We start from the raw sequence: 71,552 nt of genomic DNA on the forward strand, positions 1-71,552 counted from the left end.
TTAATTATAGAGACTTTACTCTGGACCCTTAACTCCACACCCTTATCCTAAACCCTTAACGCTGGGCATTAACGTTAGACGTTTAACACTAGATCCTTAACCCTTGCCCCCTTACCCTACACCCTTAATCCTTGGCCCTTCACCCTAGACACTTAACCCTAGATCCTTAACCCTCGTCCCTTAACCTTTGCCCCTTAACCCTAGAAGCTTAACCTAAGTTTCTAGACTTGTAACCCTTAAACCTAGATCCTTAACCCTGGCCCTTAACCGTAGACTCTAGACACTAAACCCTAATCTCTAGACGCTTATACATTTCCCCTTAACCATAGACCCTAGTCTGTTAAGCCTAGAGGCTGAACCCTTGCTCCTTAACCCTAGATGCTCAATCCTAGATCCTTAACCCTTGTCCCTTAACCCTTGCCCCTTAAACTGAGACCCTTAACCCTTGGCCCTTAATGTTACACCCTAGACCTTTAAACCTAGATCCTTAACCCTCGACCCTTATGCTTTGCCCCTTAACCCTAGAGCCTAGACCTTTAACCCTTAAACCTCGACCCTTAATCCTTCTCCCTTAACCCTAGAGCCTAGACCCTTCTCTCTTGCCTTCTAACCCTAGACCCTTAACCCTTAAACCTATACCCTTACCCCTAGGCACTTAACCCTAGACCTTTAACAGTAGACCCTTAACACTAGATGCTGAACCCTAGACCCTTACCCTTAGATGCTTAACCACATACCTTGAACCTTTTACCCTTAATCCTTGACACTTAACACGAGAGGCTTTACCCTAAACCCTAAACATCAGATGCTTAACCCTAGACCCTAAAACCTAGACCCTAGACCCTATACCATAGATCCTTAACCTGATACCCTTAAGCCCAGACCCTAGATGCTTAACACTAGACCATTAACCCAAGACCTTTAACCCAAGATGTTTAACCCTAGGCGCTTAACCCTGGACCCTTGACCCTAGATGCTTAACCATAGAACGTTAACCCTAGATCCTTAACACCAGACTCTTAACTCTAGAACCTTAACCCTTTCCATTAACACCAAACCCTAGACCCTTAACCCTAGACATTTAACTGTAGATGCTGAATGCTAGACAACCCTACAACATTCAAGCTTAGACCCTTAGCCCAAGAGCCTTAACAGCAGATGCTTAATCCTCCACAATTAACCCTTGACGCTTAACCCTGGATGCTTATACCTAGACGCTTATCTCTAAAACCTTAACCCATGACGCTTAACCATTGCCACTGAACCCTTGACCCTAGACGCCTAACCCTAGTCCCTACACCTTTAACTCTTAAACCTAGATGCTTAACCCTTGCCCCTTAACCCTATACCCTTGACCCTTAACCCTAGAACCTAGATCCCCAACCCTTGCCCCTTTAGCCTTAACCCTTGGCCCTTCACCCTAGACACTTAACCTTGGATTCTTAACCCTTGCCCCTTAACCCTAGACCCTTAACTCCAGTTCCTACACCGTTAACTCTTAAAACTAGATGGTTAACCATTGCCCCTTTAACCTTAGATCCTTAACCCATTGCCCCTTAACCCGAGACACTTAACCTGAGATCCTTAACCCTTGTGTCCCGAGACACAAAACCCTTAAATCTAGTCCATACACCTTTAAATCTTAGACCTATACTCTTAACCCTGGCCCTTAACCCTAGACCTAACAGTAACTGTAGACTCTAGGATAAAGCGTCCTGGTTTGAGCTAGGATGAAGCTATTTTTCCTTTTACTGATTTTCTTTCAAGCTGAATCTCCCAGCTCTTGATATGAATAGCACTGTTGCAGTAGGGATGATTCTGCTGAATGTTTATAATGTATTGTGGATGTGTAGGGTGAGCTCTTGCTCTGCTCACTGCCAATCCCCCTGTCCTGGTTTGAGCCAGGATGAAACCAATTTTCCTTTTACTGTTGTTTTTTTTTTCCTTCAGTAAACTTTCTTTTAACTAGTAGCAGAGTGTTCCAGCTAGGAATGATAACAAACAGTGGAATGTTTTTCTAACTGCTGGGTCTTCAAGGTCACACCTTTACTCTGCCGGCTCAGACACTACGGGCAGATCTATGACCCCCCCTGTAGGAGGCTGAGTTAGCAAAATTGGCCAGAGATATTCCATTCCATATATCTATGTAAGCTCAGAGGAAGGTCAGAGATCACAGAAGACAACTTTCTTCCTGCTTCTTCTTCCCTTCTCTTCCGTCCATGGCCGGTGTCCAAGGAGGACTCCGTCCATCCAGCACCGTTGACCTCCAGGCTTGAGCTCTCCTGACCCTCATCACTCTCTGCTTTCTCCAGCAGCAGTTTGGAATTTTTTGGGACTGTTCGCAGATAAGGAGAGTGCTGTGGGAGTTGCTGGGGGTGGGGAGAGGTGAGAGGCTTTTGCACATACCTGAACATATTTGTATATCATTGTATATATTTTTTCTTATATCGTTAGTGTTTAATGAAAGCTGTGTAGTTTAGTTTTCATTCCAGCCAAGTCTCTCTCTTTTTCTCTCTCCCCTTCCCTACCTGGGTGGGAGGGGGAGGGGATCGAGAGCATTGTAGTCGGACCTGAGTCAAACTGTGACAATTTATTGGCGCCCAACGTGGGGCCCGATTTTAAGCCCAGATTACACATTTTCATTAATTGGGAGTGTTCAAAATTCCATCTCTGATGGGAGGAATCTCTCAGATAGCAATGGGCAACAGCTCTGCTGAATTTCCTGACGGACTGAAAACTGAACAGACACTTTCTGCAATGAATCTACTGGATCTTATTCCAAACTTGCAACTGTACTTCTGGTATGCAGCCAAGAGCATTCTGCTCTGTGTAGCTGCTCTTGTGATTGTTTTATGGTTTATTGACAGAACTGTAGCCATAATCAACTGTATAATTACCAGCCTAGTGATCCTAGGGATTATGATACTGTTCTTTTTGGGGGCACTGTATGTGTACAGTTACAGTACAAGTCCTAGTGGTACAACTCCTAAAGTGAATGGAACGGTCCATGCTGGTAACAGCAGTAGCTGGTTCAATTTTACCTCTCCATTTTCTTTCGAGCTGAATCTCCCAGCTCTTCATATGAACAGCATTGTTGCAGTAGGGATGCTTCTGCTGAATGTTTATAATGTATTGTGGATGCGTAGGGCGAGGTGTTGCTCCACTCACTGCCAATCCCCCACAGGCAATGCTGCTGCCACTGCTGCTGCCAACTCCACTGCTGCTGATACCACCACTCATACTGATACAAAAACAACTGCTTCTACAAGTGCTGCTACAAAAACAACTGCTTCTACAAAGATAAAGTCCACTCCCTTTCGAATCAGGCTATTTCATCCTGTGACCAGGAGCAAGGCAAAGGCAAAACGTTCCTCCCTGAGACATCCAGAGCTTCTTAAAGCAACAGAGGCTGAGACTGTGGAGGCAGAGGAATCTAAATCAGTTGATGGAGCAGGTACCTCTCAAACAGATAACAAATCAGACCACTCTCAAGCAGATAGAACAGAAGGCCCTCCTCAATCAGATGACAACGATGACCTTGTCCAGCCTTTCTCTATGAAAGAACTGTGTGTCATGAGAAAGGACTTCTTCTTCACTGATGGTTAGGGAATCCTTCCTTGGTTGCTCCGATGCTGAAACCTACAATGTGGATGAGAGAGAAGCCAAGCAGTTCGGATCCCTGGCCAGAGATGCTGGTATTGACAGAGCACTTAGTAGTAAGATAGGAACTACCACCCTGTGGGACCGACTTCTTTCAGCTGTGAGAGAGAGATACCTCCACAAGGGTGACATCGAATGGTACCAAAGCAGAACACCCACTCTTGAGAAAGCCATCACATACTTGAGAGAGATAGCTGTGCGAGAAGTTATCTATGATAAAGATGGACTTACAAATCCTGATGATGTTGAGTGTGACACACAAATGTTCCGGAGGTTTGCACAGGCTGTACCAGCAGCACATGCCCATATATTCTCCTTCATGGGATGCTTTGAAGATTACACAAGACCAACTGTGCGTGAGATGGCTTTCAAAGCACGACAGTATGGAGACATAATCACTGATTCCCATCAGTTCCACACCTCAGTCACTGAAAAAATTACTGACAGAAAGAATAAGATGCCAAACAGATGGGGAGGTAAACTCCAGATTCTCCCTAGAGACAACTGGTCATGTGTTGCAGCCATTAAGAAGAGACGTCCTGCTATGAGCCAGCAGCGAGAGAAACAGGACCCACTGCTATGCCACCTGTGGTCTCTCTTGCAAAATTATTTTAAAGAGGACATGAGCATCTGGGACAAGAAACCCACTGATATTCTCCAGTTACGCGTGCAGGAGCTACTAAACAGAACAAAGGCAGGAGATGGTTCTTCCAAGAAGAAGGCTGCACCAGTGATTACCCAGGATGGTGCATCAAACTCTAATGCTCAAAATTAGAGGTCCCCTGCCTCCAGCCAGGGGGGAGGAGAGGGACAACCAAGTTTACTGAACTGTAGAGTAACCTTTCTCCTATCCATTATGCCACCGATGTGACTTGGAGTAAATGGACTGCTTTAATCACCCAGCGAGCTCAAATAGGAAGACCTAATCGTCCAGGTATTGTGAAAGCAATTACAAATTGGCCAGAAGGCACACACTTTGGAATGCCACCACAAGAAGTGGTGAGATGGGCTCAAGAAGCTCCACCATATGATCACCTACCAGAGACTGAGAAACAATTTGCTCTTTTCACCTATGGCTACTGTCATCTTGTAGGGAACCGCTGGAAGTGGAAAGCTGCTGTGTGGAGTCACACAGAATCACACAGAATCCTGGAAGGGACCTCGAAAGATCATCTAGTCCAACCCCCCTGCCAGAGCAGGGTCACCTAGTGTACATCACACAGGAATGCATCCAGGTGGGTTTTGAATGTCTCCAGCAAAGGAGACCCCACAACCTCTCTGGGCAGCCTGTCCCAGGGCTCTGTCACTCTCACAGTAAAAAAGTTCTTCCTGATATTCACATGTAACCTCCTGTGCTCCAATTTGCATCCATTGCCCCTTGTCCTATCACTGGATGTCACTGAAAAAAGCTTGGCTCCATCGTCCTGACACTCACCCTTTACATATTTGTAAACATTGATGAGGTCACCCCTCAGTCTCCTTTTCTCCAAGCTAAAGAGACCCAGCTCCCTCAGCTGTTCCTCATCAGGGACATGTTCCACTCCATCATCTTTGTGGCTCTGCACTGGACTCTTTCAAGCAGTTCCCTGTCCTTCTTGAACTGAGGGGCCCAGAACTGGACACAATACTCCAGATGCAGCCTCACCAAGGCAGAATAGAGGGGGAGGAGAACCTCTCTTGACCTACTAACCACACCCTTTCTAATGCACCCCAGGATGCCATTGGCTTTCTCAGCCACAAGGGCACATTGCTGGCTCATGGTCATCCTCCTGTCTACCAGGATTCCCAGGTCCCTTTCTCCTACACTGCTCTCCAGCAGGTCAGCCCCCAACCTGTACTGGTACATGGGCTTGTTCTTCCCCAGATGCAAGACTCTACACTTGCCCTTGCTGAATTTCATCAAGTTTCTCCCCGCCCAACTCTCCAGCCTGTCTAGGTCTCTCTGAATGGCAGCACAGCCTTCTGGTGTGTCAGCCACTCCTCCCAGTTTAGTGTCATCAGCAAACTTGCTGAGGGCACACTCTGTTCCCTCATCCAGGTCATTGATGAAGATATTGAACAACACCGGTCCCAGTGCCGACCCCTGAGGGACTCCACTAGTCACAGACCTCCAACTAGATTCTGTCCCATTGACTACAACTCTCTGACTTCTTCCTTTCAACCAGTTCTTGATCCACCTCACTACCTGATCATCAAGCCCATACTTCCTCAGTTTATCTACAAGGATGCTGTGGGAGACAGTGTCAAAAGCTTTACTGAAATCGAGATAAACCACATCTACCACTCTACCATCATCTGTCCACCTAGTAATTTCCTCATAGAAGGCTATAAGGTTAGTCAAACATGACTTCCCCTTGGTAAAACCATGTTGACTGCTCTTAATGACCCCCTCATCCTTGATATGCCTAGAGATAGTGCCAAGGACAAGTTGTTCCATCACCTTTCCAGGGATGGAGGTAAGGCTGACCGGTCTATAGTTACCCGGGTCCTCCTTCTTGCCCTTCTTGTAGACTGGAGTGACATTTGCTTTCCTCCAGTCCTCAGGCACCTCTTCTGCTGCCCACGACTTACCGAAGATGATGGAGAGTGGCCTAGCAATGACCTCCGCCAGCTCCCTCAGCACCCATGGGTGCATTCCATCTGGACCCATCGATTTATGGATGTCCAGATTGCTCAACTGATCCCTAACCCAATCCTCATCTACCAAAGCAAACTCCTCCTTTATCCTGACTTCTTCTGGGGCTATAGGGATCTGGGGCCCCTGGGGAGAGTCTACAGGAGTAAAGACAGAGGCAAAGAAGGCATTCAGCACCTCTGCCTTCTTTATATCCTCTGTCTCCAGGGCACCCACCTCATTCAGCAGTGGGTCTATATTGCCTCTAGTGTTACTTCTATCTGCAATGTATTTGAAGAAGCCCTTTCTGTTGTCCTTGGCCTCACTTGCAAGGTTAAGTTCCAAGGAGGCCTTAGCTTTCCTAATTGCCTCCCTACATCCTCTGACATCTGTCCTATATTCCTCGCAAGTGGCCAGCCCCTCCTTCCATGATCCATAGGTTCTCTTTTTCCACTTGAGTTTGCCCAGCAGTTCCTTGTTTAACCATGCGGGTCTCCTGGCTCCCTTACTTGATTTCCTACCCATTGGGACGCTCTGATCCTGAGCTTGGGAGAAGTGGTCCTTGAACGCCTACCAACTATCTTGAGCCCCTTTACCATCTAGTACCCTGTCCCATGAGACTTCCCTTAACAATTGATTGAGGAGGCCAAAGTTGGCCCTGCGGAAGTCCAGGGTTGTGGTCTTGCTAGGTATTCTATTCCTCCCACACAGGATCCTGCACTCCACCATTTCGTGATCACTGCAGCCAAGGCTGCTTCGACAGACCCTCCTTGTTGGTGAGTACGAGATCCAGCAGCACGCCTCTCCTAGTCCGTTTGTCCACCATTTGCATTAAGAAGTTATCATCAATGCACTGGAGGAACCTCCTAGACTGTGAAAGGCTGGCTGTGTAGGCCTTCCAGCAGATATCGGGGTAGTTAAAATCCCCCATGAGGACCAAGGCCTGTAGTTGCGAGGCTGCTTTCAGCTGCCTGTAGAAAGCCTCATCAACTCCTTTGTCCTGATCAGGAGGTCTGTAATAGACCCCCACAACTGTATCACCCATGCCAGCCTGCCCCTTAATTCATACCCACAGACTTTCAACTTGCTCCTCATCTGCCCCTGGACAGAACTCAGTACATTCTAGTTGCTTTTTCACATAAAGAGTCCTACACAAGTAGTTGCACAAGTAGCTGAAGGAGAAGGTAAATCAAGTCAGTTTGCAGAGGTCAAAGCCATCTAGCTGGCTTTGGACATGGCTAAACGAGAGGGGTGGCCAAGACTCTATCTCTACACTGACTCGTGGATGGCAGCAAATGCCTTGTGGGGTTGGCTAAAGCAGGGGCAGCAGAACAACTGGCAGTGAAAGGGTAAACCTATTTGGGTTGCTGACCTGTGGAAAGACATTGCAGCTCGAATAGAGAAATTGGTGGTAAAAGTACGTCATGTAGATGCACACGTGCCTCTGAGTCGAGCCACTGAGGAACATCGACACAACCAACGAGCAGATGAGGCTGCTCAAGTGTTCCAAGTAGACTTAGACTGGGAACACAAGGGTGAGCTTTTTCTGGCTCGGTGGGCCCATGATGCTTCAGGTCATCAGGGCAGAGATGCAACATACAAATGGGCTCGTGACCGAGAGGTGGATTTAACCATGAACACTATTGTGCAGGTGATCCACGACTGTGAGACATGTGCTGCAATTAAGCAGGCGAAACGGTTGAAACCTTTGTGGTATGAGGGGAGGTGGTCAAAGTACAGGTATGGGGAGGCCTGGCAAATTGACTACATCACACTGCCTCAGACCCGCGAGAGCAAGCGCTATGTGCTTACAATGGTGGAAACAAGTACAGGATGGTTGGAGGCATCTCCTGTGCCTCATGCCACAGCCAGGAATACTATCCTGGGCCTTGAGAAGCAAATCTTGTGGAGACATGGTACTCCAGAGAGAATTGAGTCAGACAATGGGACCCATTTCAGAAACAGTCTTGTCACTGACTGGGCTAAAGAGCATGGTATTGAATGGATCTACCATATCCCGTACTATGCACAAACTTCAGGGAAAGTTGAAAGGTACAGTGGTTTGTTGAAAGCTACCCTAAAGGCAATGGGTGGTGGATCTTTCAAGAACTGGGACAAAAATGTCTGAGGTGTGGAACTGATGGGAATCAGAGATTATGTCTCCATACTGTCATGCTTTGAAAGTCACTTCACACCTGCACAAGCCTCCGGAACATTTGTGTGTTGCACAGACCATCATCAGGATTTGTAAGTCCATCGTTGTCATAGATTACCTCTCACACAGCTATTTCTCTCAAATATGTGCTGGCTTTCTCAAGAGTGGGTGTTCTGCTCTGATGCCATTCGATGTCACCCTTGTGGGAGTATCTCTCACAGCTTGAGAAAGGCCTGATTTTTTATCTGTTTGAGAGGTACCTGCTCCATCAACTGATTTAGAATCGTGTGCTTCCTCAATTTCAGTCTCTGTTGTTACCTGAAGGAACTCTGGATGTCTCAGACAGGAGTGGGTAAAAAGGGAGGACCATTTTGCCTTTGCTTTGCTCCTGGTCACAGGATGAAATAGCCTGATTTGAAAGGGAGTGGACTTTATCTTTGTAGAAGCAGTTGTTTTTGTAGCAGCACTTGTAGAGGCAGGTGTTTTTGTAGCAGTACGAGTGGTGGTATCAGCAGCTGTGGTGGTGCCAGCATCACGGGTGGCAGCAGCAGTGGCAGCAGCATTGCCTGTGGGGGATTGGCAGTGAGCGGAGCAACACCTCACCCTACGCATCCACAATACATTATAAACATTCAGCAGAAGCATCCCTACTGCAACAGTGCTATTCACATCAAGAGCTGGGAGATTCAGCTTGAAAGGAAATCAGTAAAAGGAAAAGGGTAAAAGGTTCAAGGTATATGTTTAAGAATCTAATGGTCAGGGTCTAGGGTTAAGCATCTAGTGTAAAGGGTCTACTGTTAAAGGTCTAGGGTTAAGTGCCTAGGGGTAAGGGTATAGGTTTAAGGGTTAAGGGTCTAGGGTTAGAAGGCAAGAGAGAAGGGTCTAGGCTCTAGGGTTAAGGGGCAAGGGTTAAGGTTCTAGGGTTAAGGATCTAGGGTTAAAAGTCTAGGGTGTAACATTAAGGGCCAAGGGTTAAGGGTCTCAGTTTAAGGGGCAAGGGTTAAGGGACAAGGGTTAAGGATCTAGGATTGAGCATCTAGGGTTAAGGAGCAAGGGTTCAGCCTCTAGGCTTAACAGACTAGGGTCTATGGTTAAGGGGAAATGTATAAGCGTCTAGAGATTAGGGTTTAGTGTCTAGAGTCTACGGTTAAGGGCCAGGGTTAAGGATCTAGGTTTAAGGGTTACAAGTCTAGAAACTTAGGTTAAGCTTCTAGGGTTAAGGGGCAAAGGTTAAGGGACGAGGGTTAAGGATCTAGGGTTAAGTGTCTAGGGTGAAGGGCCAAGGATTAAGGGTGTAGGGTAAGGGGGCAAGGGTTAAGGATCTAGTGTTAAACGTCTAACGTTAATGCCCAGCGTTAAGGGTTTAGGATAAGGGTGTGGAGTTAAGGGTCCAGAGTAAAGTCTCTATAATTAAGGGTCCAGGGTTAGAGCGTTTAGGGTCTGTGGTTAAGGACCAAGGGTTTAGAGTTTGGATTTAAGCATCTAGGATTAAGAGTCGAGTGCCTGGAGTTTAGGGTCAATGGTTAAGGGTCTAGACTTCAGCATCTAGGGTTAAGCATCTAGGGTTAAAAATCTAGAGTTAAATGGAAAAGGTTCAGGGTCTCGTTTTAAGGGTTACGGGTCTGGGGTTAATGATCTAGGGTTAATGATCTAGGGTTAAGGGGTAAGGGTTTAGGATCTAGGGTTAAGGGGCAAGGGTTAAGGGTCTTTAGTTAAAGATCTAGGGTTTAGGCTTAAGGGTCATGTGTTAAAGGTCTGGAGTTAAGGGTTTAGAAATAAGCGTCTAGGTATAAGCATCCATTGTTAAGCATCTGTGGTTAAGCGTCAAGGGTTAATTGTGGAGGATTAAGCATCTGCTGTTAAGGGTCTTGGGCTATGGATCTAGGCTTGAGTGTTGTAGGGTTAATGGTCTAGCATTCAGCATCCACGGTTAAATGTCTAGGGTCTAGGGTTAAGGATTTATGATCTGGCGTTAATGGCAAGGGTTAAAGTTCTAGGGTTAAGCGTCTGGTGTTAAGGATCTAGGGTTAAGGGTCCATGGTTAAGCATCTAGGGTCAAGGGTCCAGGGTTAAACATCTTGGGTTAAGGGTCTATGGTCTAGGCTAAAGGGTATCGGGTTAAGGATCTAGGGTTAAGGTTGTAGGGTTAAGCGTCTGGTGTTAAGGGTCTATGATTAATCATCTAGGGTTAAGGGTCTAAGGTCTAGCGTTAAGCAACTGGGGTTAAACCTCTTGGGTTAAGGATCTAGGGTTAAGCGTCTAGGGTTAATGGGCAAGGGTTAAGGGGCAAGGGTTAAGGGTCTAGGATCTATGGTTAAGGGCAATGTATAAGGGTCTAGGGATTAGGGTTTATTGTCTAGGGTTAAGGACCAGGGTTAAAGGTCTAGGTTTAGGAGTAGAAAGATATAGAAACTAGAGTTAAGTGTCTAGTGTCTAAGGTAAAGGGGTAAGGGTCTAGGTTTTAGATTTTAAGGTGTAGGGACTAGGGGTAAGGGTCTAGTGTTAAGGGTCTAGGGTAGAGGGTTAAAACTCTATGGTTAAGCCTCTAGGGTTAAGAGTGTATGATTGAGGGCCTAGTGTAAAGTCTCTACAGTTAAGGGTCCAGGGTTATAGTCTCTGTGGTCAAGGGTCTAGGGTTAAGCATCCATGGTTAAGCGTTTAGGGTCAATGGTCACAGGTTAAGGATCTATGATTAAGCATCTAGGGTTAAGCGTCAAAGGTTAAGCCTTATGGGTACAGGGTTAAGGGTCATGGGTCTAGAGACTAGTGTTTAGGGTCTAAGGTATAGGGTTACGGGACAATGGTTAAGGGACTAGGGTAAAGTGTCTAGGGTTTAGTGTCAAGGCTTATGGGTCTAGGATTATGAGTCTAGTGTTAAGGGTCCAGAGTTAAGGCTCTAGGCTTAAACCACTAGTATTAAAGGTCTAGGGTTAAATGTCTAGCGTGTAGTGTAAGGGGTGAATGGTTTAGGTTTAAGCATATAGCGTTAATAGTCTAGACCATAGGCCTTTAACCCTAGATGTTTTAGTCCAGACTCTTAAACCTACAGCATTAACCCTTGATGCTTAATCATAGACGCCAGACAATGTACCATAGACACTTAACCTTAGATGCTTAACACTAAAACGTAGACCCTTAACTCCAGACCCTAGACACTTGACCCTAAATGCTTAACCCTAGACCCTCAACGATACACCCGAAATCCTAGCGCCTAGATCCTAGACCCTCAACCCTATATGCATAACTCTAGACCCTGAACACTATACCCTAAACCCTAGACCTTTAACCGTATACCGTGTACCGTAGTCTCTTTACTTTGCTCCTTATCCATACGGTTGGAAAAAACTATAAATCACAGAGAGATGGACAGAGGAGACTGCAACCTATGCGCATGAGAAGATGCAATTTTGTCAGCCACATGGTCTAAAGCTTGTTTTGCCTCAGCTGTGAGGCGCCGAGATGACATTAAGTCAGCCTCACCTTTTAAGAGTGAAAAAAAGTGGAGATAATTCCTCTCTAGTGATTCCCAATAACGGCCTAATCCGATTGAATTTTTGTTTGGAAGCTCCGAATTTTTGTTTCAGTTGGCGACCCAGATGGGACCCTTTTCTCTGCTCGGCTGTGGGAACCTCTGAATCGGCGACCCCCTAGGCTGGCCCCAGAGAGTTCTCTGGAGGGACTCACCGATTCGGCGGATCCACGCGGGAGCAGACAAGGACCTCTGGTAAGAATAAGGCATTCTTTTGTTTGTTTGTTTGATTTTGGGACCCGTCAGTTTGAAGGCTGCCTCGTAAGTCACAGTTCGTAAGAACCCCACAGGGTGGCGAAAAGCACAGTAGAGTGTGCTTTTGGTTCAGTACACGTAAGTGTGCTTTTGGTACAAGCTCAGTAGAGTGAGCTTTGGTACAAGCATTGATTTCCTGGTAATCAGACTTGGCAAATGTTATTTTACGTTGTGAACTTGGAAAATGTTATCTGGATATTGAGTTATTATTGGAAATATTGATTTTTGGTTTGGGAATTGCATTGTATTATCTTATGAGATTGGTTGCAATATTTGTGAATTGGGTGTGTGTGTGACTGAGACGTGCAGTTAAGCACGAAGTGAGTGTGGAGTTCTGATCCGCGGTTCCATAGCTCCGTGAGGGGCGTGGCAGGAGACGAACAAAGTGAAAGTTTTGTCATTTGTAACTATGTTTAGAGAGATCTTTAAAATTGAAACAATAGCAAAAGTTTGGCTAATAGTAACTTGGAGTGTCTTAGCAGCTGCCGAAGGGATGATAACTGGATTGATAATTGTTTAATGTGTGTTTTGTAAGTGTCCCAGTACCCTATGTCTTATGTGACTAACGTATGTATTTTAGAGACAGTGGTATTATTGGCATTATTAATTGTGGGGAGGATGTGGGAAGAATTTATAGCCTAACTAAAGTATATTGTGTTGGGTTAAAAACACAGGACAGTGGAATTCTTAAGAAATGTCCCCTGGGCTGTATACAGGCCTACTGGAAGAATATTGAAGGGGGACTGGGAGAGTCACTTGGTAAAAAGACTCTCATCAAATATTGTAACCAATGAATGGGACCCCAAATTATAATACCCTCCTTCAACTTATTTCTCAGGAGAGAGGAAAATGGGTTGAAGTATCATACGCAGATATGTTCTTTTCCCTGCGAAATCATCCAGAGTAGCAAAGGGACTGTGGGATGGTCCCACCCTCTGACCCACTCTAAAGGTGGTATTCTGAAAAATTTAGTTGTCTTACTTGTCTATTAACTGTTAAAAAGTGTTGTTTAGCTTATGTCTGGTATTGCCCTTTTGTTTCACTTGTGTCTTGTAACACGATAATGTATCCTCAGCAGGATGTGACATTAGTAAATGCTCACCATTAGGATGTATTCTGGAGATTGGAATAAGTTTGGGGGTAAGCCTTTGATAATTTGTAGATTGCAATCAATGTGGTTTTGCAAACATGAAGGAGGATGAGATGTGCCATGTGTGGATGGTTTTATGATAATGAAATGTAAGTTTAGTAAGGAAAGTTGTTGTAAGTCGATGAAAGGGGATGAGAATATAGAGGATCAGTTAATAGAACCCTCAGCTCTCCCTCTCCACCCTGGTAATATGAGGGGGAGTGAAATGGGGGCGAGTGGACGTTTGGAGGATACAGATTCCAGTCAGGTGGCTGGGAGAGGGGGGCAGTGTCCTGCTGTTCATGCCCCTTTAAGATAAGCATTCGAGGTGGAGGGACGGCTTGTTGATGTGCATGTCCCTTTTAAAGCATTGGACCTGTTAAATTTGAAACAGTTTGTGGGGCCAATGCGAAGAAAAGTGTTGGAGCTACTCAAAGCAATAATGATAATTTTAAAAAAACAATATTAAAAATAAATAATAATCATCTTCAGTAATTAGAACAGTGAAGAGTTAAAAAAGCTAAAGAAATGGAATATAAATATCCACAAGATTATATTAACCATCTTATGCCCAGGGAGAACCCAGACTGGAATCCTAACCCCAGGAGGGACCTGGACAGACTAAAGGAATGTCAACAATTAATTTTATATGGGGTCCAGGATGGGACCCACAAACCAAACCGAACAAACTTGTGCATGAGGTTAAACAGGGGTCTGACAAAGCATTTTCAATCTCTTTTGAGAGGCTATGTGAGCCTGCTAGAAAAATTGATATATCGAGACCCGGAAGCTAACTGTTAATGTTTTACATATTGTTTACATGTCGGTCTGCCCTGGATAACAGAAAGCAAAAAAAGCAGAGACCAGGCCAGAGTGAGATCATTGTCTGTGAGTTACTGCTGAAATCGAGCCTGGTTGGGTTATATCAGTGTGTATATTGTAAGCAAGTAGAGCATTGGAAAATTAATTGTCCCCGATCCTGGCAGAAGCCTCTAGGTCTAAATTAGATCCTATCTGGACAATAGATCAAGATAAGGGCTCAGACTGGCTGGAGGTTGAATTAAATTCCCTAGCAGAATCATGAAGCTGGGAAGGACAGGGTTAATTTTCGGTGAATACAGGAGCTAGTTATGCTGTTCTAAATTCTTGCAAGGGACCCTTCAGTAAGTTTTCTATACCAGCTGTTGGTGCAACAGGGAAAAAGATGTTATGCCCTTTTTCCAGCTCCTCAGGAGAGAGCTGGGAAAATGGACCTTGCTATACATACCTGAATGCCCGGTGCCGCTTTTGGGAGTGAGAGCAGGAGGCTAAAATGATGGGCTCGGGGAGCCTCACTGACACCAACCCCCACCCCATTGCTGGCTGGCCCAACGCTGGATCTGCAGTGTGTTTGAGCCACGGGGTGGTGTGAGGAACCAGCCCTCAGGCAGGAATATATGTCAAAGCTCTATTGTAACCCCTCTCGTTTGCATCCCAAAAGGCCTTCCTGAGAGAACTGAGACACCGATAAGCACCTGAGGAGTGGAGGGGGAGAAGGCCCACTTCAGCTGCTCGGCCTTCCCACGGCAAAATGGATACAGGTTTTTTTTTTTGCATTAGTAGATACCTTCTCAGGTTGGCCTGAGGCTTTTCCACGTCACACCAATCAAGCAAAGGAAGTAAGTAAAATTGTATTAAAAAAAATAAAAATAATTCCTAGGTTTGGAGTGCCAGAAGTGATCTTGTGAGAAACGTCTGTCGTGCCAATGAACAGGCCCACACAGATCCTTCAGCGAAGCACAGTTTATTTACATTCTTGCAAGAATGGGTGACCTAAGCAAGTAGGCACACCCATAGTAAGGTGAATAATGGTTTATATTCCCCACGCAAAGTTCCCTCCCCTGTTTCCCCACTGGCTGGGTACTCCAGGGTTTACAGCCTATCCGACGCTTCAAATTATCCTATAAGTTTCCCACCCCTGTTTACACATTCCATTCTAGCAGTTTACTTTTTACCTTTTAAGGTAAAATTTTGACCTTTCTTGCCCCCTTGGCTGTGTTCCTAATTAACAAAATGATCTATACCTACTGGTGCCATCCTGCTCCTAGGAGCAAGATAGAAGTGGCTTTGTTCGGTCTTATCTTGGGCCATAAATCCTTCTCCATGTTCAGATCCCCCAGATGGAGCCCAATTAAGTCCCTCAGTTTCTTGGGCCATAAACCACTCTTGGTGTAATTGGAATGTGCAAATATCTCACTTATCTCAAGCAAACTATATATTCCTAACACTAGAGTATATATATATATATGAACCAAACCCGACACTATGTTTCTAACACTAGAATGCAAAATCAACACTACATTTCATTTCTAACAATTCCCCCTTCTTTTATTTACCCTACTGTTGATTTTGCATTATCTCAGGTTGTTTTGTAAGATGCACATCTCTCTTCAGGGGAGAGACAGTCTGGATTTTGCTCATCTAATAATAGCATTGTGTCAGCGTTATTATAATTAAGGATGTTAAAATGGAAATTATTGTCTCCTTCCATTTCCCAAACCAGGACTCTAACCATCCAGTGGGTGAGCTATCCCCGAATTTTCTGCTAATTCATCTGCTAGAGTAGTGAGTCCTTGCAGTGCCTTAGTTATTGTACCATCAGGGGCAGTATTATTTGGGATAAAAGTACAGCACTTATTCCCTAGCATTACACATACACCCCCCTTTTCAGCCAGTATCATGTCTAATGCTATTCTATTTTCCCATGCCATCCTGCTGGTGGCATCCAGTTGTTCTGCAATTCCCTTGACTGCATCCCTCGTATAATTGATGAACCTTTGTTGATTATAATAAATATAATTTATCCAATCCACATTTTTGTTGACTGTTACCCACCAGAACAGGAAGGATTCAAATCCTGTAGCTATCTGATTTCTAGCTTTGTGCTCATCAGAAACTCCCCTGGGAACCCCAATAGCATCAATGTAAATCCTATCATCAAATGATATCCCTAGACCTCTTTTTGTTCTCTCTCTCTCAACATGAGGCTCTTTTACATATGCCAGGGTGAATGGAATGGCCAATTGAATAAGAGCACACGTACCTTTCCAATTGTAAGGGAGCACAGACCTTAGAATTTTTCCTCCACAATACCACCACAGATCTGTCCTGGGGACACTCATAGCTGAGTAGTTTCCTGCTTTGTCACCAGTCACACTCAGTGACTCAATACACATCTCCAAATCTCCGAGATACCTGGCAGCATTCACATCCTGTGTGACAGACAAGCTGTATGGTTACCCGGTGTCGAGAGCCGGTACTGGGGAGCTACTGGCTGTCAGGATGCTTTTGCGACTCCCCCTCCTGATGTGGAGGGGTTTTTTAATAGACCGAGGGTCACACGTGGCTCTCGCCTCTCACGGAGGAATGGCCACCTCGGGACCGTATTTCATGGTGGTAGTTAGAAAGCACCCCTGTGGGGAACGGTCCATCTTCTCTCCCCCCACAAAAGACTAAACAAAATGCCTTTCAAGCCAGCAAAGCAAGAGCGGCGCCTTTTTACTGATTTAGCCAAGGACAGACTGGAACAGGCCCCTTGCTCTACCAGATAACTCCACAGCAAGAAAAACAGCATAAGGGTTATGATAACTGGCAGAAAAATGGACAACAGGTTAAAGATGCCTCTAACAGAGCACGTACCTGGCCAGTGCTAATTGGCTAATTTGAACAGTGATACTTTCTCGAACAGTGATTTCTGATCTATAAAAGAGGGCAAGATCCGCAGGCCGGGGCTCTCTGCCTGACCGGAACGAGACCCTGCTGCAGTACCTGGACCTGCCTGGAACGCCAGCCCCGCTGTCCGGAGGAGCCGAGAGGGAAGGGGGGGCTGCCCCGCAACCGCTGCCCGGAGAAGCGGAAAGGGGGGCATCTGTGCCCGCTCCCCGGGGGACCCTGCCTGCCCAGCCTAAACCAAACCGGACCAAAGTAGGAGCTTGCCCAGCCTGCGCTCGCCACCTGCCTCAGGACTAAAGCCGTGCTTGCCGCAGCTGCTGCTGCTGGGAGGGGTCGCCCCGGTTACCGGGAAGCCGGCCCCCCCACGGATCTCCTGCCGAGCCTGCCAGCCGCATCCCGGGAACCACGCGCTACGGAAGGAGGGTAAATACACACACACACACACACACTCTAACTTTCCTGCCAGGCTCAACTCCTGCCCTTTCACTCCATTGATTTTACACTCCTCCTCGGAGTGTGCATTTGATAAGACCATAGTACCTTTGAATCCCTTTTCCAATATACACCTAGACAACCTCTCCTGAACCTTGTCCCCTTAATTAGTGTTGACCCTTAATAAACCGATTAATTCTTAAACTAAACATTGGTTTCAGTAGCAATTTGTGAGCGTGGTGGGAGGGTGTTCCAATCTCCCCTCTAGGATACGGTCCCGCAGTGGCCGTTCCTCTGTGAGAGGTGAACGCCACGTGTGACCCTCGGGCTTATTCACAAACCTCTCCACACTGGGGGGGGAAGTCGCGGAAACATCCTGACAGCTGGTAGCCCCCCAATACCGGCCCGCGACAACCCCCACCCCACCACGCTCAGAAATTGCCTCTAAAGCCAAGGTTTACTCCACAAACTAATCGGTTTATTAAGAGTTAACACAAACCGAGGGATGATGTTTAGGGACAATGTAAATGGCTACCAGGGATATAAATATGTATATAGTGAGAAAGTGTCCTTTAGGGAGGCAATGCAAAAGGTCCGGTGCTTTTGAGGGAGAGGGTTAAGGACCAAAGGGAGGAGGGGAGGAGGGAAGGAAACCCGACGTCAGTCCTCTTTAAGAGGTCGCGCTGTGTGTACGAGTATGAGGAAAGGAATGTGTGTGTGTGTGTGTATGACGGCAGGTCCATGGTATCGGAGGGGCAGCCTCTCGCGGCTCGGCAGCGGGTGCAGCGCCCGTTGGTTTCCCCTCAACCGGCAGCAACACGGGGAGGGGGCTCCGGCCCCGACCCCAGGGCTCGGGACCCTGGCACGCTCGGCGCTGAGGCTCAGGCTGGACCCGGGGCAGGCAGGCAGGCAGGGTCCCAGCACCAGTGTCCGCAGCAGGGGGGTGTCCCAGGCAGAAAGCGTCCGAACGGGCCTCAGGGAGGAGGGAAGGGTCCACCTGCTGCACTCACTGCCTTTGATTCCCCCGTGACCCACCGGTCCAGTCAGTGTCACTGTCCAGAGCCAATGAGCGTCCATGAGCCCCAAGCTAGGGTTGTGACCAGCAGGGGCACAGGATGGCTTGTAGCTCATCCTTTCTGTCCCGGACCACATCTGTTGTTTTGGGTTCAGTTGTCCTTGAGAAGCAAGTCTGTTTTAGTCCCTTAGCTGGGGATAATCAGGAGAGATCTTTGCTGGCTTAAAAGGCATTTTGTTTAGACTTATGTGGGGAAGAAAAGAACAGTTTCCCACACCCAGCACTACAGAGAAAGCAGGAGGCACTCTGAGGTCCTTGATCTGTACAGCAGGAAAAAGCAGCGATAGAGACTTGCAAGCCTGATCACCCCATGCAGTTGTGTCTTGATATAAAGCAATCATGCATTTAATTCCCTGTGGGTCTTTGCTCCACCCCAATGGAAAAGGAACTATCCGTGCCGTAGGCCTCCCTGAGGCACAAGCATAACAATTGCTTTGATTTAAACTTTGCACTGTATATTTGACCCATTCAACCCACACATTTGTCTCTCCATATCCAATTTCAATTTCAAAGGTTTGCTTTATATCCTTGACCTCTGTCAAGGTTACTACTTTTGGATCATTTGGTGGATTCCAGGTTTTTATTTTAGGAAAAACAGTAGGACGTGCCTTTTCCGATTCAAGCTTTGATTCCCACACCACTATTCTAAACCTTCCCACTGGATCAGTACCAGTTATCTCAGCTCCAAGCCCATACGTGCAATTAACTTCTTTGTCAACTTTTGTAAGACTGATGATTACAGGATTACACTGTAGATGCTGACAGCTGGGATCAGATGTTCCCTTAAACATTCTGAGTTGTTTTTTTAGAGGGTTTCCCTGACTATGAGGAGCTGTCCATCCCTGAGCAGCCATAAACCATAAACTAGACCACTGTCCACATGGCTTGCCTACTGCTACACCACTTTCAGGACATAAATATTTATCCACATGTCTCCACTGCCTCTGGGATTCTAAGGGTCCACAATTCAATATCTGGCATGCATCAAACACTGTGGTTTGGGGAGTGCTCTTCTCAGTTACATTTATCCACAATTTAACTGGATAGCTCTGATGTACTGTAACAGTCATGTATTGAAACCCCTGGATGTTCCACAGACAACAACTCACTATTATGATGATCCCCCTCATTTTCACTAAAAGGTTCTCTTCTCCTTTTATGCCCACAGAACCTGTTTTTCCACACAACAGATAAGCATTAACCCAATAACTGCAATAACTAGAATTACTACAAACACTACTTCATCCGTTAGCATTGATCAATACTCATTGCTTCTTCAGTTTAAGGCACAAGGGGTTTTCAGTTCGGTAGGCCTGCCACTGTTCTTTCTCAGGTGGAGCCTCTACTGGTCCTTTGAGTCGGGTATAATGAATCCACCCTTTCTCAGCTGTCCGGACGGCAGTCTCCGTAGTCAACAGAACTTGAAATGGTCCTTCCCGGGTGGGTTGGAGTTTGGCTTCTTTCCAGGATTTAACCAGGACCCAGTCTCCAGGCTGAAATCGATGCACTGCAAATTCCAAGGGTGGAGTCTGTGCCAGGAGCCCTTGGTGCCTAAGGGAGGACAAAGAAGACGACAACCCGAGTATATAGTTCTTCAGAAAAACATCTTTAGTTTTGAACTGTGGAAGTCCATCACTTTTGCCTAAATATGGCAGTCCAAACAGCATTTCATAAGGTGACATCCCTATGTCTTTGCGAGGAGCATTCCTGATTCTTAGCAGAGCAATAGGTAGACACTTAGTCCAAGGCAATTTAGTTTCCAGCATTAACTTTGACAACTGCTTTTTTAAGGTCTGATTCATTCTTTCCACCTTTCCAGAAGAGGGAGGGTGCCAAGGGGTATGGAAATTCCAAGAAATACCCAGGCTGTTCATTAAGTCCTGCAGCACTTTGGAGGTAAAGTGGCTTCCCTGATCTGAATCAATGTTTTCCACCATCCCATATCTGGGAATTATCTGTTCCAGGATTACCCTTGCCACTGTTGCTGCAGTAGCCATCTTGAGAGGAAATGCTTCTACCCACCCTGTTAGATGATCTGCTAGAACCAGTAAATATTTAGCTCAGCCTATCTTTGGTAATTCAGTAAAATCAACTTGAATACTCTGAAAAGGTCTTAAACCTGGAACTAACACTAGGGTATTGTCCTGGTTTGAACCAGGATGAAGCCAGTTTTTCTTTTGCTGATTCCTTTTTTCATTTCAGTGAGCTTTCTTCAACTAGCAACTGCGTGTTCTGCTAGGTTGATAAGACACTGGAATGTTTTTGTAATTGCTGGGCCCTCAAGGTCGTGCCTTTGCTCTGCCGGCTCAGACACTGCGGGGGGATCTGTGGCCCCCCTGTGGGAGGCTGGGTTAGATGAACAGCAAAACTGGCCAGAGATATTCCATTCCATATATCTACGTAGGCTCAGGGGAAGGTCGGAGATGACAGAAGAAAACTTCCTTCCTTCCTTCCTGCTTCGCTCTCTCGCCGCTTCGCTTCGCCTCTCTGTCTGCCTTCCTTCTTTCTCTCTCTTTCTTCCGTTCGTGGCTGGCGTCTGGGAAAACACCATCTGCCCATCATCATTGACCTGTCGACCTCAAGCCCTCCTGACCCTCGTAACTCTCTGCCTTTCTCCAGGAGCAGCTTCGGGATTCCTCGGAATTGTCTCGTCTGAGGGGAGTGCTGTGGGAGTTGCTGGGGGTGGGGGGAGGCGAGAGGCTTCTACCACACCTTTGTATAATCACATATATATATACATTTATACTCTCATATCACATATTAGTATTCTAAATAAATCTGCACGGTTCAGTTTTCAATCTAGCCAAGTCTCTCTCTTTTTTTTCTCTCTCTCCTTCCCTACCTGGGTGGGAGGGGGAGGGGATCGAGAGCATTGTTGTCAAACTGAGTTAAACGTTGACAGGTATATATAAAAAAACCAAACAACACTATGCTTCTAACACTAGGATGCGAAAACAACACTACATTTCATTTCTAACACCAAAGAACCACCTTTCTTCAGTAATATAACAAAAGTACAAAAAGGCACAAGACTTAAATAGATTATTTAAATCAATGTGAGGTTTTTTTCAGGCAGTTTTAAATAATTTAAACTGATTACTGAAATAATTAGCATGAGAAATGTTGTTTGAAACAACACATGTGAAAATGGTGCAGGATTTTTCACCTAACCTTTTAAATTCCCAGAAAGGTCTGTTGGGATCTGTGCTTTACTAACCCCTCTGGATTACTATGGGGACACAGTCACACTGTACCTGCCTGAGTTTTGGCACTTTCTCCCTGGCAGACTAAATTCTATATCTCACATATGGGATTTGTTGCCAAGTGCACTGTGTGCACAGGGTTAGGCCTTTGGTTGACAGATAATGACAAAGGAGAGACCCCTGTGTACCATAAGCATGACCATCTCTTGCAGTGAGGTTCTCCTCAGCTTGTGATGCTGCTATCCTGTTGTGGGAAAATTGACCAGAGTTGTCCCAAATTGGTGTGCTTATCTTGTATCAGCTTTGGGATAGGAAAGCAGACTTAGTGTGCTTATCTCTTCCTGGTAATGAGCAGGGGTGAAGGACAAACCACTCACTTATCTAAGCCAAGACCCAGTCCAGATGTTTGAAGTTTCTTACAACCTGGCAGTTTGGAAGTTTTTACAACCCTGGTAATTCATGTGACTGCTGGGGATAGGGCGAAGGTCCTCTAGCCAGATGGTTGTGCCAACAATAGCTGGAGGCAAAGATTGACAGCCAGAGTTGTGCCAATGTGACTGAGAAGAAGTCCACATCTGCAGCAAATGTTGGTTCTACTGTCTTCCCCTCTCAATTAATAGCACCATTAGCCTGCCAGGAGCCAATCAGTACACAAGATATGACCCAGTCCCACGTCATCAAGAAGTATAAAATAGCCTTTAGAATCCTCTATTTTCGAGAAAGAGAATCTCAACTATTTCTGGATGGGTTGATGGGCCTGGACCTCTCTACTCCCCAGGCAGGGACACCTCCTTGGTAAGAAGTTGCACCTCTGCTACTTTGTGGATGATACCCAGGTGAATTGTTAGCTTAACTAATTATTTTGCTAGATTTGAGACATTTAGCTCTAACACAGTCAGTGCATTTCTCAATGGGAATTCTGAACTTGTTGTATCTGTTGCCTTAAAATTTATATTTTCAACTTTGTGAAACTGTCTCAGTGCAAGTCCTTGGCAGAGCTCTGAAACAGGCAAATGTTGACTCTTAATAGGTAGCTACACACATAATCCTTTAGACATAAATCACTGACAAAATCCAGGACTAGGATTGGATCCAGCCACACCCAGACTCCTCTCTGAGAAGGAATTTAGAAAGCAAGGGGGTCCAGTCTGAACCTCATGACTCAATGGGAGAGCCTTCCCCAGCCACCTTGCAGACTCATACCCTTTTATGCAACACCTGTCATCATCACCTCTTATGGAACCTGTAGTATCAGCTTTTAGGTTTTATGTATTTTCAGCAGACTGGCTAAAACATTTAAGCTCCTTTGTAGTATTGGTAAGTAAACCAACAGAGCACTACACATCACATTCCTTTTACCCCTGTTTTCAGAGTGCAGGCAAGACTGCAGGTCAGCACTCCTGCACTCCTCTGCCACCACTTTGCTTCTGCCACCAGCAGCTGCAATGAAACAGAGCAGACAGGAGCACGAGCACCTGCAGCACCCAGAAAAGTCGAGGGACACCCTCCAACTACCACCCTCTACCTCGCAGCACCCCAGTCTCCTGTGACTCATACTAGCCCCTACCCACTTCATGCCTCCAACCGCGCCTCTTCCGTCCGCTGAAGGCCATTTCAAGGGCACCTGCCGCAACTAGGTATTTTTCTAAAAGCTCCGTTTCGTGTTTTTTGGGTTGTTGGGGTTTTTTTATTATTATTATTATTATTATTATTATTATTATTATTATTATTATTATTATTATTATTATTATTATTATTATTATTATTATTATATTCCCTCATTGCTCAGAGGCGCGGGGAGAGGGAGGGCGGTGCGACATCTGAGGGGGATGGTAGAGGCGAGAGAAGCACTTCCAGGACGCGCCCCGCCCCGCGGGCGTGGCCTTGACGCTAAAGAGGGCGGAGCGTGCCGCTGCCATTTTGTAGAGTCAGTGTGGGGCTTTTAAGTTGCCTTCTTTTTTCCTTCAGTCTTGTTTAGAGGAGCTGCCGCTATGCTCTCCGCCCGAGCGGCTGCCGTCCTTGTCCGCTCCCTGTCGTGGCAGGCAGGCCTGGTGAGGGCGCGCTTTTCTCCCTGGGGGGGGGGGGGGTGGGGGGGGGGTGGGGGGGGGGGGTGCGTGCCGCCGCCATTTTGGGACGTGCGGTCACATTGAGGGGCCACGGCCTCCTACTCTCGGGAGGCTGGGGTGAGGTGTATGTAGGGGGCTCACTTCTGTGCTGGGTGGCAGCGAGGTTTGACTTTCTGCTGAGGAGCGGAGGTCTTCTCACCTGGGGGGGGAGGTGTCTAGGGTTCGGCGCATCTTTTCCCGAGGACGCGGATTGGCGCTATTGGGGTTCAGGTTAATGTCTGAAAGCTGCTAGATCCCGGTCAAGGTTAGGGATTTGAGCTGCGAGGCTTGCCAGGTGGTATTTTTTTCCCCGTGTTTTTGGGGAGAGTGAGGGTGTGAAGGTCTGTCAGGCCCCATTCCTGGCCCGTGTCCCTTGTGAAGGTGAACCGTTAAAAAGGCCTGCCCAGGCTTTCAGAGAAATTGCACTAATGCTGCATGGGACTACATCAGGAATTCTGCTTGGAATGTAGGATTATAATATTTTAATGCATTAATTGTCACAAGTTGTTTTTTTTTATATTTTTGCTATTGTATGTTCTAGGCATGTTTCAGAAATTATGCAGTTAGATTTTTCTTAGGCTAGCTCTGAGAAGATACAGTCTTATTTCTCCCTTGTGCAAAACCATAAGGGGTGCCCTGTTTTCTTTATGCCCTAAGCTTTTGATGTTCAGCTCAAAGGTGGCAAACGAGGTGGTTTTGCTTTGGGAACTGCTGCAGTGCTGTAATGGTGACATTAGTGCAATGCAGAAAATTGCAGCGAGTAATTTAGAGCAATCTCTGTTACCATTTTTCCTTGCTTAGTAATACTGGACTTGGTTCCATAATTACAACTTCTGAGCGGAGCACTGTGAAACTCAACTCAAAACTGAGACACATTAAATAAATAAGATCATGATCAGAAATTTCAGTGTGTTACCTCTTAACGTTTTTTGAATTATTTAGGAAATATCAATTTTATTGAAACAGTTACTTATTTTAGATTTCCAGAAACACCCTGGGTACAGAATTTGTTGCTACAAGAAACATCTATGCCTCCAAGACATGCTTTCAGAAAACTGGTGAGTCTGAGAAAGGTCCTAATGTAAGAGTGTGGTTTAAGAACTTGCTCTGTCAAACAAAAAGGAATTTTAATATGAAGTGTAACGGATGTGTGTGTCAGTTGACAAGATATTTGAGGATATTTATGTACTTGACAGTAATTAATAGTTAACCATCTGTTATACAGTCACATCCAGTAGATTTCACTTTCAGAACAATTCAAATTATGCCCAAGCCAAAGGAGTGGTCACGTATCAGTTTGCTTATACAGCTTACCCGATTCTCAAGGATTCGATTCAGTCTTCAGCTCCCACAGAATTGTTTGAAAAAATGCTTCAAATTCCAGTTTCATGTCTTGCTTGTAACAGTATGGACAGATGACTTTCCCAGGCCTGCTTGGATTTGACCTTGTGTCCTTGACTATAATATTTTTGCTGCCAGCATCTTGGTGTTTAGAGAAGGCAGTGGTGCTGGATAGCTGTAGTTTTGGTAGTGGTTTAGGATGATTAAAGGTGTGATTAGGAAATACATGTTACTTACTGTTTCCTAGCTGAGGAAATAAATTTGTTAGAGATACACTGCCAAACAAATTTGAGGAAGATGGAGAATACGTTTTTATAGCTTATCTAACATCTTGCTCCTTGAATGTATTTGGATCTTTGATTACAAATCAGTTGATAGGGTGTTTTGAAGCCTTCAGTCTAAGTAAACGCTCTGCAAGTGGAGTTAGCATGTCTGTTCTTTCTGAGCTAAGGCTAATTATTTAATCTAATTGCTTTCTAGGGGGAGAGATTGCTGGTAGTGTAGGACATAATGAAGGAAATTGATATCTAAACAGCCATCAATATTTTGATTGAAACAGGCTCATAATGATGAGTTGAAGTTGTTTTTATTGGCTCTGAATACAGAAGCTGTCATTTATCTTATGCATCCTATATAAGGAAGAGTGTTGCTTGTTAGACTTTGTGGCATACCTGAGAGAGTACCTTGGCTTGTGGATTCAGGACAAGCTTACTGAATTCATACTGTGCCTTAATGTGCTAAATCTGATTTGAAGCATCTCTTTCCAGGGACTGCTGAGATATCCTCTATTCTTGAGGAACGTATTTTGGGAGCTGATACCTCTACTGAACTTGAGGAGACTGGTCGTGTGCTCTCAATTGGTGATGGTATTGCCCGTGTGTATGGCCTAAGAAATGTCCAAGCAGAAGAAATGGTTGAATTCTCTTCTGGACTTAAGGTAAGCTTTCACTAAAGCAGTTTGTGTAGTCTTTTTCTAAGGAGAATGTGAGACTACGCTTGGAGGAACCCATATGGACCTTTTACAGACTTCATTGCAACTTTATTATGTACTAACTAGTTGAAATAATACTACAAAACACAAATATTATTTGAATTTTTAACACTTTGCTTTCAGTATCTGTGTCTGGCTCTTGGTCAACATTTGAGCTTTATTTGTCTTCATCTAGGAAATATAAGAACTAATCTGACATTAGATTTTGTTTTCTTTGGTTTCAGGCTGGCTTTTCTGTTTACTGTTGAATAGTAGCCTCTCTGATCCAATACAGTGTGCAGTTTGCCAATTTCTTATAGTCTGAAGAGTAGACTAGAGTTAAAAAGTTGTCTTACTGTTCTGAGAGTACTGAAACAGCTCTTCTAGTATTTTTAACTTGCCTTAGGTAGAGAAAAGGATGGTGCTTTTCCCTTGTCCAATTTCTAGGCAATAAAGAAATATCATATTTGAACCCTGCTTATTCTTTTCTTTTTAGAGAGATAAATGACTGAATGTTAGACTGCCACAAATATAATTATATAGTAATCTGAAGGCTTAGGCAAATTCTCTAACCAGTGTGGAAGAACATATGTGCGTTGTACATAAAAGCAGAATGTTGACTATTGTTACAAATAAATTTGAGGTAGGTTATGTTGGATATTCTACACTGTAGAATAATCACATAGGTATTAAACTGTCAACATTTTCATAAATGTTGGTATGGGTTTTCTCAGGATAATGTGATCTTTGTCCTAGGGTATGTCTTTGAATTTGGAGCCCGACAATGTTGGTGTTGTCGTGTTTGGTAATGACAGACTGATCAAGGAAGGGGATGTTGTGAAGAGGACTGGTGCCATTGTGGATGTTCCAGTTGGGGAAGAGCTGCTGGGTCGTGTTGTAGATGCCTTGGGTAATCCAATTGATGGGAAGGTAAGTGTAATGGATGTTTACTACCCCTGCTTGTATTTGTGATACAGACTGCAACAGGTTGTTGCCTCTCTTCTAAGGGTCCTATTACATCCAAGATGCGTAGAAGAGTTGGCTTAAAGGCCCCTGGAATAATTCCCAGAATCTCTGTGCGTGAACCTATGCAGACTGGTATTAAGGCTGTGGACAGCTTGGTGCCAATTGGTCGTGGCCAGCGTGAGCTGATCATTGGTGATAGGCAGACTGGGTAAGTTAAATGCCTAAGCTAAAAATATTTTGTTAAACAGAGACATGAGTACAGTGTGCTCTGCTGTAACAAAGCTGAACACAGAACTGCGTAGAGGTTGGGAGAACTGTGAGCAGCTTAACTTGCCAACCTCTGTTACACAGGAAAACTTCAATTGCAATTGACACAATAATCAACCAGAAACGGTTTAATGATGGAACAGATGAGAAAAAGAAGCTGTACTGCATCTATGTTGCAATTGGCCAGAAGAGATCTACTGTAGCTCAGCTGGTGAAGAGGCTCACTGATGCAGGTACAGGTTTTTGAAGATTGCTGAGCCTGGCAACTAGTGACATTCTGTTCTCATTATAAGGCTGAACACTACTATTGACCTCTCCTAGCTGCAGGTATAGACAGAATTATTTTCTTATTAAATGAATGAACTACTTTTCTTTGTGGACAAGAAATCTTTCTAGGTATCTGGGGAAAAAACCTCCTTTTTGCTACATCACACTAGAAGATTAGTATGAGGCACCAAAACTGCTGAATTGCTTCTGGAAAAAGTCAGCCTATGGTTTGCGATTTCTTGGTTTTGTTTTGTTTTTCCAGTAGAGTTGAGAGCTTCCTCTTGGCAGTCAGGCAGGTCTGATGACAAACTATGGCTTACAAGTATTTATGGACTTGGCATTTGTTTTGTATGTATGCAAGTCAGCATGTATGGCAGTTGCAAATTTAGTGGAGAGACTACTGCTCAAAAGTAAGGGATTAAATAATAGCATCTTTTCAGAAACAATGATCTTGTTGACCAAGGCTGCATATGTAACAGCCAGCAAGATATTGGGCACCTTACCTTGTCTGCTGGTCAAGTAGTGTCATAGAATCATAGAATTTCTAGGTTGGAAGGGACCTCAAGGTTCATCTGGTCCAACCTTTTTAGGTACTACTGTAGTTTATATGAGATGGCTCAGTACCCTGTCAAGCTGAGACTTAAAGCTGTCCAATATGGGGGAAATCTACCACTTCCCCTGGGAGACTATTCCAATGTTTGATTGTCCTCCATGGTGAAAAATTTACCTAGGTGTCATACCTAGCAGGAAAAACAAAGAAACAAAACACATTTTAAGGACAAGAACTTGTTTGGGGCTATGAAACAAAAGGTAGTATTGCTTCGCAACAGCCAGGAAACCATGGACTTTCAGGCTGAGTTACTTCTAGAACCAAAGTGTGTCTTAGTGAAAGTTTAAACTTCATTTTAAGTAGAAAAAAGTCTGCGAGTGTTAGACATGAGCTGCCATGAACTTGCTCTTGAAACTTCTTGAATTAGTTGAGCAACAAATGTGTTAATGTAGTATGGTCGTCTTTCCTGTAACAGTGTAGTGATGCTGCCTGGACTTGCTTCAGCAACTACTACTTCATGTGCATATTGTATTTGCTGATTATGGGCATGAAGAGGTAATATAGTGGTGTGTATCTCTTAATTCTTTCCAGATGCCATGAAGTACACTATTGTGGTGTCTGCCACAGCATCTGATGCAGCACCCCTTCAGTATCTGGCTCCCTATTCAGGCTGCTCCATGGGGGAATACTTTAGAGACAATGGAAAACATGCATTAATCATCTATGATGACTTATCCAAACAGGTCAGGAAACATTGTTTATAGGCCTCATAGTCAAGCATTGGTGTTTGTAGCTGTAAGGTCAGCTAAGGTTTAGAAATTGAAAATTTTAACTGAGCTACTGAAGTCTGAAAGCTTTCTTTATACCACACAGGCTGTTGCCTATCGTCAAATGTCTCTGCTGCTGCGTCGTCCACCTGGTCGTGAAGCCTACCCAGGTGATGTGTTCTACCTGCACTCTCGCCTGCTGGAGAGAGCAGCCAAAATGAATGATTCCTTTGGAGGTGGCTCTCTGACTGCCTTGCCTGTCATTGAAACTCAGGCTGGTGATGTGTCTGCTTACATTCCAACCAATGTCATTTCCATCACGGATGGACAGGTAGGATGACTTTTTAACATGCCAGTACTTCTGTGTAGCTTACTGCCAGGTCTCTGAAGAGGCTTCCAGGCTTTTAACCAAGATAAAACAATTTTCTTCTACAGATTTTCTTGGAAACTGAGTTGTTCTACAAAGGTATCCGTCCAGCTATCAATGTTGGTCTGTCTGTGTCCCGTGTAGGTTCTGCTGCTCAGACCAGGGCTATGAAACAGGTAAACATGAAACTGATGCTCTTCCTCTTATTAGAGATTAATAATGTGTAGGCTTTCTAACCCATTTCACTCTGAGAGGGAATGAAGTTTTGGATTCCGTAGTGATATGAAATTATAAAATAACAAACTTTGAGGATTTCTTTGATTATTTCCATTCTCTGCTGAGAGGCAGGGGAAGAAAGGAAAATAGTATCTGCATAAAGATGTAGAACTGTTAAGTTTCAGTATGCTGAACTAGAAATAGAGAATGCTCTCAACCCCATGCTTTTAGTCCAGATATGGAATTGGAGAGGTTTAATATCAGTTGTCACCATTTTAGGGAGGAATAGCATGCTTACATTAAAAAGCCAAGCAGACAGTGGGATTTCTAGAAATGCATATAATTGTCAGAATCTTGATCCACTTGACTGGTATGCAAAGGAAAGCTGAATCGTGATAACTGTCAGCTGAAGATAACCTACAAACTACTAGACACATTTAAAAGGTGGTCAAACTCAGTCTGACCTGTTTTGTGTTATAGGTGGCAGGTACTATGAAGCTGGAATTGGCTCAGTATCGTGAAGTAGCTGCCTTTGCTCAGTTTGGGTCTGATCTGGATGCTGCCACACAACAGCTGCTGAACCGTGGTGTACGTCTGACAGAGCTTCTCAAACAAGGACAGTATGGTGAGTGTCTTGGACATAACAAGTCTGTGTTTTCCATTGGTCTCTTGTATTAACAAGGTTGGTCTTTGTGGCAGTATTTACTATGTCTGTTTTTTGGACATGGTAAATTCAGACTTGAACCATGTTGTATATGTGCAGTTGATTTTCAAAGAAGGACTCTGCAATACTGATGTCTCCTGATGAAAGAGTTACCAATGGCATGAACACTTTATTTTCTGCAGTGCCCATGGCTATTGAGGAACAGGTTGCAGTCATCTATGCTGGTGTAAGAGGTCACTTGGACAAGCTGGAGCCCAGCAAAATCACTAAATTTGAGAGTGCTTTCCTAGCTCATGTACTGAGCCAGCACCAGGCCCTACTCTCCACAATCAGGTATGATTTATCTTCATCTCAAGGGTACCGACTTGATGGCTGGAGTGCAGATAAGTGACTGAACTGTTAATTTAGTGTATCCTAGAACATCATGCCTTAAGTTGCCTGTACCAGAACTGGAGGTTAAATCGGCCTTCCTGCTGTCCTTGCACTGCTGTCCAGAGCTCAGCTTCATGTCTCCAGTTTTTACTTAAAAAATCCAGCTGATGCTTAAAACAAACCTACTTGCAAACCTATTCTCTAATACTGAAATTACTTAATCTAGTCCTCATATTTTTGACAGCTTTAGGCTGTTACATTACTGTGGATTAAGTGCTGCTCACTGCCTTCCCTGATGCTGAGTAGACTGTTGGGGATTGAGTATTTTCCATAGTCCTGTCCTGTAAACCGCTCCTAGCTTCTTGTGTCACGAGTCAAATCATGTGCTTTCCCTCTCTGAGGCATAGCAATATAGAAGATGGAGCCTTGTAGAACTACATATGGCTATTTTTAAAGTATTTGTTGAAAAACCTTAGTTCTTAAACAGGACTAACTTTTGGAGGAGAAGGGATGTTATGTTGGTTTCAGTGGTATAGCTTCATGCATCAAACAAATGTGTGTTAATTAATCTGATAATTTTGTTAGAAATTGGAAAGTTCCATTGTGGGAGTTTTTCTCTGCCTTAGTCAGGGATTGACCATATGTCTATTCCTGTGTCAAAAGTTTAACTAAACTCTTTCAACAGGACAGAAGGGAAGATCTCTGACCAAACAGAAGCTAAGTTGAAGGAAATAGTCACAAGTTTCCTGGCTACTTTTGAGGCATAAACTCTTAAAACTGTTCAAATAAACCAGGCTGTTGTGATCCTTGTGCTCCAGCTCCATCAAAGACTTAAAAGTATGTGTGACTTGAATGTACAGATCTCAATGCAAATAAAAGTTTCCATGTAATAAGGCTTGTATATTCTGTTACAAATTGTTGCCTTTCTGGATGGCTACTTGTGTAATATGCCTTTAAAACCAGAGTTAAACTCTCCTGGACACAGAGCTAAAGCAACTTTGAAAAATCAGGGGCCATCTTAACTGTTGGGTGGATCTCACTCCCCTTACAAGAATGAGTAGGGGTAGCAGTCGGATTCTGTGGCTAAGACTGCAGTTCCCAGTGTGACAGAGGTGAGGGTTGCTTGTGCAGTTTTTATCCTTTTTACAAGGCAACTGATTTCTTGGAGAAAGGCATACCACTGGGGAAGCAGTTTATGCTGTCTTGTCATTGCTGGGGTAACTAGTTGGACCTCATAGTATTCTGTAACAGTCCAGTACTGTGACAGAGTATTTCTTAGAATTGCTGTCTAACCCCTCCTGATGCCTGGCTTTCTTAAATGACTGTCCTTGTGTTTCAGGATAGCTGCACATTTAGTACTGTAATAGCTAACTGCTAGAGACTTAAACTCTAGTTCTGTCAAACTGTCTGTGATTATTCATGGTATGGAGGGATATTACATACCACAGCATCTATTTAATTTCCTTTTTCTGATTTTTTTTTTCTACATGTTATGTGAGGTACAAAATCCCAGTGTTATAACTTCTATATGGGATGTGAGTGTTATGGTTTAATTCAGGATTGGCAACTAAACCAGCAACACATAATGCTTTTGGTCCCTTCCCCCTCCCACCCACCTAGGGAAGGAGAGAGACTTTCTGGATTGAAAACTAAACTAGACAACTTTAAACACTAATGAAAAAAGAAAATATGTACAATTATATACAAGTATGTTCAGGAATGTGCAAAACCCTAATCCCTCCACCCCCAGCAACTCCCACAGCCCTCTCCTGAGCTGTGAGCAGTCCTGAAATGTCCTGGACTGCTGCCAGAGAGAGCAGCAGAGCAGACAGGAGCTGAGGGTAGTTATGAGGGTCAGGAACGCATGGGCTGTAGAGGGCTTTTTAGCAAGCAATGGACATATGAGCAATCCAGCCTTTACTGAAAGCACCTGGGCCCCCCTGACCAAGGACTTTCCCATGGGACCCAGCTGATAAAGTGAGCAGCGAAGTAAACAACCGGATGTGCCAAAGAAGGAAGTGGGGCGGAGAGTCCTGACTGCGCATGTGCTTGCTTAAGGCTAGGAACCAATCACTGTTTAGATCGTGGCAAGCTTTGGGACAATTGACCAATGACAAGTGTAGTTCTGGACACGTAGACACAGGAAGAGACTATATAAGGTTGATGGCGCGTAAAATAAATCGGCATTCACCTAATCATATTGATTCCTGTGTGTCTGTCCGTGATTCCCTCCCGCAACTGGCGCCCGAACAGGGACCCTCAGATTCCCCGTTACAGCTGCCGGACAGCGCGAAGACGGCAGGACGGAGAGGGTGGAGAAGCCGACCGAAATTGATTGCTGCCCCGGCAATCGCGTTCCGCAGTGCCCAGCGGAGCGGCCCGCAACCGGCGGGATAGAGGTGCACCTCGGACTCATTACTCTTCTCACTAAAAGGCAAGTGAGCGGTCGGGGAGGAGATGTGGTCTACGCTTACCAGGGAAGAGGAAGCAGTAGTGCCTGTGGGATAGCATCAGCAGTAGAGGGAAAGATGGAAAAGAGGCTAGTAAATATTCTACATTATGGAAAACGATCAGAGAGGCTCTGCGCGCTACGAAAGAGGAGAGGGCTGCTTTCGCTTCTGCTTTCGCTGCCTTAAATTCTAACGAAGGGGAGGAAAAGAGCGGTGCTGCCGCAGCCTCTTCTTCCCCTATAAATCCTTTTGCCCAAAACTTAGCGATACCGGGTCCGCGGGTTCCTGCTGTGCTCCGCTCGCTGCCGTCAGGGCGCCTCACGGGGCTGGTCAGTGCCCTGACGACCGGAAGTGCACAGCGGGACGGAACAAAGCCGGCTGAGGCGGAAGTGAAGCCGCACAAAACCCAGGAGGAGGGCGGTCCCACCTGCAAACCAAAGGCGGAACTGCACCCACCCCTACCCGCGTCTACGTCATCTACGACAGCAGCAGCGACACCCGGAAACCAGGAGACGCCGCAAGCACCGATGGAAGAACTACTGAAAGAAGTTTTAGATAAGCTTAACGACTTCAGCCTACAAAACCAGGGCTCGACAGCGAAGCCTTTCACTGACCAAGCACACAACGTGTTCGCCCACCCTCCCGCCCCTGCTGCCCCTGCTGCCCCTGCTGCTGCTGCCCCTGCTGCTGCTGCCCCTGCTGCCGCCGCCCCTGCTGCCGCCGCCTCCCCCGCCCCCCCCCCCCCCCACTGCCGCCTGACAATCTTTTTACCTCGGCGCCCCGAGAATCTAATGCCTCATCTCAGCGGTGGAAGGGAATTATTAGAGATGCCATCATAGAAGGGTCCTTTGTACCTTAGGCTTTTCCTGTTACTATTAATCCAGGGGGGCAAGGGTATACATGGGAGGCTTTTGATTGGAAGCTTTTGCAACGGGCACGATCTGCCATTGCACAATATGGGTTACATTCACAGCTTACACAGCAGATCATTCGTTTTATATTTACTACTGATTTGTTAATACCAGCTGATAGCCTACAGGTAGCAAATGTGTTACTTACTCCATCACAACAGCTCATGTTTCAAAGGGCTTGGCAAAGGTTATGTGATGCAGAACAAGCTAAGCCACGTCAGCAAAATGATCCAATCAAAATGTTCAATCACACATGTTATTGGGAGTGTGTCAGTTTTCTAACCCTCAAACACAATCACATTTTACAGTGGAGGTCTTACGGCTGTCTCAGCAGTTAGCATTGCAAGCCATACTCTCTGTACACAAGTCAGGAAAGCCTTATGGATTTACCCACGTTAAGCAAGGACCAAATGACAGTTATGCACAGTTTGTAGACAAATTATACTCGGCAATTGATAGCCACCCTGATCTTGATGTCACCATGAAGCAACAATTGTTAAAAATGTTAGCTTTTGATAATGCCAATGAAAAAACCTAGCAGGCACTAGGTACATTGCCAAAGGGTGCAGAAGTTGCAGACGTGATTGATCTAGCAGACAGGACCACACAGTTAAATAAAGCAGCATACGTGGCTGCCGCTGTGAAAGGAGCCATTGCCCCTTTATTAAATTGCATGGATGGGGGTAAGGACAAAAAATGTTTTAACTGTGGGAAACTAGGACATCTCAAAGTTCAGTGCAAAGCTGCAAAACAGTCAAAATGCTGTGTTCGTTGTCAAAAGAGTAGCCATAGCACAATAGATCGCAAGAACCAGGGAAACAGGAGAATGAGTGCGAAGCCTCCTCACGCGAGGAAACAAGTTCAGGGGGCCTGGCTGGTGTCCCAGCAAGGGGATGCCTCGACACCATTCCCTCCACCACCGCTGGAAGTGCTGGAGTGGACCTGGAAACAGCATTAGATACTACCTTACAAGGTACAGTGGTGCATTTAGTAGATAGTAATGCTCAGGGACCATTAGGTCATAATCTCAGTGCCTTATTATTGGGAAGATCTTCAACCTCTAGACTGGGTATTTTTGTCTTGCCTGGAGTAATTGATGCTGACTATGAAGGAACAATCAAAATAATGGTGTACACACTAACACCACCTGTTTTTATTCCAAAAGGTAGTTGCATAGCTCAATTGGTACCATTCAAGCCTTGTGTCTCACAACCGGGTATTGCAGAATGGGGAAATGGGGGATTTGGTTCGACAGGATCTCTGCAAGTATACCTGTCTATGGAAATAGCAAAGGCAAAACCTGAATGTGACATAATCATGATAGCTAAGAATGGCCAGAGAACACAAACAAAGATGTTAATTGATACAGGAGCTGATGTAACAATCATTTCTGAATCACAATGGCCAACAGCATGGCCCACGGTTTTGGCTCCATCTGGAATATTTGGTATTGGGGGAACACAATCAACACGAGTTAGTCAGGATGTCATTGCATTTCAGTTTTCCAATGGTGCAGTGGTTTCTACAAGACCTTATGCATGTGCCTATCACCCTGATTGGTAGAGACTTGTTGAGTCAAATGAAGACTCAAATTGTGACTCAGCCTTTTTAGTTGCGGCCGCTGCAGAGCAGCCGATCCTAAAATTAAAATGGAAAACAGAAGAACCGATATGGATAGATCAGTGGCCGTTTAAGCAAGAAAGGCTGCTAACAATCAAGGAATTAGTGGATGAACAATTGAAAGCAGGACATAATGTCTGCTCTAATAGTCCTTGGAACACCCCAATTCTTACGATCCCTAAGAAAAATGACAAATGGAGGTTGTTGCAGGACTTAAGAGCGGTCAATGCAGTTATGGAAAATATGGGATCCTTACAGCCTGGTTTGCCGTCTCATGTTACCCGAGGATTGGGACTTATTAGTCATTGATCTAAAGGACTATTTCTTTACAATTCCACTGTGTCAGGATGACGCAGAAAAGTTTGCCTTTTCAGTTCCTTCAGTCAATAAAGCCGAACCAGCACAAAGATATCATTGGGTTGTATTGTCACAAGGTATGAAAAATTCTCCTACCATGTGCCAGGTGTTTGTCGCCTGGGCCTTGGAGCCAGTGCGCAAAAGATACCAGCAATTAATAATTTATCATTATATACAGGAGACAAATTGCAGAAGGAAACCATCTCATGAATTTTAACAACTGAATTGAAGCAAAGAGGGTTACAGATAGCCCTAGAAAAAATCCAGCAGCAATCACCGTGGAAGTATTTGGGTTGGATTATAACAGGTAGCAGCATCAAACCACGGAAAGTTGACATTAAATCAGATGTTAAGACACTCAATGATGTCCAGAAACTGGTCGGCGACATTCAGTGGGTCAGGAAAATATGTGGAATCACAAATGATGACTTAAAACCTCTAATTCAGTTACTAGGTACTTCCAATACAGGCCAATGACAAACGGAGCCTGGGACCTGAGCAACAGCGTGCCTTAAGTCAAATCAGTAGGAAAATAACTCACTGTCACGCATCTCGAGTCAATCTGCAACATCCTATTAATTTAATGGTGATTAATTTAGGAGGAAACAGAGAATGGCCACTTGCTCTGATAATGCAATGGATCGCAAAGGATTGCAATCCATTGCCTATCTTAGAGTGGGTATTTACACCAATGACACAGAAAAAGACTGTTGTGACTCGGATTGAAATAATTGCTTGATTGATTATGAAGGGTTGCACTAGAATTCAAGAAATAGCAGGGAGAGATCCGCAGTTCATTATTGTGCCCTTGATACAGGAATATTTAGAGTGGCTCATTAGACACTCTTTACCATTACAAGTGGCTTGTGAAGGCTTTATGGGCCAGCTTACTAGTGTCTATCCTGCCCATAGACTGATACCAATGTTACAAAATCAGAAATTTGAAGAACGTCCCTATCATTCTGAGACGCCGGTAAACGGTCTTACAGTCTTTACAGATGCAGGTAAAAAGTCTCAAAAAGCGGTAATTACCTGGGAGAATTCACAGGAAAAGTGGAATCATTACATCATAGATGGGAAAATAACAGATTCCCTACAAACTTTGGAACTCCGAGCTGTAATATGGGCGTTACAACGCTGGGGCGCCCAGCCTATAAACATAGTTTCTGACTCTCTTTATGTTGTAGGCGTTGTATCACGAATTGAAAGAGCCATGCTTCATGAAGTGTCTAATAAGCAGCTCGCATCCTTATTGCAGAGGTTGTTGTTAACCCTCAACAACAGACAACAGACATACTTTATCACGCATATTCGTAGCCATTTAATGGAGAAAGGGCTGGCTATTGGGAATAATAAGGCTGAGCAATTAGTAGCCCCCGCATGGACTGGACCTTCTGTAAATATCTTTGAACAGGCAAAAAATTCTCATGCATTTTTTCATCAGTCAGCAAAAATGCTGGCACGACAGTTTCCCTTGTCCTTAACGGATGCTCAAGGGATAGTAAAATCCTGTCCAGCTTGTCAAAAAATAGGGTTTGGCATTGGAATTGGGGTCAATCCAAAAGGATTACGACCTTTACAGCTATGGCAAATGGATGTGACATATATCTCAGAATTCGGTCGACAATACGTGCATGTTGTTATCGATACATTTTCTGTGGTAGTAGGGGCAACAGCCCAAACTAGGGAGACTGCAAAGCACGTTGAAAAACATCTATACGCCAGCTTTGCTGCATTGGGAGTTCCAATAACGATCAAAACAGATAACGGATCTGCTTATGTTTCTCGCAGGTTTCAACAGTTTTGTCTTACTTGGGGTATCCGGCATGTTACGGGCATCCCACATTCACCGACAGGTCAAGCAATGGTTGAGCGGGCTCACCAAACACTGAAGAATTTGCTTATAAAACAAAAAGGGGGAGAGCCTAGTACCCCGGCTGAAAGGTTAGCTAAGGCAGTGTATGTGTTAAACTACCTACGTCTTACGGGAGAGAGGCGAGATCCGCCTATGGTAGTTCATAGTGCTGTCTTAAAAACTGAAATATCTGAGCAACAAAAGGTTTTGGTACAGTATAAGAATTTGAATACAGGGCTTTGGGATGGTCCAGCCGAGGTTAAACTAACTGGTAGAGGATATATGTGCTTACTTACAGGAGAAGGCCTCCGGTGGGTTCCCGCAAGATGGGTAAAACTGTGGAAGGGGCCACGTCCCAAAGACTCATCTGTAGAGGGCCCTGCATCAGAATAACATTGCAGGGAGCCTTTTATGCTTTTCACACCATTAAGCCCTAGCACAAATGATATTAAATCATATCCACTATCACAGGTAAAACAGGGGTTACAACACATAACATCGAATTGTGTTGATACAGTAAATTTGAGGAATGTTAAGGAGTGCTTTGCTGTTAGTTTGTTTTTGCTTCAGCTTGCAACCGCAAAAGCTTTGATAGAATTGCGTAAATTAACATGCTTTGTAGCAAAGGGCCAATGAGATTTTTGAAATATCGAGTGCCTTAGTAACTAATATGTATAGTTTTAGCCATGCTGTTTTGCAGAATCATGCCGCTATTGATTTTATTGCTAGCACAGAACCTTAGTTGTGAAGATTCTAACAGAATGTGTTGTGTGAGCTTATCTAATCCATTTTTTGTTCATAAGTAGTTGCAGGCTTTGCAAGGGAACATGAAGAAGATTGCCGTCATGGATTCTCCGCTATCTCCAACCTTGGACTGGCTGTGGTCACTGGGGATAACTGAGTGGTCGTTGGAATTAGTATAAGAGGGAATGGTAATACTGATTGTTATTGTTGTAGTATTGATAATTGTATCATGTATTCTCTGTGATCAACAAGGCCTTGAATTGGGCCTGGATTGCTCAAAAGGAAAAGGGGGATTTGTAGAGGGCTTTTTAGCAAGCAATGGGCATATGAGCAATCCAGCCTTTACTGAAAACACCTGGGCCCCCCTGACCAAGGACTTTCCCATGGGACCCAGCTGATAAAGTGAGCAGCGAAGTAAACAACCGGATGTGCCAAAGAAGGAAGTGGGGCGGAGAGTCCTGACTGCGCATGTGCTTGCTTAAGGCTAGGAACCAATCACTGTTTAGATCGTGGCAAGCTTTGGGACAATTGACCAATGACAAGTGTAGTTCTGGACACGTAGACACAGGAAGAGACTATATAAGGTTGATGGCGCGTAAAATAAATCGGCATTCACCTAATCATATTGATTCCTGTGTGTCTGTCCGTGATTCCCTCCCGCAATGGGCCTAGGGATCAAAGGAGAGGGATAGACAGAGAAAAGAGGGCTTGACTTCTGTCATCCCTGAATTTATACCAAGAGCTATGTAAATATATGAATGGAATACTTTGGTTGGTTTTGCTGTCTGTCTAGTCCTCTCCTCCCTACGGGAGGTGTTGCAAACCGATGATGTCACTAATAGCGGATTGCTGGAAGTCAGGATACTTATGCAACTTGGAGGGGTTTTTAAATCGAGACTGAGCTGTGCACAGTGTTCACCTTGCACAGAGGAAGGGCCACTTCGGGACCATATCTTAGAGTGGAAACTAAAATACCATCCCCACCATGCTCACAAATTGTCACTGGCACTAATATTTAATTTACAAATTAACTGGTTTGTTAAGGAACTGCTGCACTAAGGGACAAGGTTCAGGAGAGGTAGGCTAAGGCATAGGTTGGGGAAATAATTCAAAAGTACTATGCCCTTATTAGGTGTACACTCTGAGGGAGGGGGTGCAAGGATCAAAAGAGTAAAAGGGAGGAAGTCGAGCCCGGCGAAAATTCCTCTTTAAGATGTCGCGGTATTTATTACCCTTCTGTGAGGTCTCGGCGTGCAGCTTCCCATGTAGCAGCTTCTCTTCTGGCGAGCAGGCTCGTGAGGGACTTCTTTCCTGAGGCGGCAGCGGTGCAGCGCCCAGCTTCTCTGGCCGCGGTTTCTCTGGAGAGTTGGCTCATGGGAGCAGCCCCCCTGGCGGCTTCTTCTCCGGTGGCAGCAGTGGGTGCCCCCCCCCCCTCGGCAGTTGGCAGGTGGTTTCCCTGGCAATGGGCAGCTCCGGTGGCAGGGGGGCTCCGGAGACAGTGGTTTCCCCGACGACGGACAGTTCCGGCGGCAGGGGAGGCGGTCCGGCCCTGGCGGCAGTGGGTGGCCTCCCTCGGCAGGCAGTTAGAAGGGTCCGTGGCGCTCTTACCGTTGCGGTCTGGGTTCGATTCACCGGTCTAGCAGGCAGGCAAGGTCCCGGCATCCGGCTCTACAGCAGGCGAGGTCTCGGCGTCTGGGCAGGTCTCTGGCCAGTAGCAGGGAGGTCCCCGTAGGGAGCGTCCGAGTAGGCTGCTCACTGACCTGCAAATGCCGTTGCCTTTTATACTCCAGGGACCCCCTGTCCAGTCAGGGTTACTGCTGCGATGCGTGCTACTGCCTTCTTATGAACATATTAATAGGGCTCAGAGCCAATTAGCATTCATGGGTCCAAAGCCAGGGTGGTAGCTATTAGGGGCAGTCTGTAACTTGTCCATTTTTCCTGGATTGTATCACAACTTTTGTTTTGCTTTCTTGTCCTTGAACAGGCAGGCTTGTTTTTGTCCATTTGCTGGGTATAATCAGCAAAAGGCCTCTGCTGGCTTAAAAGGTATTTTTATTTAGTCTTATGTCAGGGGAGAAGACAGGCCGTTCTCCACAGGAGGGTTGTAGATATGACTCTTCTGCTCCTTTAGTGTCTGAAGCAGCAAATCTTACAAGTGGAGCAAAGTGGCCTCAGTCTTTTGGCAGTATCTATAAACCCTGAGTGTTATCAGTCTGCTAGCTGGAAAACTTGCTCTTTCAGCAAGTGTGCTACTTAAAAGAGAGTTCACTGAAGGAAAAAAAAGCAAACAGTAAAAAGAAAACTTGCTTAATCCTGGCTCAAACCAGGACAATGAGAAAGTTTATTTTAAAATTTTTCCACTTTGTGTGGTGTCAACTTTTCTGGTACACTGGAACTAGATGTTCGGATGAGGTTGCTGTTTCTGGAGCATAAGATGTTTTCCAGAACCGAGCAGTGGCCTTGGTTGTGCATACTAAAGCAGACACTGGCTGAGAAACATGCTGTTAATTCCAGGAAGTGAAGCTACTTAGAAGGGACTTCACTGAAAAGTAAAATAACTAGAAAGAAAATTGTTTCCATGCTGGCTCAAACCAGGACACTCTTCCTCTTTACAACTTCCTTTCAGGGGGGTTGTAGAGAGTGAGGTCTCCCCTCAGTCTTCTCTTCTCCAGACTAAACAACCCCAGTTCCCTCAGCTGCTCCTTATAAGACTTGTGTTCTAGACCCTTCACCAGCTCTGTTGCTCTTCTCTGGACATGCTCCAGCCCCTCAATGTCTTTCTTGTAGTGGGGGGCCCAAAACTGAACACAGGATTTGAGGTGCAGGCTGAGTACAGGAAACAATCACTTCCCTAGTCCTGCTGGTCACACTATTGCTCACACAAACTAGGATGCTGTTGGCCTTGGCCACCTGGACACATGCTGGCTCATGTTTAGCTGGCTGTTAATCAACACTCCCAGGTTCTTTTCCTCTGGGCAGATTTCCAGACATTCTTCATGAAGCCTGGAGTGTTGCATGGGGTTGTTGTAACCCAAGTGCAGAACTTGACACTCATTCTTGTTGAACCTCTTACAATTGACCTTGGCCCATCAAACCAGCCTGTCCAGGTCCCTCAATAGAGCCTTCCTACCCTCAGGCAGATCAATGCTCCCTCCCAATGTAGCGTAATCTGCAAACTGACTTAGGATGCACTTGATCCCCTGTCCTGGTTTGAGCCAGGATTAAGCCAGTTTTTCTTTTGCTGATTCCTTTTTTCATTTCAGTGAGCTTTCTTCAACTAGCAACTGCGTGTTCTGCTAGGTTGATAAGACACTGGAATGTTTTTGTAATTGCTGGGCCCTCAAGGTCGTGCCTTTGCTCTGCCGGCTCAGACACTGCGGGGGGATTTGTGGCCCCCCGTGGGAGGCTGGGTTAGACGAACAGCAAAACTGTATATATATATATATACTCTCATATCACATATTAGTATTCTAATTAAATTAGTAAATTAGTATTCTAATTAAAGCTGCACTGTTCAGTCTTCAGTCTAGCCAAGTCTCTCTCTCTTTTTTTTTCTCTCTCTCCTTCCCTACCTGGGTGGGAGGGGGAGGGGATCGAGAGCATTGTTGTCAAACGGTGACACTCATGCAGTAGTCCTTGGGCCAGTCCAGGCAGGGCAAGATGTTAAAAATGTGCTCTACAGTGCAGCTGGGAAGAAGGGCTCTACCTGAAGGGGAGACTTGAGGTCAACCCTTAGGGTTTTGGAGTCGGTGGTACAGAGGATCTGAAGCCCACTATACTCCAACTGAAGAAGAGATATTTGCAGTATATGAGGGAGTTCAACTACCTCAGAAGTGGTTGGTACTGAAGCACAGGTCCTCCTGGTGACCTGGCTGCTGGTGCTGGGCTGAATGTTTGAAGGGAGGGTTCCCTCTACACACCCTGCAATGGATACCATGTGGAGTGAGTGGGTCACATTGATCACACAAGCTTGAATCAGAAACCCCAGTAGTCCAGGAATCTTTATGGACTGGGCAGAAGACAAAGATTTTGAAATATCACCAGAGGAGGAGGTGATGTGCTGAAGAGGCCCCACTGTATAACAGACTGCCAGAAAGTGAGAAGCAATATTGCCCTGGTTTGAGCCAGGACTAAGCCAAATTTCTTTTTACTGATTTTTTTTTTTTTCCAATGAACTCTCTTTTAAGCAGCACACTTACTGAAATTAACATCAAGTTTTCCAGCTAATGGACTGATAACACTCGAATATTTATAGATACTGCCAAGAGACCAAGGCCACTTTGCTCCGCTTGTCGGATCTGCTGCTTTGGACACTAAAGGAGCAGAAGAGTCGTATCTGCAACCCTCCTGTAGGGAGGAATGGACTAGACAAATGTCAAAGTTTGCAAACCAAATTATTCCATCCCATATATATGCGTCACTCTTGGTATAAATTCAGGAATCATGGCAGTCAAGCCCTCTTCCTTCTTCCATCCATGGCTGGCATCCAGGGAGGACTCTGTTTATCCATCTCCTTTGATCCCTAGGCCTGTGTGTTCCTGGCCATTGTATCTCTACCCTCAGTTCCTGTCTGCTCTGCCGCTATCTCCAGCAGCGGCCCGGGACCTTCTCAGGACTGTCTGCATCTCAAGGGTGTACACTGGGACTTGCTGGGGGTGGGGGAGGTGATAGAGGTTTTGTACATTCCTGCATGTATTTGTATATATTTTCTTTTATCATTAGTATTTAATTCAAGCGGTCTAGTTTAGTTTTAATTCAGAAGCCTCTCTCCTTATTCTCTCTCTCCTTTCCCTACCTGGGTGGGAGGCGGAGGGGATCGAAAGCATAATTGTAATTTGTTTAATTGCTGATTCTGTGTTAAACTGTGACACATATAAAATAATTAGGAATGTGAGGATGTCTTAGCATCTCAAATTCTGAGTTAACCTCATTCTGAACTGATAAAGTCCCCAGAGCTTCTGCCAGATGCTAGAATACAAGGCATAATTCTTCCCCATCTTAATACTACCAAAATGCTGAAAAATCCTGCATATTGCAGTCTTATTTAAACCATTAAGTAATTAAAGCTACTGAAATTCCCAAAATATCTAACCCCCCCAAGATTAAGCCAGTATCAACCACACTGGACAGTCTGCCTTTTTGCCTTCATAACATGTAGAACAAGTCTAAAAAAAAGCTCATCAAATTCCATTTGCAATTTTTCTACAGAGTAGGGATGCGCAACTGATCCATATTGTTTATTGCCACTAACATACTGCACCCAGGCTAACCAGTGAGGTCCCAGTTGACTGGAGCCTTACCAACATGACCCACATCTACAAGGACCAGAAGGAGGATCCAGGGAACTACAGGCCTGTCAGCCTGACCTCAGTGCCAAGGAAGGTTATGGAGCAGATTATCCTGAGTGCCATTACGCAGCATGTGCAGGACAACCAGGAGATTGGGCCCAGCCAGCATGGGTTCATGAAAGGCAGGTCCTGCTTGACAAACCTGATCTATGTCAAGGTGACCCACATAGTGGATGAGGGAAAGGCTGTGGATGTCATTTACCTAGACCTTAGTAAAACCTTTAACACTATCCCCCACAGCATTCTCCTGGAAACACTGGCTACATAGGGCTTAGGCCCATGTATGCTTCACTGGGTAAAAACTGGCTTGACAGCCAGGCCCAAAGAGTTGTGGTGAAGAGTTAAATCCAGCTGGCAGCTGGTCACTAGTGGTGTTCCCCAGGATTCAGTGTTGGGGCCAGTTCTCTTTAATATCTTTATCAATTATCTGGATGAGGGGATGTCAACGTTTGACTCAGTTTGACAACAATGCTCTCGATCCCCTCCCCCTCCCACCCAGGTAGGGAAGGAGAGAGAGAAAAAAAAGAGAGAGACTTGGCTAGATTGAAAACTGAACCGTGCAACTTTATTTAGAATACTAATATGTGATATAAGAGTGTATATATATATATATATATGTGATTATACAAAGGTGTGGTAGAAGCCTCTCGCCTCCCCCCACCCCCAGCAACTCCCACAGCACTTCCCTCAGACGAGACAATTCCGAGGAATCCCGAAGCTGCTCCTGGAGAAAGGCAGAGAGTTACGAGGGTCAGGAGGACTTGAGGTCGATGGGTCGACGATGATGGGCAGATGGTGTTTTCCCAGAGACCGGCCACGAACAAAAGAAAGAGAAAGAGAGAGAAGAAGGAAGGCAGACAGAGAGGCGAAGCGAAGCGGCGAGAGAGCGAAGCAGGAAGGAAGTTTTCTTCTGTCATCTCCAACCTTCCCCTGAGCCTACGTAGATATATGGGATGGAATATCTCTGGCCAGTTTTGCTGTTCGTCTAACCCAGCCTCCCACGGGGGGGCCACAAATCCCCCTGCAGTGTCTGAGCCGGCAGAGCAAAGGCACGACCTTGAGGGCCCAGCAATTACAAAAACATTCCAGTGTCTTATCAACCTAGCAGAACACGCAGTTGCTAGTTGAAGAAAGCTCACTGAAAAGAAAAAAAGGAATCAGCAAAAGAAAAACTGGCTTTATCCTGGCTCAAACCAGGACACTGAGCTATTTACTTTTTATTTTTTTCAAAGGCTTGTCATTGCTCAGTCCACAAAAGCTTCAGAGCAGCTGCACCAGTCCTACTCAGGGAGGCAGGGGAAGATGTTTATTGATGAACAATGTTCTTCTCCAGCAAGAAAACAGAATGCAGGAGCACAGGGAGAGATGACAAACAAGCAAACCCCAGTCCAGCCAGCACACCAGTCACAGAAGCCAGGAAAGGACTCTCTTAGGAGCCATTTTATACTGAGCACCATGGGAAGGAATACTGTGATTGGTCCATCCTCTCTTCCCCATAGGCACAGATGCTCCCCTCCCCATTGTAACTGCCACATCAACAGGCTGGCAGCAGCTGAGGGGAGGGAGGGGTGTCCCGAGCAGTCTCAGGTCAGTAAGGCCATAGGCAATTTTTAGCACGCTCCTCTCAAACCAGAACATATTCCTAAAAATTGAATCTCCTTTGCAGGTCCCTTGACCTTACTTTGTTTAATGGCAAAACCTGAGTCCCTGACTATTCTCCCCAATACCCTGAAGTCATTCTTGATTCCCCTTGGACTTCTTGTAACAATTTCCTCACTACCCACCTGAAAGATCAGTAGTGGGTAGTAGTCAGAGGGGCATACCAGGTTAGAGACCTTTTTTGTAAAATCTCTTACCTGGGCCCCAGGGAAGCAGCATACCTCCCTATGTGTTTGGTCCGGTTGACAAATGGGGCCCTCCATTCCTCTGAGGAGGGAATCACCAATGACAACAACTCTTCACTTTTTCTTAACAGAAGATGTTGTTATACGAGTAGGCCGACTCACGTTGGGCCTCTTCTCTGTCCCAGATGGTCTATCATCTGTGACGTCATTAGTCTGCCCCTCAACTTCCACAGCCTCATACATGTTGTGCAGACTTATCTGAGGGGAGGATGTATGAAGGGAAGGGGGACACCTACAGCCTTGAGCAGGAACCTGCTTCCACCTTGTCGCGAGCCGGTACTGGGGGGCTACCAGCTGTCAGGATGCTTTTGCGACTCCCCCTCCCGATGTGGAGGGGTTTTTGAATAAGACCAAGGGTCACACGTGGCACTTGCCTCTCACGGAGGAACAGCCACCTCGCGACCATATTTCAGGGTGGTAGTTAGAATGCACCCCCACCCCACCATGCTCAGAAATTGTCTCTATTACCAAGGTTTACTCCACAAACTAATCGGTTTATTAAGGGTTAACACAAACCGAGGGATGATGTTTAGGGACAATGCAAATGTAAATGGCTACCAGGGATATAAATATGTATATAGTGAGAAAGTGTCCTTTAGGGAGGCAATGCAAAAGGTCCGGTGCTTTTGAGGGAGAGGATTAAGGATCAAAGGGAGGAGGGAGGAGGGAAGGAAACCCGACGCCAGTCCTTCTTAAGAGGTCGCGCTGTGTGTGCAAGTATGAGGAAAGGAATATGTGTGTGTGTGTGTGTGTGAGGTGATGTTACCCTCCGGCGGCTTGTCCAGCGTCGGTCGGTGGCCGGAAGGCAGGACGGCAGGTCCGTGGTATCGGAGGGGCAGCCTCTCGGCAGCGGGTGCAGCACCCGTTGGTTTCCTCTCCAGCGGCAGCAACACGGGGAGGGGGCTCCGGCCCCGACCCCAGGGCTCGGGACCCCGGCACGCTCGGCGCTGAGGCTCAGGCTGGACCTGGGGCAGGCAGACAGGCAGGGTCCCAGCACCAGTGTCCGCAGCAGGGGGGTGTCCCACACAGAAAGCGTCCGAACGGGCCTCAGGGAGGAGGGAAGGGCCCACCTGCTGCCCTCGCCACCTTTTATACCCCCTGACCCACCGGTCCAGTCAGTGTCACTGTCCAGAGCCAATGAGCGTCCATGAGCCCCACTTTAAGGCGGTGACTGCCAGGGGCACAGGATGGCTTGTCGTCCATCCTTTCTGTCCCGGGCCACAGCTGTTGTTTTGGGTTCAGTTGTCCTTGAGAAGCGAATCTGTTTTAGTTCGTTAGCTGGGAATAATCAGGAGAGATCTTCGCTGGCTTAAAAGACATTTTGTTTAGACTTATGTGGGGAAGAAAAGGACAGTTTCCCACATCTCACCCCGTGGCTTTTAAGGCAGCAAGGTGTAGAGTTAAGTTTTATGTGCATAAATGTATATTATATCTGGATTCCTGCCCAAATCCTTCTCCTCCACATTTGATCCTCACCCTCCGTAGGTGTTGGCTGGGATACACATATGTATGGACAAGGGAACAATTCCCATATAGTATAGGTATATACAATCACATGTCTAACAATCTAACATATCTTCAAAAGCTCTATGATCACTAATTATTACTAGTTTTAACAAATAAGTTATACACACATTGAAAACACTTAGATTTACCAATCATCTAGTCTAAACCACATTCTTATCAACATGTCAAACTCTTGTTATTTTTGGCAGTCATCAGATTGTTCAATGGTTATTATTGAACCAGAAGAGAGCATTTATATTATCATTCACCCTTGGATCCCAGCTGCAGTATCAGACTCGATCACTGGGAATCTTGAGTGAAGTCGTCTTGCTCGAGCACAGTTCATTCAGGAAGGACATAATGCTGGCTACACATGGGTACAAGACTAGGAATAGAATAATTGCAGTTATTATAACACAAACTCAATTTTCAATTCTATTGGGAAAAAAAAGGAAAGAAAAGAGAAATAGATTATTTAGGGAATTCCCAAACTTAAATCAAGTTCTTGTCACTTCAGTGAGTTTTGTAATAATGTTCTGATTTCCATCCAAGATAACATATTGCAAACAGCAACTCAAAGGCAAGTACAGAAGGAGACAATATTACAGAGCACCTTGTTTAGGCCATGGGGTGATCAGTCCCACAGCGGTCACAAAGTAGCTCCTCTGGAGTCCAGTAACAGGTTGATCAGGCCTGGTACTGTCACCAGGATGTCTCTGGCTCTTGAAGCTGTCATGCTTTGCAATATATTGATTAACATCATTAGACATAAATACACAGAGATACAAACACACATACAAAACTGAAACACCGATTTACTCAACATGAATTATCCACCTTGTACTGATTTTGTGTTGCTTGTCATTTAAATCAGATGCAACCCATGTATTTGAATTCACCTGGTGTTTGTAAGGTGAGCTTGACCTTACCAATGTGTGGCAAATTTGCCAGGACAATTTGTCCAGGATGGAGAGGAGTTTTAGATTGCTTAAAAGACCTTTTATTTTTTCTGTGATCTTGAGTGGGTAACTCAGGGAAAAAGGCATTCAGGCGGGGGCACCCATTCACCCCCCACCTATTGTTTATAGTAGTGACTGCATACCTTAACCTTTCATCCCATTTCGAGTCCTGTGGGCGAATAAGGCTTTTAATTAACCCATTAGTGCGTTCCACTATTCCATTGGCTTGTGGGTAGTATGGGACATGAAATGTCCATTGAATACCTTCCCTCTTAGCCCACTGTTGTACAAGGTGTGAGGTGAAGTGAGTTCCATTGTCAGATTGGATATTTGTGGGTTTAGGTAGAATTCCAAAGACCTTTTCTAAGAAGCAAACCGTGTTTTCACCATTTGCCTTAGAAACAGCTTCGGCACAGGTCAATCCTGACACCACCTCCACAATCACAATGACATATTGTTTGTTTCCTGATCTTCGGAAGGGACCGATGTAGTCCACCTGCCATGTGGACCACAAGGGTTTTCCTTCCCTGATATGCAGAGTGTCAGTTGTTAGGGGATGTTCCCCAAGTTTAATTTTGCAAAGATCACATGAGGAAATGACTGTTTTGCACTGCTCACGGGTAACAGGCCATCCCCGGGCTTGTGCCTCTTTGTATAGATCAAGGATTCCTGAATGGCCCCTCTTACAGTGAAGCCATTCGAGCAATCTTTCCCATTCCTGATTTTCTCCTTCTGTGATAGCTGATCGGATTTCCTTCACATCAATCCTAGCTAGCTCATCAACATAGTTATTCCACTTACTGGCTTCGTCTTTTAGAGCAGCTTGGTGTGAAGGTACCCATCCTACATGAAAATTAGGATTCTTTTTGGCAATTTTCAGAATTTGTTGCCACTTCTCTTTATGCCAGACAGGCACTCCGTTAATTTCCCAATTGTTACTTTCCCAGAAAGTAATCCATTCCACACAGCCTTTAAAAACCGCAAAGGAGTCTGTGTAAATGTACACAGCGTCCTTGGAGGCTTTTTCTTTTAGGAAAACATTAAGAACAGCGTCCAATTCTCCCACTTGGGCACTGCCTTTATCTTGGTTTATGATTTGTTCGCCTGTGGCAGGTTTAACTGCAGCAGATTTGAACAACCAAGTTTTCCCTTCTCTTCGGGATGAAGCATCTGTGAACCAAGCATTAACCAGTTCACTTCTATATTCTGGGGCTTCTTTGATAGGACTGGGAACTTTCATTATCAGATCCTTTTCATTTGTAGATTCAATTTGTTCCTGGATTTTCAATTGTTTATCTGGGCCTTCTTCAAGTTGGAACAGTCCAGAATAGTACTCAATTTGACTATACCATTTTCTGATTGTACCCTTTTGGGATATTCCTTCTGGAGGGGCCTTTCCAGACAGTACTTGGTTAACTACCTTGAAGGGGCCTCGAAGAATTACTTTTTGTTTTTTAATGATCTTGCTGATTTCTTTTAGTGCTGTACACACTGTTAGCAATCCCTTTTCCAGAACAGAATATCGTTTTTCTGAATCTTTCAATGACTGAGAGTAAAAGCCAATTGGTCGAGTACTCCCAGTAGGTCCCTGTTGCCAAAAATGATATGATAGGGCACTGGTTGAAAACCCCCACTCTATTATTATTGGATCCTCCGGGTGAAGGGGCCCCAGAGTTTGGTATGTCTGCGCCTCCAATAACAACAGTTCAAGGGCCTCATCATGAGATTGATCCCATTCCCAGTGACGATTTTTCTTTAATAGATCAAAAAGAGGACGTGCTATGATGGATAGGTCTGGGATATGCTTTCTCCAATACTGGAAGGTTCCTAGTATCCCTTGTAGTTCTTTCTTATTGGTGGGTGCCTTTATCTCTCCTAAGTAAGATAAAGTATCGGAAGGAATATTCCAGGTCCCCCCTTTCCATCTTATTCCCAGAAATTTTGCCTCTTGGGATGGAGGTTGCTTTTTCTCTTCAGGGATTTCTATTTGCATATCGGTGAGATGCTTGATGATAGCATCATAAACTGCTTTTACCTCCCCCTCACTCTGGCCCCCTACCAGCACATCATCTATGTATTGATAGATTTTTACCTTGGAATTATTTCTGATTTCTGGAATGTTTTCCAGTTCACACGCAAGTGCGTGATGAGCTAGTGTGGGTGAGTGTTTATATCCCTGGGGCAACCTTGTGAAAGTGTACTGCACCCCATCCCAAGTGAAGGCAAAATACTTCTGGTCCTCAGGATCAATAGGGATTTGGAAGAACATATCCTTTATGTCCAGGGAGGCCAGCACTGGGTGTGCTGCTTCCTGGATCTCTAACACCAGATCAGCAATGTTAGGTACAGCAGCTGTGAGTGCATCTGTATTGGCATTCAATTTCCTGTAGTCGACTGTCATTCTCCATTTACCATTGGGTTTTCTTACAGGCCAAATTGGGGAGTTAAATGGTGAATGACAGGGCACAATAATGCCCTTTTGTTTTAGATCAGAAATGACTTCTTTGATGCCTTCCTTAGCAGCAACAGGAATGGAATACTGCTTAATATTTGTGATCCTGCTTTGTGGCAGACGGGGAGCACGTTGTAGCAACCTCAGCTTTAGTGTGGGTGTGCCAAAATTCCAGTAGCGACCGTTCTCATCTCTCCACGCTCGGCCCAAGAGAACATCCATTCCTAACAAATTGTAAGGAATGTCACCCACAATCATTTCAGTCCGAATCGGTTCTTCCTCTCCTGGTAGATTTAAAGTGACTTTAGCTGTTTTTTGTAAAGCAGAGTTACCAAATGCTCCACTTACATATATTGGCTTTTTAGCTGGTTTAATACCACATTGTTCAGCTACATCAGCTTTTAGCGTGGAAATCTGTGCTCCTGTGTCCACCACAAATGTTACAGGATAGCGTCTTGGCCCAACAGCACAAGTAAGCTCCAAGTCCCCATTTTTGTTTTGAACTAATCGTAGTACATTCTGCCAATCTCTTGGAGGGTTGGGAGCTTTAGGGCCTGATTGTTTGTCATTTTCCTGTTGATCATTTTCATTTCCTATGTCAAAATTTTGGTTTTCCTCTCCCCCCCCCCGTCTCTTTTTCTTTCTTTTTGATTTCTTTTTCTTGGCAGAAGGAGGGCTATTTAGTTTCCCGACTTGTTGGGTTTTTCCCTGGATCTGTCTCTTGAATTAGACCTTGAGCTGGGCCGTGTAGGCCAACTTTCTACCAGGTCTTTCAGAAGCTGATAAGAATAATCCTGAGACAAAAGCTTCGATGGGATACCTTTACGCCTGGCTTCCTCCTTAAGCTTAGCGTAGGGCCCTTTGTCATCACCTCGAGATGAAGCACTTTTGTTTTCAGGGTACTGGCTTTTATGGGTGATGTTTGGCTTTCTGTTGTTTCTAGATCTATCCACGACTGTCCAGTCACCCCGTGATTTCTCCCGCTGCTTAGGAGGATCCCGGGGTGACCTGGCAGCCACATCAGCATAGGAGGGTCGAGTCTTTTGTCTGGCTGCAGAAGGCTTGGGAACATCTTCAGAATCAGATGTATCCTCATATTCCTTGCCGTATTTTATCAATTCTTTGGCCAAATCAGACCATGTAAATCCTCGCAGATCTCCTTTTTCGATTCTAAGTTTGATTTTCACGGCTGCCTCTTTAAGTAACAGAGGGAGCCCCCTGATTAAGGCCTTCATTCTGTCTGGTTTCACTCGGAGATTCATAGGACTTTCTTGATCTGGTACTAAATCATGGTCATAAATCATTTGAATTGCAGCAGCCTTTTGGACATTGTCCAAAATGTTAGAATAGCCCCCCCGCAGGGTCCTCGGCTCTCCTCTGCTAAGGGGATCAGTCGAGCCAACAAAGAAAGCTGCTCGCTGGGTTAGGGACCAGGGGTGTCCCCCATCTCCAGTCGTTAGAATAATTCCAGATCCCCAGTACCCTCTAGCTTCTTGTTCACTTAATCTGATCTCGTCTCCTCCTGTGAGGGACACTCTCATTACATATTCAGCTTCTGTCTCAGATGGGCGCCTGCTGTATTGTTTTCTAATTTGTGCCAATTCTAATGGTGTGTAAGCTACTTCCTTGACTACCTTCTCTTTCTTCCTACCAGTATCTTCATCAAGAGCAAAAGTCGTTCTCATAACCGGGCGCAGTTGTTTATGCTCTATTCTCTCCTCCTCCTCATCTTCAGAACTGGTATAGTGAGAAGGTAAATTAGTTGGGACTTTGTCCCTATTTATGGGAAGTCGGTGGACATATTTCTCCAATTCACCAATCCTTCGAATGCTATGGTGAATATCCATCTCCAAATCACTAAACCTATTGTCCACAATCGTGGAAACTTTATGGACATTTATCTCCAAATTGCTAATTCTTTGAGTGTTATGTGTCATGAAGTCCTTAACTGCCTCGTGTAATATCCTAAAATCTGCCCTTAGTCCCTCCTCCTGCTCCCTGGAGAGGGGGGGCTGCAGCTGTGCGGGGGCTTGCTGCTCTTGCGGCTGTGGCTTTGATTCCAAAATCGGGCGCTGCTTTTCCGTCCCGAAATGAAAACTCACACTTTTCCTATCTGATTGCTCAGAGTTTACGGGCTTACATTTCTTTAGTGTGTTAAAGTCATCCAAGACCTCAGTATCCTGACTACCAGAACCTGAGGAATCCTCACAATTAGCAAGTTCCCCACATTTATCACCTAAGTGAGACAGGGTGGCACCAGTTCTCTCCTTTCCCTGCTTTCTTAACCCTTCAATTTCTCGCTGCAACCCTTCAATTCTTTGCTGCAACTTTATATTCTCTTGCTGCAACCCTTCAATCTCTTGCTGCAACCATTCAATCTCTTGCTGCAACTCTTCGGGTTTTTGCTGCAACCCTTCAATTCTTTGCTGCAACTCTTTATTCTCTCGCTGTAACCCTTCAGTTCTTTGCTGTAATCCCTCCTTTGCTTGCTGCACCACCATGGCCAGGATAAAGAAATTTCGGGCATTGATGAAATCAAGCCCATGTTTCTTAATCTCCTTTTTAAGCTCTTTAGACAGAGGAGTACCATCTTCCAAAGTCATGATGTAATTTGCGAGTCTACTGAGGTCTCCCCCCATGTAGGCATCGTAAATCACTTTGTACTGCTCCCTCTGTATAGCGTACCCGCGCCTCTTAAGGTGCTCCCAGAAGGGACGCACAAATGCCCATTTCTGCAATTCCTCCTCAAAACTAGAGGGAGATGAAAATGGCGCCTCCTGAACTTCAGTGCTTTCCTCACTAATTTCATTTTCTACATTTTCTGTACCAGCACTTACAGCATCTGCATCACCTATATCCCCCTTGGTAGCCATTTTCTTTTATATAGTTAATTAATTAATTAATTTTTTTATTTTATTTTTTTTTTTTTTTTTTTTTTTTTTACTAGTTAAGCAATTTCAGAGCGTGGGGGGCTTCTAACGACCCCCGTTATCCCACTTCTGACACCAGATGTCGCAAGCCGGTACCGGGGGGGCTACCGGCTGTCAGGATACTTTTGCGACTCCCCCTCTCAATGTGGAGGGGTTTGTGAATGAGCCCGAGGGTCACACGCGGCGCTGCCTCTCACGGAGGAACGGCCGCGGGACCGTATTTCCGGGTGGTAGCTAGAGAGCACCCCCACCCCACCACGCTCAGAGATTGCCTCTAAAGCCAAGATTTACTCCACAAACTAATAGGTTTATTAAGGGTTAACACAAACCGAGGGATGATGTTTAGGGACAATACAGGTGTGAATGGCTACCAGGGATATCAATATGTATGTGGTGAGAAAGTGTCCTTTAGGGAGGCAATGCAAAGGTGCTTGTAAGGGAGAGGATTAAGGATCAAAGGGAGGAGGGGAGGAGGGAAGGAAACCCGACGCCGGTCCTCCTTAAGAGGTCGCGCTGTGTGTGCAAGTATGAGGAAAGGAATATGTGTGTGTGGGTATGTGTGTGTGTGTGTGAGGTGATGTTACCCTCCGGCGGCTTGTCCAGCGTCGGTCGGTGGCCAGAGGGCAGGACGGCAGGTCCGTGGTGTCGGAGGGGCAGCCTCTCGGCAGCGGGTGCAGCGGCCGTTGGTTTCCTCTCCAGCGGCAGCAACGCGGGGAGGGGGCTCCGGCCCCGACCCCAGGGCTCGGGACCCCGGCACGCTCGGCGCTGAGGCTCAGGCTGGACCTGGGGCAGGCAGGCAGGCAGGGTCCCAGCACCAGTGTCCGCAGCAGGGGGGTGTCCCACGCAGAAAGCGTCCGAACGGGCCTCAGGGAGGAGGGAAGGGCCCACCTGCTGCCCTCGCCACCTTTTATACCCCCTGACCCACCGGTCCAGTCAGTGTCACTGTCCAGAGCCAATGAGCGTCCGTGAGCCCCACTTTAAGGCGGTGACTGCCAGGGGCACAGGATGGCTTGTCGTCCATCCTTTCTGTCCCGGACCACAGCTGTTGTTTTGGGTTCAGTTGTCCTTGAGAAGCGAATCTGTTTTAGTTCGTTAGCTGGGGATAATCAGGAGAGGCCTTCGCTGGCTTAAAAGACATTTTGTTTAGACTTATGTGGGGAAGAAAAGGACAGTTTCCCACAAAGGGTATAAAAGTAACACTGTGTATTCAATAAATCGAAGCTTGCTTTATCAATCACATTGATTCTGGACTGCTTGCTTCCCTCGCCGCCGGCACTCCAGCTTGAGGAAACATTGTGATTGCAGGCTCTCATCCTGCTGGGTGATTTTAACCATCCCAACATCTGTTGGAAAAGTAGTACGGCAAGTTGTAGGCCATCCAGGAGACTCCTGGAATGCCTTGATGACAACTTCTTAGGTAATTGACAGTCCTACCTGGGGGGATGCGTTATTGGACCTGATTGTCACAAAGCAGACAGCAGGGTAGCATCCATGAAATGCCATAGGGAAATAAAGGGGTGTCCCTCTAAGAAGGTGACGTGGCTAGCAGCCCAGCTGAAGTGCCTCTGCACCAATCCACGCAGCATGAGCAACAAACAGGAAGAGTTGGAAGCTAACATGCTACAGGAAAGCTACAACATAGTGGCAATTATGGAAACTTGGTGGGATGAATCCTATGACTGGAGTGTGACTATCGATGGCTACAAGCTGTTCAGAAGGGATAGGAGAGGAAGAAGGGGTGGAGGTGTTGCCCTCTATGTAAAGAAGTGGATAGAGTGTGAAGAGCTGTCCCTAAAAATTAGCCATGAGCAGGTCAAAAGCTTATGGGTAGGAATTAGGCATCTGTCCTGATTTGAGCCAGGATGAAACCAATTTTCCTTTTACTGATTTTTTTTTTCCCTTTAGAGAGCTCTCTTTAAACTAGCAGCAAGTTTTCCAGCTAGCGGACTGATAATGCTGGAATGTTTATGTTACTGCTGAGATGCCAAGGTTGCTTTGCTCTGCTGCCTCAGATGCTACAGGGAGCAGAAGAGTCATATCTGTAACTGTCCCATAGGGAGGAGTGGACTAGACAGACAGCAAAATTGACCAAAGTATTCCATTCCATATATCTGTGTAAGCTTGGTGTAAAGTCAGAGATCAGAGAAGTCAACTTCCTTCCTTCCTGTTTCTTCTTCCCTTCTCTTCCATCCATGGCCGGTGTCTGGGGAGGACTCTGTCTATCCATCACCATTGATCCCTAGGCTTGTGCATTCCTGACCCTTATAACTCTACCCTCAGCTCCTGTCTGCTCTGCCGCTATCTCCGACTGTCTACTTTAGTTTTCAACCCAGAAAGTCTCTCTCCCTTTAATCTCTCTCCTTTCCCTACCTGGGTGGGAGGGGGAGGGGATTGTGAGCATTGTTGTCGCTGGTTTAATTGCCAATCCCGAGTCAAACTGTGACAGGATCAGGACAACAAAGAGAGCCTTGTGGTTGGAGTCTACTACGGGCTACCCAATCAAGTGTAGCCTATCAATGAAGCCTTCTTACTCCAGCTCGAGGAGACATCACAATCACAGGCTCTCATCCTGCTGGGGGGATTTCAACCACCCTGACATCTGTTGGAAAAGTAGCATGGTAAGCTGTAGGCAATCCAGGAGACTCCTGGAGTACCTCAATGACAACTTCTTAAGACAAGAAATAGACAGACCCTGAGGGAATGTGTTATTGGACCTGATGGTCACAAATGCAAGTGAACTCATCAGGGATGTCAAAGTTGAAGGCAGCCTGGGCTGCAGCGATCATGCACCAGTGCAGTTCACTGTCCTAAGGGATATGAGACAGATGAGAAGCATAGTCAGGACTCTAAATTTTAGGAAAGCCAACTTCCAGCTCTTCAAGGAATTAGTAAATAGACCCTGTGGGAAACGGCCCTCGGGGACAAGGGAGCAGAACAGAGATGGCAGATCTTTAAGGATGCTTTCCGTAGAGCACAAGATATTCCAATCCCCAGGTGTAGGAAATTGGGCAAGGAAGGCAAGAGACCAGCATGGCTGAGGCGAGACCTGCTGGTCAAAGTAAAAGGCAAGATGGAACTACACAGGCAGTGGAAGCAGAGACAGGTATCCTGGGAAAAGTATAGGGACATTGCCTGGTTGTGTAGGGATGAGGTCAGGAAGGCCAAGGTGCAGCTGGAGCTGAACTTGGCAAGGGATGTGAAGAAAACTAAGGGCTTCTACAGATATGTAAGCCAGAAAAGGAAAGTTAAAGAAAGCGACCCCCCTGATGAGCAACAGTGGTGAACTAGTAACAACAGATGAGGAGAAGGCTGAGATTCTCAGCAACTTTTTTGCCTCAGTCTTCACTGGCAACCCCTCTCTTCACGGCTCTCAAGTTGATGGCCCACAGGATGGAGACCAGGGAGACAAAGTCCCTCCCACCATAAGCAAAGACAAAGTTCGTGACTATCTGAGGAACCTGAACATACACAAGTCCATGGGACCTGATGAGATGCATCCCAGAGTCCTGAAGGAATTGGCTGATGCAGTTGCCAAGCCACTCTCCATGATATTTGAAAAGTCATGGCAGTCAAGTGAAGTCCCTAGTGACTGGAAGAAAGGAAACATTGTGCCCATTTTAAAAAGAGTAGAAAGGAGGTCCCTGGGAAGTACTGACCTGTCAGCCTCACCTCTGTGAGGTGACACTACAATGGAGTGACTGCATTAGTGGACAAGGGAAGACCTATCTAGACTTCTGCAAGGCCTTTGACACAGTCCTGATGTGGGGAACGGTCCATCTTCTAAGTTGAAGAGATGTGTTTGATGGGTGGACTGTTCAGTGGATGAGGAAGTGGCTGGATGGCTGCATCAGAGGGTAGTGGTCAGTGGCTCGATGTCCAAATGGAAAACAGTGACAAGTGGTGTCCCTCAGGGGTCTGTACTGGGACCAGTGTTGTTTAATATCTTCATTAACGATATTGACAGTGGCATTGAGAACACTCTCAGCAAGTTTGCCGATGACACCAAGCTAGGGGGTGAGGTCGATATGCCAGAGAGATGCCATCCAGAGGGACCTGGAGAAGCGGGCCCAGATGAACCTCACAACTCACTGACCAAGGCCCAGCTTGTTCCTGGCTAGTGATCCTGGAGGAGAGAAATCCTGAAACTGTAATCCTGGAAAAGCAAGAGCGATTTTCTGGCCAACTCTCATCTATATACTGAGCATGATGTTGCATGATATGGAATACTCCATTGTCCAGTTTGGATCCATTGTTCTGGTTATGCTCCCTCCTAATATCTTGTGCACCTGCACACTAGAAAAACATGGGGTCCTTGATCATTTAGCAACAACTAAAAATATCAGTGTATTATCAATATTCTCCTCATACTAAACCTCATACTAAAGCTAATTATTTATTATTATTAGATATCAAGTCAGCATATTTAATTTGTTAAATTTCACATCTGAAATTAAGTACAGCCTCTTGTCAGCATTCTTCTACCTATTCTTATAATTATTATTGGTAAGAGGTGACTTTCAAGTTAACAGCATGTGGATTGACAAGGCAGCCATTATTCCGTTACCTGAGGCCTTTTTGTAAAGCTTAGCTCAAGGGCAAATCATGTTTCGTCCAGAGTGTGGAATGCTGAATTCCCATCCTGCAGACAGCTGCCGAAGGTGGTGTTTATGACTGTGGTGTGCTTGGCTAGCGTCTGAAAAGCTGCCTCAAAACTGTATAGTTGTGGATATTTTAAATCGGTAAATGTGGCAGGGGGTGCACAGGGGGGTGCCTCCTGTGCTTATTTTTGAGTTGCCAGAGGGTTTCTGCTCCTTTTGTTTTTGCTCTTTCCTGCTCTCTGATGCTCTTTTCTTCATTCTCAGGGAGTAGATACCATTGGCTTCTGGGTAGGTGACTTTATAGAAGGGGGATTTTGTAGACGACTGGGTTGTCTGAATTTATCAGCAGAGAGGAGTGTGGAGAAGCAAAAAAGCCAGGTACAGAGTGGCAGCCAAAGATGTGAGGGGAAGGTGATGTTGGTTATTAATTGTAGAATGGCTAGGGTAGGAAGGGACTTTTAAGATCACTTAGTTCTAACCCTCCTGCATGGGCAGGGACACCTTCCACTAGACCAGGTTGCTCAGAGCCCCATCCAACCTGGCCTTGAACACTTCTAGGGAGGAGGCATCCACAACCTCCCTGGGCAACCTGTGCCAGTGTCTCACTACCCTCACACTAAAGAATTTATTCCTGATGTCTAACCTAAATCTCCCCTCTTTCAACTTAAAATTGTTACCCCTCATCCTATCACTATGCACACGTGTAAAAAGTCACTTCCCTGCTTTTCTGTAGGTCCCCTACAGGCACTGGAAGGCTGCTATAAGGTCTCCTTGGAGCCTTCTCCAGGCTGAACAGCCCCAACTCTCAGCCTGTCATCGTAGGAGAGGTGCTCCAGCTCTCTGATCATCTTCATGGCCCTCCTCTGGACTCACTCCAACACCTCCATGTCCTTCCTGTGTTGAGGGCTCCAGAACTGGACACAGTACTCCAGGTGGGGTCTCACAAGTGCAGAGTAGAGAGGCAGAATCACCTCTCTTGACATGCTGGTCACGCTTCTTTTGATGCAGCCCAATATGCAGTTGGCTTTCTGGGCTTCAAGCACACACTGCCGACTCATGTTGAGCTTTTCATTGACTAACACCCCCAGGTCCTTCTCCTCAAGGCTGTTCTCAATCCATTCTCCCCCCAGCCTGTATTTGTGCTTGGGATTTCCCCAACCCAGGTGCAGGAACTTGCACTTGGCCTTGTTGAACTTTATAAGGTTGACATGGGCCCACGTCTCCAGACTGTCGAGGTCCCTCTGGATGGCATCCCTTCCCTCTAGGGTGTCAACTCCACCACACAGCTTGGTATTGTCAGCAAACTTGCTGAGTTGTCATGATTTCACTCAGGATCAGCAATTAAACCAGCAACAATAATGCTCTCGATCCCCTCCCTCCTCCCCCAGGTAGGGAAGGAGAGAGCAAAAGAAGGAGAGAGACTTTCTGGATTGAAAACTAAACTAGACTGCTTTAATTAAATACTAATGATAAAAGAAAATATGTACAATTATATACAAATGTGTTCAGAACATGCAAAACCCTATTGCCTCCCCCCCCACCCTCAGCAACTCCCACGGTTCTCTCCTTAGCTGTGAGCAGTTCTGAAATATCCCGGACTGCTGCCAGAGATAGCAGCAGAGCAGACAGGAGCTGAGGGTAGAGTTATAAGGGTCAGGAATGCACAAGCCTAGGGATCAATGGTGATGGATAGACAGAGTCCTCCCCAGACACCGGCCATGGATGGAAGAGAAGGGAAGAAGAAACAGGAAGGAAGGAAGTTGACTTCTCTGATCTCTGACTTTACACCAAGCTTACACAGATATATGGAATGGAATACTTTGGTCAATTTTGCTGTCTGTCTAGTCCACTCCTTCCTATGGGACAGTTACAGATATGACTCTTCTGCTCCCTGTAGCATCTGAGGCAGCAGAGCAAAGCAACCTTGGCATCTCAGCAGTAACATAAACATTCCAGCATTATCAGTTCGCTAGCTGGAAAACTTGCTGCTAGTTAAAAGAGAGCTTACTGAAGGAAAAAAATCAGTAAAAGGAAAATTGGCTTCATCCTGGCTCAAACCAGGACACTGAGGATACATTTAATCCCACTGTCTCCAACAAATATGTTAAACAGCACTGGTCCCAATACATACCCCTGAGGAAGGCTACTTGTCACTGGCCTCCACTTGGACATCGAGTCGTTGACCACAACTCTCTGAGTGTGACCATCCAGCCAATTCCTTATCCACTGAGTGGTCCATCTGTCTAGTCCATGTGTCTCCAATTTAGAGACCAGGATGCTGTGTGGGACAGTGTCAAATGCTTTGCACAAGTCCAGGTAGATGATGTCAGTTGCTCTTCCCTTATCACCAACACTGTAACACCGTCCTAGAAAGCCACCAAATTTCTCTGGCACAATTTGCCCTTAGTGAAGCCATGTTGGCTATCATCCATCACCTCTTTATTTTCCATGAGCCTTACCATAGTTTCCAGAAGGATCTGCTCCATGATCTACTCTTAGACATACACAAGACATACAAGAGTCACGGCAGAGTGGCTGATCTTGGCTGACAGGGGTTCCATATCTTTTTCCACTCTTTCTTCCTGAAGGTTTCCCTCTCACTGGAAAGCTCAAAGGGGAGAGGGGGCACAGAGGAGGAGGCAGTAGCTCTCTTGTGAGAGGCACTGACAAGACCCAGACATTGCTGGGGCTATGGCTACCACCTCCTCCAATAAGGAGCATCCCTAGGGAGCACCAGTGACCAGGAGTGCGGTGAACAGAGTGGGCAAACGGGCGTGGCACATCAGAAGGTCATGGGGGCATGGCATGGCAGTTTGCGCAGGCAGGGCGAGCAGAGCAGGCAAGCGGGGATGGCGCTCTCTGTCGAAGTGCAGAGCTCTGAGCTCTTCTGAAAGGCTCAAGGGCGCCCATCCTACCAAATAGACAGTGCATCATGGTGAGCACTTGGCACAGAGCCAAGATCACACCTACTGCTGGGAGGTCTGCACCATCCACCCTGGTGGTGACTGATGCCTCCACCCAAACAGAGGTGGTGACAAGGGAGGTAGCTGCACAAACCACAGGCCGTGGGAAATGCCCAGTCCTCTCCCACAAGACGGGCTGGGGGCAATCTTGTGTGCAAAAGGTGTGCACAGGTTGAGGACCTTCTGCAGCCAGGTTGCTGAACTGCAGGAGATGATAAGAAGTCTTAGGAATATTAGGGAGACAGAAAAGGATGTCATAGTGGGGGTCTGCTACAGGCCACTAGACCAGGATGGCCAAGCAGATGAGGCCCTCTACAGGCAGATAGGAGCAGCTTACTCACAGGCCCTGGTCCTCATGGGAGAGAGATTTCAACCACCCGGATATCTGCTGGAGGGACAACACAGCAAAGCACCAGCAATCCAGGAAGTTCCTGGAGTGCATTGATTTCAACTTCCTCCTCCAAATGGAAGAGGAACCAACAAGAAAAGGTGCTATGCTGGACCTTGTTCTCACCAACAGAGACAGGCTGGTTGATGATGTAAGACTTAATGGAAGACTAGGCTGTAGCGACCATGACATGGTCAAATTCAGGATCCTTAAGGCAGCGAGGAAGGAACAAAGCAAGCTCACTACCCTTGACTTCAGGAGAGCAGATTTTGGTCTCTTCAAGGATCTGCTTGGTAGAGTACCATGGGACAAAACCCTGGAGGGAAGGGGAAAAGAAAAGCCAGGAAAGCTGGTCCATATTCAAGGATCACTTCCTCCATGCTCAGGAGCTATGTGTCCCAATGAAGAGGAAGACAGGTAGGAGAGCCATGAGACCTGTATGGATGAGCAAGGAGCTCCTGAACACAGTTAAATATAATAACAAGGTATACAGAGAGTGGAAGCAGGGCCTGGTATCCTGGGAGGAATACAGACAAGTTGTCAAGAGAAGCAAGGGATCGGGTAAGGAAGGCCAAAACAAAGACAGAGTTGGACCTGGCCAGGTATGTTAAGAATAACAAGAAAGGTTTCTACAGGTATGTCAGCAATAAGAGGAAGACTAGGGAAACTGTGGGCCCGCTTCAGAAGGAAACTGGAGACCTGGTCATGCAGGACATAGAGAAGGCTGAGGTATTCAATGACTACTTTGCCTCAGCCTTCACCGGCAAAGGCTCTGGTCCCACCCTCCAATTTGCAGAAGGCAAAGACACGGACTGTGAAAAGGAAGATCTCCCCACTTGTCACAGTTTGGCTCAAGATTGGCAATTAGACCAGAGACAACAATGCTCTCAATGCTCTCTTGGGCAGCTCCAGGACTTTTCAGGACTGCTCACAGCTAAGGAGAGTGCTGTGGGAGTTGCTAGGGGTGGGGGGAGGCAAAAGGGTTTTGCACATTTCTGAACACATTTTTATATAATTGCACATATTTTCTTTTGTCATTAGTGTTTAATTAAAGCAGTCTAGTTTAGTTTTCAATTCAGAGAGTCTGTCTCCCTTTACTCTCTCCTCTTTCCCTACCTTGGTAGGAGAGGGAGGGGATCAAGAGTAGTATTGTTGCTGGTTTGATTGCCAATCCTGAGTCAAACTGTGACATAGTTTTCAAAGGAAAAGACAAGGGAAAGCAAAGAGGAAAGTAGCCACATAGGATTATATCAGCTGACAAAAAGATAAATGACAGATCAAAAAATTCTGAGAAATCATCATCAACTAGGGGAATTCTGAGCAGTGTCTCTACAGAATCAGTCCTTTGCTTGGGACTACTAGATGTTTTAATCAGTAATTTAGAATTAGATATAAAGCTGATAGAATTTGCAACTAATTAAGATTGTTAGAAGTATAAATAGCTGCAAGGGCAACGTAAGCTTGATCACTGGTGAAGCTTGGCTTATTCAGGCAAAAAATGTTTTAATACAGCCAAATGGAATGCAGTCCATACAGGAACACAGAATGCATACTTTATTCCTATCACATAGTTGTGAAATTTCATATGTAGGCAAGAGAAAACCTTCCTATAGGCAAGGAATGTGAGGAATGTTTATACAGGACAGGTCATGATGGGTGAGTAACTCAACCTTAGCTTAATTTCTTGCTGAGAGACGCAGTGTTCCTGGTTGTCCCAGGACACATAGCAATGCCTGAATGGAGAGACATGACTGCTGCAAATGGCTGGAAGGAGGTCCCAGCAGAGGTGGCCGACCTTGGTCCAAGAAGTAGCTTTCAGCCTTCCATCATCAGGAGTAGTGCTATGTTGTGTAAATCCTGCTGTCCTCCAGACAAGAGCTGGGAAATGAGAACTAAGGAGCTCGAGTCAAAGAAGCTTTGCCTTCATAGCAATGCATTTGAAAGCATTTTAATTAAAATATTAACTAAATTATATAGTCAATGAACAAGGAATGTGATATCAGTATGACTTGATGAATGCCAAAATGGGTGAGTCTGAATTATATTGCTTAGGAGATACATGACACAATTTACAGAGAATTAAAGTCTATGCTTATCCTGGTTTGAGCCAGGATAAAGCAGATTTTCTTTTTATGGATTTTTTTTGTCTGGCAAAATGTGCTAAGATTAGTTCAAAATAGAAATGGGGACTTGGAGCTTACCTGTGCTGTTGGGCCAAAATGTTATCTTGTGGCGGCTAAGACACGGACTCCAGGATGAGAAGCATTGGAATTGTTTATTATGAGAAAATGCTCCCTTATATACTTTTACAGTGGGAACTGAGAATAAGCAACCAAGAATGTAACCAGCACTCACACCTGCTCCTTGGCACATACACAGACCTTGGGTTCCCAGGATGTAACCAATCACACTCCAAACACACGATAAGCAGTGCTCTGATTTTTGTCAACATTCACAGTGCTGCTCACAGTAAGCCCTGGACCTTAGCTGGTCTTATATTGTTTTATCTACTTCTTTACAGATAGAGGAGACCCTTTTTCTTTTCCCATGGCCATTCTCCACAGTTATCCTGTAACATTTGTGGTAGACACAGGAGCACAAATTTCCAGGCTAAAATCTGATGTGGAAAAAAAATGTGGCATTAATTTGTCTCTAAAGACAATATTTGTAAGTGGTGCATTTTGTAACTCCACCTTACAAAGAACAGCTAAAGTCTCTTTAAAACTGCCAGGAGAAGAAGAATTAATTTGGACTGAGATGACTGTGGGTGACTGTGGGAAACTGTTCTTTTCTTCCCCACATAAGTCTAAAAAAAAATGTCTTTTAAGCCAGTGAAGGCCTCTCCTGATTATCCCCAGCTAACGAACTAAAACAGATTCGCTTCTCAAGGACAACTGAACCCAAAACAACAGATGTGGCCCGGGACAGAAAGGATGGGCGACAAGCCATCCTGTGCCCCTGGCAGTCACCGCCTTAAAGTGGGGCTCATGGACGCTCATTGGCTCTGGACAGTGACACTGACTGGACCGGTGGGTCAGGGGGTATAAAAGGTGGCGAGGGCAGCAGGTGGGCCTTTCCCTCCTCCCTGAGGCCCGTTCGGACGCTTTCTGCGTGGGACACCCTCCCCTTGCTGCGGACACTGCTGCTGGGACCCTGCCTGCCTGCCTGCCCCGGGTCCAGCCTCAGCCTCAGAGCCGAGCGTGCCGGGGTCCCGAGCCCTGGGGTCGGGGCCGGAGCCCCCTCCCCGCGTTGCTGCCGCTGGAGAGGAAACCAACGGGTGCTGCACCCGCTGCCGAGAGGCTGCCCCTCCGACACCACGGACCTGCCATCCTGCCTTCTGGCCACTGACCGACACTGGACAAGTCGCCGGAGGGTAACATCACCTCACACACACACACACACATACACACATACACACAATCCTTTCATCATACTTGCACACACAGCGCGACCTCTTAAGGAGGACCGGCGTGGGTTTCCTTCCCTCCTCCCCTCCTCCCGTTGGTCCTTAATCCTCTCCCTTAAAAGCACCTTTGCATTGCCTCCCTAAAGGACACTTGCTCACTACATACATATTGATATCCCTGGTAGCCATTCACACCTGCATTGTCCCTAAATATCATCCCTGGTTTGTTTAAACCCTTAATAAACCTATTAGTTTGTGGAGTAAATCTTGGCTTTAGAGGCAATTTCTGAGTGTGGTGGACGGGGGGGGTGCTTTCTAGCTACCACCCTGAAATACAGTCCCACGGTGGCCGTTCCTCCGTGAGAGGCAGCGCCGCGTGTGACCCTCGGACTCATTCACAAGCCCCTCCACATTGAGGGGGGGAGTCGCAAAAGTATCCTGACAGCCGGTAGCCCCCCGGTACCGGCTTGCGACATCTGGTGTCAGGAGTGGGATAACGGGGGTCGTTAGAAGCCCCCCACGCTCTGAAATTGCTTAACTAGTTAAAAAATAAAATAATTTTTTTTAAAAAAAAATAATTAATTAATTAATTAATTAATTATATAAAAGAAAATGGCTACCAAGGGGGATATAGGTGATGCAGATGCTGTAAGTGCTGGTACAGAAAATGTAGAAAATGAAATTAGTGAGGAAAGCACTGAAGTTCAGGAGGCACCATTTTCATCTCCCTCTAGTTTTGAGGAGGAATTGCAGAAATGGGCATTTGTGTGTCCCTTCTGGGAGCACCTTAAGAGGCGCGGGTACGCTATACAGAGGGAGCAGTACGAAGTGATTTATGATGCCTACATGGGGGGACACCTCAGTAGACTCGCAAATTACATCATGACTTTGGAAGATGGTACTCCTCTGTCTAAAGAGCTTAAAAAGGAGATTAAGAAACACGGGCTTGATTTCATCAATGCCTGAAATTTCTTTGTCCTGGCCATGGTTGTGCAGCAAGCAAAGGAGGGATTACAGCAAAGAATTGAAGGGTTACAGGAAGAGAATAAAGAGTTGCAGCAAAAGATTGAATGGTTACAGCAAAAACCTGAAGAGTTGCAGGAAGAGATTGAATGGTTGCAGCGAGAGATTGAAGGTTTGCAGCGAGAGATTGAAGGGTTGCAGTGAGAGAATAAAAAGTTGCAGCAAAGAATTGAAGGGTTGCAGCGAGAAATTGAAGGGTTAAGAAAGCAGGGAAAGGAGAGAATTGGTGCCACCCTGTCTTACTTAGGTGATAAATGTGGGGAACTTGCTAATTGCGAGGATTCCTCAGGTTCTGGTAGTCAGGATACTGAGGTCTTGGATGACTTTAACACACTAAAGAAATGTAAGCCCGTAAACTCTGAGCAATCAGATAGGAAAAGTGTGAGTTTCCATTTCAGGATGGAAAAGCAGCGCCCGATTTTGGAATCAAAGCCACAGCCGCAAGAGCAGCAAGCCCCCGCACAGCTGCAGCCCCCCCTCTCCAGGGAGCAGGAGGAGGGACTAAGGGCAGATTTTAGGATATTACACGAGGCAGTTAAGGACTTCATGACACATAATACTCAAAGAATTAGCAATTTGGAGATAAATGTCCATAAAGTTTCCACGATTATGGACAATAGGATTAGCGAATTGGAAGAATATGTCCACCGACTTTCCACAAATAGGGACAAAGTCCCAAATAATTTACCTTCTCGCTATACCGGTTCTGAGGATGATGAGGAGGAGGGAATAGAGCATAAACAACTGTGCCCGGTTATGAGAACAACTTTTTCTCTTGATGAAGATACTGGTAGGAAGAAAGATAAGGTAGTCAAGGAAGAATCTTACGCACCATTAGAATTGGCACAAATTAGAAAACAATACAGCAGGCTCCCATCTGAGACGGAAGCTGAATATGTAATGAGAGTGTCCCTCACAGGAGGAGACGAGATCAGGTTAAGTGAACAAGAAGCTAGAGGGTTCTGGGGATCCGGAATCATTCTAACGACTGGAGATAGGGGACACCCCTGGTCCCTAACCCAGCGAGCAGCTTTCTTTGTTGGCTCGACTGATCCCCTTAGCAGAGGAAAGCCGAGGACCCTGCAGGGGGGCTATTCTAACCTTTTGGACAATGTCCAAAAGGCTGCTGCAATTCAGATGATTTATGACCATGATTTAGTACCAGATCAAGAAAGTCCTATGAATCTCCGAGTGAAACCAGACAGAATGAAGGCCTTAATCAGGGGGCTCCCTCTGTCACTTAAAGAGGCAGCCGTGAAAATCAAACTTAAAATCGAAAACGGAGATCTGCGAGGATTTACATGGTCTGATTTGGCCAAAGAATTGGTAAAATACGGCAAGGAATATGAGGATACATCTGATTCTGAAGATGTTCCCAAGCCTTCTGCAGCCAGACAAAAGATTCGACCCTCCTATGCTGATGTGGCTGCCAGGTAACCCTGGGATCCTCCTAAGCAGCAGGAGAAATCAGGGGGTGACTGGACAGTCGTGGATAGATCTAAAAACAACAGAAAGCCAAACAGCACCCATAAAAGCCAGTACCCTGAAAACAAAAGTGCTTCATCTCGAGGTGATGACAAAGGGCCCTACGCTAAGCTTAAGGAGGAAGCCAGGCGTAAAGGTATCCCATCGAAGCTTTTGTCTCGAGATCTTTCTCACCAGCTTCTGAAAGACCTAGTAGAAAGTTGGCCTACACGGCCCAGCTCAAGGTCTAATTCAAGAGAGAGATCCAGGGAAAAACCCAACAAGTTGGGAAACTAAATAGCCCTCCTTCTGCCAAGAAAAAGAAATCAAAAAGAAAGAAAAAGAGACAGGGGGGGGGAGAGGAAAACCAAAATTTTGACACAGGAAATGAAAATGATCAACAGGAAAATGACAAACAATCAGGCCCTAAAGCTTCCAACCCTCCAAGAGATTGGCAGAATGTACTACGATTAGTTCAAAACAAAAATGGGGACTTGGAGCTTACTTGTGCTGTTGGGCCAAGACGCTATCCTGTAACATTTGTGGTGGACACAGGAGCACAGATTTCCACGCTAAAAGCTGATGTAGCTGAACAATGTGGTATTAAACCAGCTAAAAAGCCAATATATGTAAGTGGAGCATTTGGTAACTCTGCTTTACAAAAAACAGCTAAAGTCACTTTAAATCTACCAGGAGAGGAAGAACCGATTCGGACTGAAATGATTGTGGGTGACAGTCCTTACAATTTGTTAGGAATGGATGTTCTCTTGGGCCGAGCGTGGAGAGATGAGAACGGTCGCTACTGGAATTTTGGCACACCCACACTAAAGCTGAGGTTGCTACAACGTGCTCCCCATCTGCCACAAAGCAGGATCACAAATATTAAGCAGTATTCCATTCCTGTTGCTGCTAAGGAAGGCATCAAAGAAGTCATTTCTGATCTAAAACAAAAGGGCATTATTGTGCCCTGTCATTCACCATTTAACTCCCCAATTTGGCCTGTAAGAAAACCCAATGGTAAATGGAGAATGACAGTCGACTACAGGAAATTGAATGCCAATACAGATGCACTCACAGCTGCTGTACCTAACATTGCTGATTTGGTGCTAGGAATCCAGGAGGCAGCACACCCAGTGCTGGCCTCATTGGATGTAAAGGATATGTTCTTCCAAATCCCTATTGATCCTGAGGACCAGAAGTATTTTGCCTTCACTTGGGATGGGGTGCAGTACACTTTCACAAGGTTGCCCCAGGGATATAAACACTCCCCCACACTGGCTCATCACGTGCTTGCGTGTGAACTGGAAAACATTCCAGAAATCAGAAATAATTCCAAGGTAAAAGTCTATCAATACATAGATGATGTGCTGGTAGGGGGCCAGAGTGAGGGGGAGGTAAAAGCAGTTTATGATGCTATCATCAAGCATCTCACCGATATGCAAATAGAAATCCCTGAAGAGAAAAAGCAACCTCCATCCCAAGAGGCAAAATTTCTGGGAATAAGATGGAAAGGGGGGACCTGGAATATTCCTTTCAATACTTTATCTTACTTAGGAGAGATAAAGGCACCCACCAATAAGAAAGAACTACAAGGAATACTAGGAACCTTTCAGTATTGGAGAAAGCATATCCCAGACCTATCCATCATAGCACATCCTCTTTTTGATCTATTAAAGAAAAATCGTCACTGGGAATGGGATCAATCTCATGATGAGGCCCTTGAACTGTTGTTATTATTGGAGGCGCAGACATACCAAACTCTGGGGCCCCTTCACCCGAAGGATCCAATAATAATAGAGTGGGGGTTTTCAGCCAGTGCCTTATCATATCATTTTTGGCAACAGGGACCAACTGGGAGTACTCGACCAATTGGCTTTTACTCTCAGTCATTGAAAGATTCAGAAAAACAATATTCTGTTCTGGAAAAGGGATTGCTAACAGTGTGTACAGCACTAAAAGAAATCAGCAAGATCATTAAAAAACAAAAAGTAATTCTTCGAGGCCCCTTCAAGGTAGTTAACCAAGTACTGTCTGGAAAGGCCCCTCCAGAAGGAATATCCCAAAAGGGTACAATCAGAAAATGGTATAGTCAAATTGAGTACTATTCTGGACTATTCCAACTTGAAGAAGGCCCAGATAAACAATTGAAAATCCAGGAACAAATTGAATCTACAAATGAAAAGGATCTGATAATGAAAGTTCCCAGTCCTATCAAAGAAGCCCCAGAATATAGAAGTGAACTGGTTAATGCTTGGTTCACAGATGCTTCATCCCGAAGAGAAGGGAAAACTTGGTTGTTCAAATCTGCTGCAGTTAAACCTGCCACAGGCGAACAAATCATAAACCAAGATAAGGGCAGTGCCCAAGTGGGAGAATTGGACGCTGTTCTTAATGTTTTCCTAAAAGAAAAAGCCTCCAAGGACGCTGTGTACATTTACACAGATTCCTTTTCAGTTTTTAAAGGCTGTGTGGAATGGATTACTTTCTGGGAAAGTAACAATTGGGAAATTAATGGAGTGCCTGTCTGGCATAAAGAGAAATGGCAACAAATTCTGAAAATTGCCAAAAAGAATCCTAATTTTCATGTAGGATGGGTACCTTCACACCAAGCTGCTCTAAAAGATGAAGCCAGTAAGTGGAATAACTATGTTGATGAGCTAGCTAGGATTGATGTGAAGGAAATCCGATCAGCTATCATGGAAGGAGAAAATCAGGAATGGAAAAGATTGCTCGAATGGCTCCACTGTAAAAGAGATCATTCAGGAATCTGATTTATACAAAGAGGCACAAGCCCGAGGGTGGCCTGTCACCCGTGAGCAGTGCAAAACAGTCATTTCCTCATGTGATCTTTGCAAAATTAAACTTGGGGAACATCCCCTAACAACTGACACTCTGCATATCAGGGAAGGAAAACCCTTGTGGTCCACATGGCAGGTGGACTATATCGGTCCCTTCCAAAGATCAGGAAACAAACAATATGTCATTGTGATTGTGGAGGTGGTGTCAGGATTGACCTGTGCCGAAGCTGTTTCTAAGGCAAATGGTGAAAACACGGTTTGCTTCTTAGAAAAGGTCTTTGGAATTCTACCTAAACCCACAAATATCCAATCTGACAATGGAACTCACTTCACCTCACACCTTGTACAACAGTGGGCTAAGAGGGAAGGTATTCAATGGACATTTCATGTCCCATACTACCCACAAGCCAATGGAATAGTGGAACGCACTAATGGGTTAATTAAAAGCCTTATTTGCCCACAGGACTCGAAATGGGATGAAAGGTTAAGGTATGCAGTCACTACTATAAACAATAGGTGGGGGGTGAATGGGTGCCCCCGCCTGAATGCCTTTTTCCCTGAGTTACCCACTCAAGATCACAGAAAAAATAAAAGGTCTTTTAAGCAATCTAAAACTCCTCTCCATCCTGGACAAATTGTCCTGGCAAATTTGCCACACATTGGTAAGGTCAAGCTCACCTTACAAACACCGGTGAATTCAAATACATGGGTTGCATCTGATTTAAATGACAAGCAACACAAAATCAGTACAAGGTGGATAATTCATGTTGAGTAAATCGGTGTTTCAGTTTTGTATGTGTGTTTGTATCTCTGTGTATTTATGTCTAATGATGTTAATCAATATATTGCAAAGCATGACAGCTTCAAGAGCCAGAGACATCCTGGTGACAGTACCAGGCCTGATCAACCTGTTACTGGACTCCAGAGGAGCTACTTTGTGACCGCTGTGGGACTGATCACCCCATGGCCTAAACAAGGTGCTCTGTAATATTGTCTCCTTCTGTACTTGCCTTTGAGTTGCTGTTTGCAATATGTTATCTTGGATGGAAATCAGAACATTATTACAAAACTCACTGAAGTGACAAGAACTTGATTTAAGTTTGGGAATTCCCTAAATAATCTATTTCTCTTTTCTTTCCTTTTTTTCCCAATAGAATTGAAAATTGAGTTTGTGTTATAATAACTGCAATTATTCTATTCCTAGTCTTGTACCCATGTGTAGCCAGCATTATGTCCTTCCTGAATGAACTGTGCTCGAGCA

At 45.5% G+C, this 71,552-nt stretch overlaps 3 protein-coding genes across 3 annotated transcripts; 1 reads left to right on the top strand and 2 right to left on the bottom strand.

Annotated features, from left to right (window-relative positions):
* Positions 1–15,802: 15,802 nt before the first annotated feature.
* Positions 15,803–17,065, bottom strand: LOC127396388 (syncytin-2-like). Its single transcript, XM_051644010.1, is given in 2 exon segments — positions 15,803–15,900; positions 15,903–17,065. Coding segments are annotated over 2 exon segments (753 nt in total). The 5' UTR covers positions 16,558–17,065.
* A 924-nt stretch (positions 17,066–17,989) lies between these two features.
* On the bottom strand, positions 17,990–23,420 carry LOC127396385 (uncharacterized). The gene is made up of 2 exons (XM_051644008.1): positions 23,335–23,420; positions 17,990–20,111 (listed from the first exon to the last, which is right to left on the bottom strand). Exon 2 carries the CDS (start codon positions 19,688–19,690, stop codon positions 18,680–18,682), a length of 1,011 nt encoding a protein of 336 aa, XP_051499968.1. The 5' UTR covers positions 19,691–20,111; positions 23,335–23,420; the 3' UTR covers positions 17,990–18,679.
* A 236-nt stretch (positions 23,421–23,656) lies between these two features.
* Positions 23,657–31,508, top strand: LOC127396382 (ATP synthase subunit alpha, mitochondrial-like). Its single transcript, XM_051643995.1, has 12 exons — positions 23,657–23,814; positions 24,848–24,926; positions 25,977–26,146; positions 26,936–27,109; positions 27,187–27,353; positions 27,497–27,645; positions 28,821–28,972; positions 29,103–29,327; positions 29,432–29,539; positions 30,060–30,204; positions 30,426–30,576; positions 31,301–31,508. Exons 1-12 carry the CDS (start codon positions 23,755–23,757, stop codon positions 31,380–31,382), a joined length of 1,662 nt encoding a protein of 553 aa, XP_051499955.1. The 5' UTR covers positions 23,657–23,754; the 3' UTR covers positions 31,383–31,508.
* The last annotated feature ends 40,044 nt before the right edge of the window (positions 31,509–71,552 follow it).

The sequence above is a fragment of the Apus apus genome (genome assembly GCF_020740795.1).
Source record: "Apus apus isolate bApuApu2 chromosome W unlocalized genomic scaffold, bApuApu2.pri.cur SUPER_W_unloc_1, whole genome shotgun sequence".
NCBI classification, from domain to species: Eukaryota; Metazoa; Chordata; class Aves; order Apodiformes; family Apodidae; genus Apus; species Apus apus.

Bases quoted from the DNA above. Each gene is read 5' to 3' on its own strand.
- LOC127396385 (XM_051644008.1), bottom strand. From the start codon at position 19,690: ATGAGGGGGATCATCATAATAGTGAGTTGTTGTCTGTGGAACATCCAG.
- LOC127396382 (XM_051643995.1), top strand. From the start codon at position 23,755: ATGCTCTCCGCCCGAGCGGCTGCCGTCCTTGTCCGCTCCCTGTCGTGG. The intron at 29,540-30,059 runs GTAAACATGAAA...TTTGTGTTATAG, and splicing joins AGACCAGGGCTATGAAACAG to GTGGCAGGTACTATGAAGCT. The intron at 30,577-31,300 runs GTATGATTTATC...CTCTTTCAACAG, and splicing joins GCCCTACTCTCCACAATCAG to GACAGAAGGGAAGATCTCTG.